Raw genomic sequence first — 70607 nt, 5'->3', positions numbered from 1 at the left:
TTTCTTTCTTTCTTTCTTTCTTTCTTTCTTTCTTTCTTTCTTTCTTTCTTTCTTTCTTTCTTTCTTTCTTTCTTTCTTTCTTTCTTTCTTTCTTTCTTTCTTTCTTTCTTTCTTTCTTTCTTTCTTTCTTTCTTTCTTTCTTTCTTTCTTTCTTTCTTTCTTACCATCTGCAGCTGTTACAGTATTGCAGCATTAAAAGATGAAGGTTTAGCGCAATTAAATCTCTGGCCAGTGTGAATACTCTGCTGGACGTTTCCTGGAAGAGGCACACTCGGGATAAAGGTAGTTAAGACATCAGCAGATAAACAGAGATTTGTCAGCTTCCACATCCAGAGCAATCGCTGCAGGCGAGGGTGCGTCACTGGGGGGTGACTGTCGCTGTTTATCGTTTTGATAAGCATGCAGAAACCTCTGTGGATAAGTAGCAGCCATGGCTCTTATCACTAGGGCCATAAACTGAGACTCTCCCTTTGATACTACTCCACCAAAAAAACAAAACCAAAAAAACCACAAAAAACAAAACAAAACAAACCCCCCAAAACCCCACAAAACAAACAACAACAACAAAAAACCAAACCACAACCCACCCAAAAAAGACAAACAAACAAAAAAAACCCCCACTCAAACCTCTTCCAGAAGTGCTTAGGAGCATGTGAGAGATCTGTAGGAAACACCGGCGAGTCCATACGCAGAGCCCTATGCCACAGCACACTTTTCTTGCCTAAGCTTACAGGTGTCAGAATGAAATGAGATGAGATGGTGCACTACATGTACTCAGCAGAGAAAAATCACAGCTCACAGACAGTCAGAATAACCTTGCTCTGTAAATATTCACTTATATTAAATTTCATTTTTCACGCTGTGGCAACGCCATCGCACCCTCTGTACCTTAAAAGAGCATTCCCAAGAACCAGCCCGCTGGTGAGGCTGTGTCGGGGCTCCAGCTGCGGACATGACTACATAGCATCAGCTCCAAAGAGAGGTTTGTCATGCTGCCATCAGCACTTTCTTGTTATAAGGGATGTCTGGACAGGTAGGACTTTGGCATTAGACTCTGGCAAGCAGCAACCTGCAACTGCAGCTTTTTCCAGAGCTCAAAAGTAATTCAATGTGAGGCAAGGATTGGCTGCACCGAGAGAAGCAGGACTAAGGCAGCAGAGGAGGGCTCCTCCTCATCTCAGATTTGTAGCTTGGTCCTCCTTGTCCAGTCAAGCACTTCTGCCAAAAGCCACCTGGCAGTGTCCTGGATCCACCATTGCACATCAGAGAAATTTTCCTCATAAACTAAAGGACAGAACCGGCTGGCTGGGGCTGGATCTGGATGGAGCAGGGTGCTGTCCTTAATAAGATGGCAAGAATGAGGAAGGTGGTTAAGGAGTTCAGGCGGAAGAATACACTTCATAGCAGCAGGGAAGGACATAATGGTCCATGAGGTGGCAAGAATAAAAAAAAAATCCTAGCATTGACAACTATGCTTCCTGATCTAACTTTGATAAAGCCACAATGAACAAGATTGAAACTATCTAGGCAAATGAGTGCCCTGTGGAGAGTAGCCCAATTTGCCTAAGGCAGCTGTGAGAGTAGGAAAAGTGACATCCCAAGCAAGAAAAGGGTTTCCTGAAGTTGGTCTCTCTCATGATTCCATTCAGGCATTGTCTTAAAGATGCTGATACTGACTTCAGAGCCTGCAGACCACTTGATTTTTCCACTTCTGATATAGTGCAGTAGATATCTGTGTTTTCTCATCTGTCACTAGCATCTCTGATGTAAAAACACATTCAAAGAAAGCAAAACACTTCTGAATTTAAAATGGAATTGAGTTCTGCCACATATAGGCAAATCTTTGTTAAAGTTGGGAAGATGATGGTGACGAAAGAAAATGTTAGCAGAGAAAATAAAAGATAAAAGAGGTTTGGAGGTCTGCAAAGTATTGTGGAGTTATATCAGGATGGTTTAAAAGAAGATTAAAAGAGAGAGATTAGTAGGAAATTAAGAAATGGAGAGGGGAAACTTGCAGGTAAGGAGAAAACCGAGGTTTAGGCTTTAAAGGAAGAGAGATGATAAGAGAACAACCCACGATAAAAACTAAAACCAGAAATGGTTGGAAGGGAGTTACAGCGTCAGAGGGAGAGCATGAAGAAAGCCGTGTAATATTAGGCCTAGCAAAATGTATTTTATTTATTCATGGTTCTTCTGGACTATTTTTTGCTGGCAGCTGCTGAGGGTCCCACTGCTGCACATTCCCCTCCCTCCATGGAGGGCAGCCAAGCACTTCTGTTTGAGGATGATGAATGTGCAAACCAGTTTTGAACGCTTCAGCTTTAAACAAAGCGCTCTCCAAAGCTTCCTTCTGCCTTGGGCAGCCAACCCCAAGTCTCCCTGGTGGAAACCTGGCAGCTTCCATGAGCTCCTCTTGCAGGATGGTCCATTATTAATGCTGAAATACAGATACTGGGATTGAAATAAATGAGAATCAGACAAAGGTTCCTTGCAAAAAAGAGAGACGTAATTTACTCTCTCATTGCACGTGCTGCGCTTAGTCCTTGCAGACGGGTGGGCAGGGACATCAGCTCTCCCAGATCTAGAGCAGCTCCTGTGTGCAGCTCCCAAATCCTGTTCTAGTCAGTGGAAAGCCCACCACTCATTTTTATGGCGTGGCCCTGCAAGGCTCACAGCCCTGAAAGTCACACCAACCTGCACCCAGTGGCCTCTTCAGAGAATCTGGAAAAATTCGGAACGTGGTGAAGTTGAAAAACAGCCTAATCCTTTTAATTCTTTTTCTGAGTAAGGGAAAGACTTTTCCAAGCCTAAAAGAGTGTTGAAAAAAGAAAGCCTTTCTCACAGGTAATTTTTATTCAGCCCAAACAGTGACACAGTACATTTTTCAAAAGCTTTAAGGGTGTAAGTGCCAACTGACTTCAGAAATAAGACTTAGGCAGTTTTTTGCCCTTCAGCCACATCTCTAAAGAGGTCTGTACTCCTTTAAGGAAGGTATGAAAATTGGGTTCTCAACACCTCTTTTTAAATCAGAGCTATGTGTAAGAGCTGCCATGTTACAGGAGTGACATTAGACATAGATTTAAGCAAGCCTTGCAGTCCACAGGTCTGAACTGGGAACTCTGCACTTATTTTCTGGCAGCAGTCTTACATGAGATACAAGCAGTGCTGTTCTAGAAAACATAAGCACGCTTGCCTGGAGCTCTAGAAGAGTGAGTACTAATGAGACTGATCTCTGAACTTAATGAGAAGCTTATTCTCTCAAACCATAAGCAGGTTGTTTGAAAGAACATCTACTAACTGAGTGAGGCTGGGAAAAGACTGTTTTGATGCTCTGCCACTGCAGAAATTCCCTCAGAAACATCTTGTATTTGGCAGGGCAGGAGGCAGGAGCCCATGTGGACATTGAGCAGCAACAGTGGTCCCCCAGACTCTGGACACACTGACACAGGTTTGAATGCATCTGCCTTGACTGGTATGTCCTGAAAGCATTTGCTTGCATAAATTAATTCCAAATTAGATGCCACTGAAATTCCCCAAGCTTCTTCCAGAGGTATAAGGACTGCAGGATGAAGCCCTGAATGAAAGGCTGCTGGACAAGGTTATCATCAACCAGGTTAGCATAGTTTGACCAGGCATTTCTGGCAGGGACAGCATTGTTTTAAATGTATTTCATGGCCACCAGCAATGCCTTCCCCTCTGTGAGGCACAGACAGAATGCTTTCACTTTCAGAAGCCTCAATAAAACAAAAATAATGTTGACTTCATATATTCATGTACTTAACTAACCATAGTGTCTATCCCAGGAAATCCGTTGGGTTTCTTAAAGATCTCTGCTACTTAATTCATTGTAAATGGTGGGGAAGCTGCAGCTGGAGTGTTAGTTCTAAATGATGTCATTTTCAGGAAGTGTCAGGATGAAGCGCAGTCGCTGCCGCGCCAGCACCCAGCACATGAATATCCCAGCACACTCGTTCTTCCCGGTGCGCTTCAGATTGGACTCTGAAATTCCAGGCCTTGGTTCTCATTCTATTAACACTGTGGGAGTGAAGTGACTCAGCTGGGGATGCTCCAGAGCAGCTTGTCCTGCAGGTAAGAGCTGGAAAGATCAGTGAAGTGGCTTGGAAATGTGTAGTGTAAACAAGTCAAGAAAACAAGTCTGCATAAACATAGAAACTTGCATACCTCACTTTATTTTCTCTGCTAAAGTACGCGATGACAGTACACAATGTCTGGGTGATTGCTGGACTTTGTTGGACACGGCTGGGTGTTCTGCCTGGGGTAACCATAGGGTTTATAACACCAGTCACGGGGTGTAAAGCACCCTGAACCTGGTGATTGGTCCTAATGATCCTAATGAACTATATTGAAAGTGTTTTACACAGTGCAATTTCATCTTCTCAAGGCCTGTAGTGTGAACTGTGGACTCTTACTATCCTAAGGATAATATATCTGGTACTTCTGCTAGGCTAGAGAAAATAACCTTTCTTCTACTCGGTTTGCTTTATTTAATGCCAGAGTTGAGTTGCGTCACTTTTTTTTTTTTTTTTTTTTTTTTTTCCCCTCATATTCTGTAACTTGTTGAAACCTTAATCTTTTGTGTTAACATTTTCTGTGCCAGATGAATACCTCAGTGTGATTCTGGAGGGATGTTTCTGGCTGTTCAGCTCTTTCTGTGTGCTTGAAACTAGATTTCCTACATAACATTAATCACTGCCTGGTTGTGATTCCCCTTCCAAAATGCAAGAGCTAAAAAAAAAAAAAAAAGTGGTGCAACTCAACCCTGGCTCCTGTGAAAAATATCCAGATTCAGCTAAATTATAAACCCTTGGAAAATCACAGTATGCACACTCCTGGCAGAGGCTTCTACGTGTGGCTGCTGATCTCTTTGATGTTTCAGACAGTGGAGACTTGTGCTCTGCTCTATCTGTGGCTGCAGGGACTGAGTGGGAAGTTTCTGGCAAAGCTCTTCTTGGTGCCTCCTGCTACAGCCATGTGTGTCAACGACCTCCTGCATCCCAAGCGATGAGGAGGAAGGGAACTGGCCATCATTTGTGGAGTTAGCATAAAGAGCTGGACTAAAGCAGCCTGCGGTGAAAGACGGGAACTGGGGACTTGGAGCAGAGAAGGTACTTGGGCCTCACTGTAAGAAAGCCGGTCTGGGAGCTGGGGTTGGAAACTGAAGCTGGAAACTGCTGGGATTAAGCAGCTGGCAGCTGTAGGTGACAGCTGGACAAGGAAAATGGGGGAGGGTGCTGAAGAGTAGAAAGTGGCCTCTCAGGGCTGGAGACCAGGAGTAAGGGAACAGAGAGTCTGGGACATAGAACTTGGGTGGTGGCGCCGGGGAAGATGACAGAGGAGGTTGGCACTGGGGAGCAGGAAGCTGGGGTTGTGCTTCTGAGATCCCATGCCACTGAAGGGAAGCCCAGGATGGTGAGAAAAGCAGCATGCACTCGTGTAATGGAAACGTGTGGTTATGTCAGGAAGGACATGCACGGTCAGCCTTAATTTGGGTGTTTTATAATTTTAAATGCTTATGTTTGCAATCTCAATTTTCTTTTTAACTGAGCTTTTTGTCAGCAATAGGACTACCTGTATTTAGTCTGTAGAGCTGGTGCCAAAGGGCTATCACGATGCTTTTATATGCAAGTCCTGAACAGTGAAGTAGTTGCTGCACTTAGTAAATGATGATGAAATATCTTCATGCCATTTATTTGTGGTGCTGTTTGTATATGAGGACGGTAATTCTCTTAAAACTCATCTACTTCAGAGGAGAATGAATTAACACGGATGAGTGAGGAGCTGTCTAACTAATGGACTTCCAATATAGTTAGTGCCCAGCAACGAATTCAGTGTTGCTTTGGATAACGGAAGAGTTAGGGTTTTTAAAATAATGGGGCTTTGGTAATTGAAATTCACTGATATCACTGTCAAAATATTTTTCACATATAAGTTTTATCTTTTGTTATATATACAGTGAAGTATTAATTATTAAGAAGATACAGGCATGAATTCAGTACAGTAAAAACCAAAGACTTGATTTGTATAAGTGTATTTTTCTAAATAGCGCCCTGTGATGGGATAAGGGGAGAGAAAAGTGCAGCTCTGGAGATAATTGCCAGAGCTTATAAACAACCCCTCCCTTTCATTTCGTGACAGCTGCAGCAGCAGAGACAATGTCCAGGACTGTACAAAGAGCAACTGCTGTGGTAGCACCCCTGGTGTGTTTTTCCAGATCTCTGCACTGGCAGCAAACGTTCAAAACGCAGCAGCCGACAGCCCGGAGTGCCCGGCTGATGCTGCCCCTGCTTTGAGCAGGGGGATGGACAGGAGGATCTGCAGAGCTCCCCTTCCACCTCGGCCGTGCTGTGCCCACGGGTGAGGCGTCTCAGGCACACCCACACCTGCTGCCCAGAGGCAGGCAGTGACACTGTGCCAGAGGTGGGACCCTGCTTGGTGGGATACAGGGTCCGTGGCTCCTCCAAGGTGACTCACTGAGAGGAGTCTGGGCCACCGCTTTGAAGGAAGCAAAGGGATGTGTCAGCACACCCAGGTTGGGAGCCTCAGAGGGCTCTTTGGGCACTAAACTTCAGTGCAGGAGGCTTCCCCCCCTATCTTATCTGTGGGGGGAGATCAGCCCAGGCAGCAAGAAGGTGACTCAGAGTATGGATTTCTGCTCTGAATCGCCTCCAGGGACATCTCCCTTTGGAGTGTAAAGGCAGTCAGCTGGTACTGCAGGAGCAACTTCCCTAAGTTTTGTACTTACAGATGTCCAATCACCTGACATGTCAGTGCAGGATGAGAGAGTTGGGATTGTTCAGCTTTCAGGAAATGAGGAGGCGTCAGGATGACCTAGGCTTCCAGGACCTGAAGGGAGCCTACAAGAAAGGTGGAGAAGGGTTTTTACAAGCGCATGTAGTTACAGGACAGGGGGGAATTGATTCAAAGTAAAAAAGAGTAGGTTTAGATTGGAAATTAGGAGGAAGTTCCTTGCTGTGAGGATATTGAGGCACTGTAACAGGTTGCTCAGAGATGTTGTGGAAACCCTGTAAGTGTTCAAGGCCAGGCTGGATGGGGCTCTGAGAACCTGGTCTAGTGAAAGGTGTCCTAGCCCATGGAAGGTGGGTTTTAGACAAAATGATCTTTAAGGTCCCTTCCCCAAACTATTTCATGGTTCTATGATTCTATTATTCATTATTAAGGTTGTAACTAATAGATAAGCATTTACAAACTATTGCTATCAGGAGAAAATTATTGATCAAATTTCTGTACCCAACCCAAGGACAAAAAGTGGGCTGAACGGCTCACAGGTGAAGAGAGAATTTGTTACTCTTTTAAGGTAGGCACATTGACCATCTTCTCCAGCTTGAAGCCTTTAATCTTAATGAAGGGGTGAAGGCTCTCCTATTAACTTCAGGGTGGAGTGTTTTTCTTTTTCAAGGGACACTGGGGTTTCACAGCAATTTATCGAGTTACCACAAATATGCATCCTTTTTACGTGCCTGTTTTCAGGTTAGCGACCTGTAAAAATACTCACTCTACTGAATCTTTTAAAGCATGCAATAAAACAGAGTTTTATGGAAGAGAACAGGGGAATGTGTATGAGCCTGTCAGATTTCAATGAGCCAAAATGTTCATCGTAACTTTATCACAGGGTATCAATATGAGAAGTGACAATTACCTGTAATCAGTAGGGCTTGAAGCTGTTTCCACCAATTGATGCTTTTTTTAATCAGCTATGGGCTGTACTTTTGTCTCATAGTTTTAGGCAACAGCCTTTTGCAAAGCTTTTGTGCAAGGTGTGGGATTTGACAGGCCTTGACTCAGTAGAAATTTTAATGTTCAATGTAATTTCCCCCCCTTAGTCCCAAAGCTCTGAGATCATAGAAGTCTTCATTTTTTTCCCACTGAAAGATGTAACCTGAGCAGGGGATATTATGAAGTTTGGTGAGGTACTGCTGTCTCATCCTTGTGTGCTTGCTGGCTGCTGGGCTGAAGGGAAAAGCCCTGAACTCTCCCTGCCTCTTGCTTGGGGAGGGCTCAAAGAAGCTTCTTTACCCCATTCCCTCAAAGAAGATTTCTTTGCCCCATTAATGATTTAATAAAAAACAACCAGAATTAGGGACATTATTGCCTGATTTCTTCTCCTCTGACAACTTGGCCAACTCTTTCAAAAGCAGCTGAAAGAAAACAGGAAGACAAAAGGATATACAATGAGGTGATACAAACTTTGTTTCTCTAGGAAACTGGGCTAAAAAGAGTTCCTAGGCTTTTGAATAACAGAATAAACATTGGAAATATGATATAATCCTCCTGTGTTGATTCAGAAATGAAAAGGAATGGATCCCCCATGTGCTGATTATTTTTAAAATGCTCACAAGCTCCCATAAAACCATTCGGTTTTATGGTTATTTGGTGACTTGTTCCTGGAACTGAAAGTTTGACACCGAGGACCTCCATACATATTGTGTATTAAAGGTCTCTTAGGCAATCATAACGGAGAAACCATGAGTTAGCTACCTTTGTTACGATATCCCAGTGCTGCCCCAGCAGTGGCAGGGATTGCTCCTATTATTCCTGTGAATGATAGGTGTTCCCACCTCCCCAGTACTGGATATGCTTGAGTGAGTGTGTCTGATAGCACCTTGCTCTCATTGACTGTTACATACGACGAGTTTATAAAGATTGTTAGAAGAATCCAGATGGGGAAAAGAAAAAGTCCCCACACTGGTGAGAGAATAGCAGAGGGCAGAAGAGCACAGCTGCCTTTGCATGGCAGAGTGCAGGGATGTCCTTTCCTCTGTCTTTCGCTGCCTCTGGCACTGGATGAACCCTTTTGATCCTTTTTATTCAGGTAAGAACTGAAAAGGGCAGTATCAAAGAAGTTGCTGCCTTTTAGAAATCTGTCTCCTAGTGAAAAGTTTTATCAAAATAAACCACGTGAAGCAATCTAAAGATGAAATCTATTTATCTTTCTTTTTTTCCTTCCCAAACCTATTGATGTGAACTTTTCAAGATTTCCTCCCCGGAGACTTTTCTCTTACCAGGTGCAGCCTGGGGGATGATGGCGGCAATCCCGGGATCCTCATGGGAGTAATTACCTTTTCCAGTTCCCCTCATCTGCTGCATCTCTCTGGTAGCACTTCTGCCAGGAGCTGTGCACGTAATCCATTCAGCAGAGGGAGTCAGATGCTAAAATCTGCGGTAGACCCTCCCGACCAGGACCTTGTGTTTGCATGTGGGATCTGAAACACTTGATCCTTTGCTGTCTGCTTAACCTGGATGGTGGTGTATGGGGTGAACTGGTCGCAGCTGAGCTGAGCTAAACTCTGCCTTAATGATACAATCACAGCAGCAACGACAGCAGTATCATTGAGTCATCGTGTAAATGCTCTTCAACGCCGCACTGCGAGATCCATCTCGGCAAGTGTGTGATCTTTTTCTACACAGGTGTAGCCTCCCTGCCTTACCGGTGGACATCATTTGCAGCAGGGCTGACCAGTGCAGAGTTGGAAGGACATTTGGTTCCATTTTGTAAAGCATTTTCCTCCCTTGAATCCATGGAGATCTGGTACCACGGCACTGCTTGTAGGCACCAGATGCTGCTTGTTTTCTGAGGAAGAAAGGAGAAAATGACCTAGGGAAGGGTAGGGACTTGGTGCACAGAGGCATGTAAGGAATTGTGCCTCCCAAACCTGGTGTGTCTCTTCAAAGACAGGATGTTACACAGATGTCTGATGTGAATTTGGCATAAGCATCTTAAATTGTAAAAACAACTGTACAGTGTATAGCCCTCCCCTCTCCAGCATCTCAAAGGCTTTTTCTGGACAAAATCTGTAGAACCTTGAGTGGCCACGGCAGGAAGGTGTGGGTCACAGCAGGGGCCATGGGCCACAGCCCATCCCCAAGAGCAGAGGGAAGGATGGCAGGAGGCCCCTGTTCCTTTAAGGGACACCTCAGAAGAAGCAATTCGGATGTTTGCTCTTCAGATTATTACTCACCTGGGTAACACGGGGTGGGGGAAGGGGAGATTGGCAAAATATTTCACAGTCCTTCCAGCTGATCAACAGAGAAGTGAAAGTCAGCTGCATGTGCTAAAATGATGCCTGTGGTGTAAAACACATCGTGAGAGGTCAGAGAGATGGTAGTGACTAATACTTCAGAGACAGACATGAAGGGGGAACCAGACTCAAACTGATGGCTGAAATTTGACTTATTTGACTTCTCCTGTGTTATCTCAATTATTTCATTAGGAAGTTTTGAATCAAGAAGCACTGTGGGATGCAAAAAGCTGCTTCAAACGTTCATTATGAGAATGGTAATTGAGTTTTAAATATTTATGGCAGAACCTGGAGTTGTACTAGTGAATGCATTATAGACTGTCCCTAGTGGTAAGCCTGGCTTGCTGGAGACCTTGCGCTGCAAATAGCCCCAGTACAGTGAAGAAGGGGAAAACGAATTTTATTTTCTGAAAATGATTTATTTAGCTGATTATAGAGGGCTTACTCCTTCCTAGGCAACACTTTCAGCATGGAGCTACAGGATATGGGGAGAAGGGTGTTCTAAACAAAGCCGGCACCTAGATAACCCAGGTGTTATCCCCCAAAGTGTTTGCCCCCAAAAAACACTGGATCTGCAAAAAGATGAGGCAATGAGGAGTATAAGATTCCTGCCTACTGTTGCCACTTGTAGCTCTTGCCGCTTGGCATTACTGATCCCGTGTGAGATGCTAGGAGGTACATATGCATTTTTTCTTTTACTGCTGATGGAAATAGGATTGTTTTCTCTGCAGGGAGAGCAGAAACGAGTCTGTGGTCCTGTGCTCTGTTGCCGGCACAGGCCTTGGTGCAGTGGATTAAAAACGAGGCCTTATTCCCTCGCCTGGTCCTGGGTCTGCTGCGCTAGGACAACACACCGCACGTACGTATTACTTTAATGCGCACTCCTAATACAGCTCTAAGCCTCCAGCTGAGACTGACGGCCCTCAAGGCACTCGAGCCGGAGAACCTGCTGTCCCACAGCCCCGCGCTCCCCGCGGGAGCAGCTCCGGAGGGTGCGCGGGCAGGCGCCGCTCTGTCCCGCCGTGACTGCGCTCAGGTGCAGCTGTCCCTCACCTTGGGCCAGGTAGTACAACAAGCTGCAGCTTAAAGCCGCAGAACCCTTTCCTCCGCCCTGAGGAAGCCCCCGGCCGCCGCATCGTCCCTCTCCCCTCTGGCGGGGCCGGGTGGCACCGTGCGCGGCACGGGGTGTCCGCGGCGGCCGCTGCTGCGAGGCCGCCCCGCTCCGGCCCCCCCGGGCAGCCTCACCGGCGGCGGCCGCCACGGAGCGGCTGCCGGCCCCGTCCGGGGCGGGGTGCGGCGCACCGGGGTCCGGGGCGGCTCCGGCGCTCCCCGGCGCCTCGGCCACGCCTCGCTCGGCCCCGCACCCCGGCGGGGCGGGGGGGACGGGGGCGGCGCCGGCTGCCGGGGCGAAGGCGCCGGCTGCGGCGGCGGGCGCGGGGCTGCGATCCCGCGGGCAGGCACGGCGGCGGCGGCGGATGGCGGCAAGGTCAGTGGGCGCCCGCTGCCCGCCGGCCGGGCTCCCCTCGTGGCCTCCCCCCCCGGGGCGGCGGGCGATGCTCGCGAGCGGCGGATCCAGCGCCGGGGGCGCCTCTCCCTCCTCCTCTTCCCGGCGGGGAGCGGGGCCGCCGCGGGCGCGGATGCCCCCCGCCACGCCTCCCTCCTTCCCTGCCGCCCGGGCGAGGGGCAGACGCGGGTTTCGTAAGCGCCTGCCCCGGCCGGCCCCGCCGCGCTCGGGTGGCCGCGGCAGAGCGGGGACCCCCGGGCGGTGGCGCGGCGCGATGCGCGGTGCAGGTGAGCGGCCGAGCGGCGCCCGCGGCCGCCGCCGCGTCCCGGGAGGGCGCCGAGGGCGCTTCGAAACGCGGCGGGATCGCGCCTGCATCGCACCGGCGCTGGTCTGAGCCGAGGAGAGTTATCCGTGTGCTTTGCGAGCAAGTAAATCCCGATAACTTAGAGACGGGGTCTGGTGGGGTCCTTTGTTCCAGCGGGAGGTTCGGCGGTGCTTTTGCGTTGTTTTGGGGGTTTTTTGGGGGTTGATTTCCCTTTCTTATGCCGGCAGTTAGCGGAGAAGATAACGCGGTAACTCGGGTGCTGTCAGTAGGTGCCAGACATCTCGCCGGGCTTTTAGAAAAAGGCTTTAGTTATTTTTTTAACCAGCCTGGAGGAGAGGCGTGAAGCCCTCTGTCCAGGTAGGATCCCCGCTGTACGGAGCGGCAGCGCTCCGAGTTCCTTACGGCGCTAGATGCCGACCCAGCTGAGGTCGAGCTGCCAAAAATGTGATTTACGGATCCTGCCGACAATCCGTCGCCCAAGCGCTTTGTTCCCATACGCCGTCCGGTGGGGGGACTTCTCCGGGAGCAGCTCTGCCTCGCCTGAGACGTGAATACAGTTAGGATATGTGCACCAGGGTGCAGCCGGCGACGCATTAAGAGTGTGTGTTTGTGTAATAGGTGTCTTACAAAAAAAAAAAAAAAAGGCAAACAGGCTTTTGATAAGGTCCCACTAATTGAACTGTAAACATAGTAATTCCTCTGCGCTTGTTTGCTCACTGAAACTCTTCCTTCTCCTCATCGATATGGTCCATGATTTGTTTTTGTTTGCTTTTTATTTTTGTTTTCAACTAGGACGTTTTAGAGAGATTTTGATAGAGGTTTACTTAGATTTTTTTGTCTGATTTAGGCTGTTGGAAATCTTTTGTAGCCTTTCAACTTAGGATGAGTACGAAGGTCCTGTTCTCAGCCTTTCTGTACCACAGGCCTTTTTGAAATGCCCGGCGGGTCTTCACTAATGTAGAGCCTATGGGATGACAACAGTAGCAATCTAGGAAAAAAAGCCCTTCTGCTGAAAACTCTGTTCCTGGCTGTGTAACAGTGTGCAGCTGGATTTCAGCTTCTAACTAGTTGCATGGAAGGTGGAACGTAAAAGTAGTCCTGGTTGAGGAGTGCAGAGCTGGGACAGCCTTTTGCTGTTGCTGGCCGTAGCACTGGCTGTCGGGATGGGGCTCTGTGGAGAATTCCCACTATGCGAGAGCTGGCAGTACAGTTGAAGAGCCCAAGCCTCTGGCTCAAAGCTGTGAGGTCTCTCAGAGGGTTTGGACAGCTGGCCAGGTATGTGAAGACAAATGAAAATGAAAACCTGTTTTTTTGCTGGTTTCCTGCGGGGAAGAAAATTGCTTGGACCACACCCGATAGAAGTTTTATATGCATGTTATGAAGTGTTCTTGGGAGTATTGGACAGTGCTGTGAGATATCCAGATTAGGAATGCCAGGAAGACAATAAATATTATTTTGGCTTTAATACAGTGTGTTTAAATAGTACATGGAAATGCAAGAACTCAGAATGAGCCTCTGATCCAAAGACCTGCTGTGGCTTTACAGAGTGCCCAGGACAATAGGCAAGGAGATCCTTCTGGGTGCTGGTCACCCTTCCCCGAGGGACTCACTTGGTCCTTCAGCTTTGCCAAAATCCTTAGGTATGTTTTTATCATACCTGCTCTTGGCTTCAGTTCAGGGTTCTCACCTTGACCCCGCCGTGAACTAACTCAGAAACTCCATCAGGCGCAGTCCGAGGAGGCTTCAGCACAGGTTTAACTTCAGTCATGTCAGTTGCCCTAGTAAAATTAGAGGGATACTTGAAAGCAAGCTTGCATATGGAGATTTCAAGCTCAGGGCTGCCTCTCATAAGCTTTCCAGGATGTGAACTGCTCATCATTTTTCCTTGCATGGGGCTGAGAGCAAATGGCATATTGTGTTCGGGTTCCCTTCAGAAGAGCTGACCATATCTGGGACCAGTACTGGCAGAGTAGGAGCAGTGGTGCTTCTCTGCTGGAGTTTTATGGAGCATTAGTTTGTGCTTGGGGCTTGAAGTCTTGCTGGAAGCTAATGAAGCTTATACTCCTAAATGCTCAAGCCATCCTTTTGAGCAGAATTTAGTTTTCTAAGTCAGTGAAGTATTTTTGAGACTGTGACCTCAATCAGTTGATGGGGCCTGGAGGATACAGGTCTAGTGGTATGAATGGATATGAGTGGATTTAGGTGATGCCCTGATCAGTTGACATGACTACCGAAGACCCGGTGATTTGTGGTTCTGACCACGTGGCTGTTGATTTTGGCCTGTGGCTCCAGCCTTTTTGAGAAGAGTGTCCTTACGCTGCCTTTTGTATACCTGTATTTATTTGTCAGCCAGTTCTGCAGCCCCCTTCCATAAACCAAGCAGAAGATATTCAGGCAAGTAACGTCACTGACTTGAGTGTGGTTATTCAGCTGAGTAAATGGTGTGCAATCCAAGTTCAAAGCAGCAGATTTTGGGTGTGAGTGCTCTTTTTGTGGATCGTGTGGGAAACTAATTTCCAGAGCCTGGGATCTTGGCATGCCTTAAATTTTCTCCTGTTCTTATGCTTTGCCTCTATCCGGTGGGTGGGTGGGCTGGAAGTCAGATGGAAGGCTGGGCTTTCCTCTCCTTACAGAAAGCAGCCCTTCAGAGAAATTCCACAGCTGTTTCTGAGTCTGTCTGGAGTTGCCTTCTGGCTTTGTCACTGCTGTTTCCTCCTGCTGTGCTGTGCTCTGCAAAGGGAGCAGAGGAGTCCTTGGAACTGGTGCAGCTCTGTGGCATGATCTGTCACACAGAGCAGGGTTAGAGGAAACCCTCCCAGCCCTCATCAGTGCAGCCTCTCCCTGGGTCCTGGACTGGCCATGGCTCAGCATTTGCTGGTCTGACTGCAGCAGAGCTGCCCCCTGCCCTAAAGGCAGTGATGGTGGCTGAGCACCAGCAGCATGGGTTAAGGGATGCTGGGGAGAAGGCAAGGAGAAGGATGCTGAGGTCTCTGAGATGAATTAATTTCCAGGGTTGTGAAGGAGAACTGCTTTTACACTGAGATCTAAGTAATAGTCCTTCAGCCCTGACAAAGCATTTCACCTCTTTCCAATGCAAATCCCCTTGCTCTGTTTTTCTTCTGCACAATTTACCCCTTCAGAGCAACCCCCAGATGTAAATAAGTTTGATATTTGCCCCTTCCTGTGCCAGATGGGTAAAATCCGGATTGTTACAGAGCTGAACTGCATTGTGTGCTATGCAGCTCACAGGCTGGATTGAGCGAGGCGTTGTTTTTTGGGATGTAGCAGAACATGGGAACACCACTAATTAAACATCATAGTTTTCATCTGGTTTTATTTTATTTCATTTTAACTTAGTTTCCTCAGGAAATGAGTGCTGTTTATCTCCTGTTTGGCCAGTTTCAACCAGATTGCACCAATGGTTGGCAGTCTGGAAGATCACTAATTTCCCACTTGTGTTTGTTAGAAGTCGTGGGTGGCTAGGAAATCTTTGAAGCAGTGCTCTCTCTGATGAAAACTAGACTGATTACGACTACCCTCTGTTCTTCCTGGTAGTGGCTGCCCAGCCAGGCATTGCATGTGTGGTGGTCAAACACACAGCACCTCTGCAGCCCTGGCCAGTTTGCAGGGCGTGTGTGGTGTCTAGGGCAGGGGCAGATGCGAGGCGGCATTTTGAAGGGAGTAGGAGGGCAGAGGACACAGATAACCCACAGATGAGTCCTGTTTGTTACTCTTCCTTGCAGCATGGCTATCCTTTGGTTTGTCATGCTAAAGCCACCCGAGATTTAGGAAGGTTTGTGGGCTGACAGCCACAGCTTGACAAGCCTGCTTTCTCTGACCTCCAGGACTCCTTGGGAGGTGAGTGTTGGAGACGGGAATGTGCACGCTGGGCAGGACTTAGCAGAGGTAAACTCACACGTGTGCAAGGGCAGTATGATAATCCGGGTGTTCACTGGTGCCATCCTGTGAATTCAGTGATAATTTGACACTGATAATCATTCAGTGCTGAATGTTTCTCCCAAAGCAGCTTCTGTGAGTGGATGCAGTCTTGGATTCCCACACAGCCCTCTCCCCAGAGTTGCTTTAGATAGGTGTGCACCTGGGCTGAGGTGCTGCTGTGAAATGTCAGGGACATGCTTGTGTGTTGCTAAGCGTCCCATATAGATGCAGCTGGTTTGGCATGGCTGTCTTGAGGGGTCTGCCTCTGAAATCTGGACACCATTGTACTGAGAAAAGCAGACTTACCCTTACCCAGGCTGTGTCTGTGCTAGACAGTATAACTGTGCTGGATTGGTGAGCACATTTCTTCCAGACTTGGACAGAAGGAAAAGACAAAGATTGACAGTAGAAATAGGAGTGTCAGAGGTGTCAAGCATTTATGGGATGCACATGCAGTTCCTTACCCAGTGTGTATTTTGATACCCTTTTTGTTTCTGCTGATTGTCAGACAATGCATACTTGCTGTCATGGGACATAGAGCATGGCCCTGCAGAGATCACCTGTGTCAGGCTCTAATGTCAAAATATTATGTGTCACCTTAGAGAGCCAAGGTAAATCTCAAACACCCATAAAGATCTAGATAAAACCAGATGCTTCTGTCAAGGTGAGGTGAAGGGAGGAACCAACTGTATAGCTGACTCCCCATCACGGTTTACAGAGGATCTGGAGCACCAAGTCATGCCAGCGAGGCAAAATGCTATTCCCTTACCCCACCCAAAAACTCTGCCTGGGCATCTCTGGCATCCAAGTGTAATTCTCTACACTGTTAGGGATATGTCACTTAGTGAAGCAGAACATCCCTTGCTTCCCTTCTTTTCCCCTCCATGAGCACCATCTCTGACCACTGGTAGCTTGGAATGGTAGATGACTGTGGTAGGTAAGAATGGACTCTTGGGCTTGGACAAGACATTGCAGGTCCCTCCTCTAAAGGTGGCAGCCCCCCAAGCTTGTGTGTTAGAAATCCTGAAGCAGGCAGATGTGGGATAAAACATGGCTGTGGTATTATCTTTGCTTGTTCTTGTTAGATGTATTGTGTTACCTGTATATATTTAGGGATGGTGCAGTGCTTTCTCTATTAGCTTTTAAACTGGGCTGAGCAGGTTGCATGCCAAGAGGGAAGGATTGCAATGTTTCCATTACCACAGTGGACTTTTCCATGGTGGAGCTTTTCCAAACGATGTGCACTGAGAAGAGCTGGTGTGACCGGGGTGCCTGGGACACTGCAGGCTCTGACTGACTGCACCTCAGGGACTTGACAGCTCCAGGTTTTACAAGCTCTGCTCTTGGAGGATGGGGAAAGATAGAAGTGAAACTTGCTTTGTTAGGTGCACAAGATCATGTATATCTTGTGGTAGTAGTTGCCAGCGCCTCACAGACAAGGTGAAAGTAGCACTTGAAAGAAAGGCTGGGTGTGTGTTTGCAACTGGGGACATACAAAGGCAAATAAGAGCTTTTAAAAAGCATAGGGAGCATGCTGTCAGACGCATTGCCTCTTGCCAGCTAATACCATCTGCAAATAAATCAAGTTAGGTTGTTGCTATTGCAGCTGCTTTCCCTCACAAAGCAGCGGTGACCCAGACGCTGAGACACATGTTGGCAATTGGCCTGAAGTCAGAGGTATGCGGGGTAGTTTGCTTAAAAGACCCAATATAACAATTATCATCCAGGATGAACACATAGAAGTGTAACGTTTGCTTGCCAGCTGTATTTTATATGACTGCATCTACCAGCAAACACAGAAACACAGCCTGGAGATGATGGGCTTCTTCCCTGGCCTGCAGTTAGGAGCAGTGATTACACTTAAACAGATTTTATTGTGCAGATAGGAGGGATTCAGTGGCTTGGGCAGAAGACTGTTAGTGGGGTCATTTGGGATCCAGGCCTTGGGAGCTTTCCTTCTGACCTTGGGCAAAGCACATCAGCTGCTCAACACCTGTGTTCATAAAATCTGATTTGTGACAATCAGTTTCAGAGTAGGTCATTGATATTGGTCTTGGTTTCTTCTTCTGAAACAACTCCCAAATCCCCAAATGTTTGTGCATGGAATTGAAGCATAAAAGCTCCCTTTCTTCTCCCTGCTCTTTACCTTGGATAAAGGTGGAAGAAAGGGAGTTGTTCACAGCCATCTGCTGGAGGCATCCATCACGTTGGGAGCAGAGGCTGCCGGTTGTTCCACATGTTATTAATGATGAAAAGATAGAAACATATGATCACCTAATTGTGTTGCATTTCAATTGCTTACAGAATAATGACATCAGGAAAACAATGGGGTTGCAAAATCAGGCGGACAAAAGCAATGAAGTTCCAGGACTAATGTTGCAGAACTCCCCTTTGCATCTGCATTATGATACAATCTTTAATTCTGTAATTGCATCATTTTTTCCCTTTCACAGAGTCTCTTTTTCACTGGGTAGGTAATTGCTGCATAATTCATTTTCTCTTCTCCACATTTACTTTTTCCATGTGTCTCTACATCTGTTTATTTTACACCCTACCCAGACCTTGAACTGAACAATTGCTAATCCCTTCCTGGAGGGCTTTCTCAGGTGAGGAAGTTATTCTTGCAGCATATCAGGTACAGGTACTGTCTTTGTTTTCATAGTTGAGGAATGAAGTCAAAGAGCAAATCCATCTCAGGTGACTGAAACACCTTCAATTTTGGCAGCGTCAAAGAGCTACTTGGGTATGATTTTATTTTTCACTTGTCCCAGAGTACCTGGCATGATGTTGCAGTTCGCCTGCTGGAAGCACAAGGACAGCTGACCTCAGCTGCTGGTGTCTGTAGATGAGCCCTAAATGCCTTGACTTGAGGGTGGAACCGCCCCACTAGGAGTCACCTGAAGAGAAAACTGGTTTCAGAGACTTGCCGAGCTTCTTAAAAGGTTGAGTGTGGAGCCAAGTCCTGCCTGCGGGTGGTATGTCCAACTTCCTCAAGCAAGGTGGTTGTTTCTCCTTCTTCCTGCATTGCTTTGTTCACTAGTGTTCCTGACCTTCACAGGGTGAGGCAGGGTTTGAGGGACAGCTGTTGCTTTTATCACACAACCGTACTGCCTTTTTTTGAAAGCAGTTCATTTCCAGAGCTCAAATGGTTTGTGAGCGTTGAACTGGAAACAGAGTCAGTGCAGATGTATACAGAGGCTGGGTGACGGTTGTATGGGCAGTCTTCATGATACCCCCTAATTTTGAAGTGATCAAGTTTGCAGTCTTTGTATTAAAAAAATAACAGAGCTAGGTTTAAATGTAATTTTATAACTGTGTAAAGGGAAAAGCGGGAGATAAATAAAAATTAGGCTTTGTCATACGAATCTGCAGTGGCCTGAGTCATCCAGAGAGCTTGGGATGTAGCATTAATTTCTGACCCATGAGATAAGGGCCTGCTGAGGAAGCAGTGTTTGCCTGCAGATGGTGGTCGGCGGCTGGGGTGGGATGACATGCTCAGCAGGTTGTCTGGTGCTGTGCTGGGGCAGAGTCTGCATATCCTCAGATTACTGAGGATTACTTACTCGCAGCCCAGAGTCTGGATATCCTCAGATCCCAGTTAAGGATGGGGTAGGCAGAATTCTGGTGCTTCCCAAGTCCTCTGATTTGCCTGTGTCTGTTCTGCTCTTCACTATGTGGCAGCCTAGTTATCCCCTTAACCTTGCCCTCCTTTCCCCCTGTTTCTGTGTTCCCCTAACATATGCTTCTCTTCATGTTCTTGGGTAACATCATTTCAGTTTCTCGTCCCACTTAGCATTTTCCAGAGGTCCCAGATAGCCTGGTAGAGTTATGTACAATCTTGATTCCAATGTTGATCTGTAATTTGTGCTTGTTCAAACTGTAGGTGAAGGCCAGCCCAATGCCTTTGAAACATTTTAGAGGGTTCATCTTCCTTAATTTTAGACCAGAGCCATCATTATGGGATACTTTGAGATCAAGCAATGGGGAGATGGCTGCTTTATGCCAGCTCTATTTATACCTTATATCTAAAGAATATGCTGTGTTCCACCCAGTTCCTCAATGTTTTGTTGTATGCACTCTTGTTTGATGTCACCTGCCTTCTGTGGGGTTGAATATGATACTGAAATTGCAGCAGTTCGTAGTGAGGAACACTAGTTACTTGTGGCTTTTTTATTTTCTGGAAATGAATAGTAACATGATAGTGCAAGAAAGAGTGTGCAGGTTCTAGAGGCTGAGCTTCCAGCTGAAATGTGAGTTGGTGAACTTGGCCACTTTCCAGAAAAGCAATGTCTGTTTTTCCAGCAAGTCATAAGATGTCTACGCTTCTGTCTTCTGATCAATTTACAGTGAATCTCTTCCTACATCTTTATTCAGGGGAGGGAAGTGGTTAATACCAACCTCAACACAGCAGCAAGAGAGGATGAAGTAGACAATTTCTGATTGTGTTCAAATGAGCATAACAATAGGCTTTCTTTATGTACTTCAGGATTTTTTGTTTCATTTTACTAGATGAGGAAAAGTGTATGTACCAGCAAAGAAAACATGCTTGCCAACAAATCTGGTCTTGGAACAGACCAGGCTGACCTGCAGTGAAACAGTTGGGACGATAATAATTTAAAAGCCAGACTTACGTTCTTGGGAGTTTGTGATATAAATCATGGCTGTGATCACTGTGAACCATGTCCAACTAGATTCATAAAATAATGTCAGAGTGTCTTAAAAGTTTCAGATGACTCAAAGGACTGTACACCTTTACAAAATAATTAATAAACCAGATGCTAAAAACTGGCACCAACCAGTTTTTCTCCTTGCTTTGCCACTGTGTGCAAGTCCAAGAGCCAGTATTTGATTACTGAACTTCATGTATTTGAGGAGAGAATTAACAGGAATATGGGACTGGTCTTCATCTCTTATCTGGAAGTTCTTGGGGTTCCAGGGACTTTGTCAAGCCTGTGGAAGGTTACTGGGAGAAATGGCTTGTATCAATGGAGACATCTACACATCTTTAAGAGGTGGGGGGCAGGTTTTGTGGGGGAAAAAGTAAACGGCAACAAACACTGCACACCACTGGTCTAGGCATCTCCAGCTTGGAAGGTAGTGGTGAGCCTGTGTGCCTAGGAATTGGTCTGAGCTTGGGTAGGCTTCACTTAATCCCTGATAGAACCTTGTTCTATTTTGTGAATTTTTTTTTTTTTTTAAATAAGCATGTTTAGGCAGACCTTCAGGCGCTGCAAGTTGCCACAGCTCCCCTGGGAAAGAAGCAGCTCCTCTGTGGGGTGGCCCCCCATATTAGGGGGCCCTGCTGGCCTCTCTGTACCCCTGGTTTGCCTCCCTCCTCTCCTCTTCCTCACAGCATCTGTGGTCAAATGCTGAGAGGCAGGGAGAGGGCTTGGAAAAAGCTGGCTCAGCAGAGGAGGTGGAGAGCCAGCTGATGCCACTATTAATGTTCTTTCAAAATTGATGGATGAGACGATTACAAAATTGCAGAGGGAAGTGAAAGTTAACAGAATCCATGTTTTAATTGTAATCTGGATTGTTTTCAGCAGCTAGTTTCTGAGGTGCAGGACAGATCAAGCATTTTTGTGAGGATGTTGATGTGGACTGCACACTGTACTGTCTTTAAAGAAAGAAAAAGATTGGTTCAGTCTGTTTTCCACACTCTGCTGCTCTCAGTCTTCTTCACTTGTCCTGAGTGATAGTATGCTGTGTCTAGACAGAAAATCAAATCTGAAATACTGTCCTGATGAAGCTAGGGGAAAAAAAAAGAGGTTCTTACAAGCGCCTGTGGTGTCAAGGTGCTCAAGTCTATAAGGGGTACCTAGGTTCTGGACTTGTAATTTCCTCTGTGTGCCCTTCATCCCCATGGAAAGGAGTGAGGATGATGGAGCTGTCTGGCTTGTGGGTGACCATCAGTGCTGGCCTTTGACCTAAGGGAGATTCTTCTACAGCCCTCCTGCTCAGTCTGCAAGTGGCAGTTGTGTGCTGCTTGAGGTTTTCTTCTGGACAGGTGTTTTGCTTGAGTATGCTTCATCCAGGGTTGGACCAAAACACCCTCTTCTAAGTTTTGTTTTTCTTCAGGCTTTAAATAAACCAATTTTCTTTGTAGTATTTTTCCTGGCTTTTCTTTCCTCTGTGTCTGAGAACTTCTCCTCACCGGCTCCTTAATTCAAACATAACTTGCTATAATTCTGCATGTTTTGAAAAAGTTCTTGTGTAGGTGGTTAAGAGAAGAAAGCATCAGTCTTTTTGCTTGCCTCCTGCTCTCTCCTAAGTCAAATGCTGAGAATGGGACACCTTTCAGGAGTGGGCTCTTTAATTTAAAGTCCCAGTCTCAAAGTCCTGGCATCTTCATCAAACAAGCATTCTTTTCCATCAGCTGCAGCTGGAGTTGCATAAGAGAAGGTATCCTCAGGGTCTTGGAGGGCTGCTCTGTTTCTGAAAATGAATACTTTGGGGTGGAGATGGTCTTCTACCTCAGTGCTTTAGCATGTGTGTTTCATCCATTTCTCTCACACCTTTGTAAGTACTTCTGGGATCTAGTTGGTCAGTGAGGAGTCTCCCCATTTCTCTCTGCTTAACTTCATGGGGCAGCAGCTGCCATCCTAGTGGTGAGGTTTAGAAATTGGTTCTAAACCACTCGGATGGCAGTGGTGAGGTTTAGATTTAGGCTTTGTTTAGAATTCTGGCTTAGTTTCCTGCTCTGGAGCTGGTTGGTATTTTAACGTCTGTAAGCTAACATTTGGCAGGGTAGCACACCAAGGAGCTGGACTGCTGTAAGAGGAAAAGTTCATCGCGTTCTCGTGAGGGAGGAAAACAGGCTTGTGAGATGTGGTCGTGATCCCTGTGGGCTCCAGAGGTGCCTTAGCTGAGCAGGCAGTAAGTGGGTAAGATGAGCAGTGGATCACAGCGGCTTTCTGACATCCTAAAGGACACAAAATCTTTGCAGTGTTTACTCTGAAAATATTCTCTGCCTTTCCAGAAGTGCACTGTTTACACACACGGAAACACTGAGATTTTGCAGCGTATGTGCTCGCGCTGTTTGTGCTGTGGGCGCAGCTGGTGATGCTGATAGGAGGGTTTCTCTTGTACAGGCACTTGCTGCTTAGAAAGTAGAAATTTGCTGAGAGTGGCACTGGAAGCCCAGCAATTCTGATTCCAGTGGGGTAGGGAACTGCCAGTGGGGGCTGAGCTGTGCCACAGTAGGACCAGGGGTACTGAAGTGCTGGCGCTGTTATTTGCAATATTTAAATCCTTTAAGCTTTTTTCTTTCCCCTTAGCAATACTTTCCAAATCTATTTATTTAAAAGAAAACCTGAAATATGCTATTTTGCAGATGCTTGGGAGCCTGTTTTCTTCCTTCCTCCTTCTGCCATGGTAGATCTGTTAACGTCAGAGACTACAGCTACAAGTTGCTTGTCCAGGTGAAGCTTGTCTTTGCTTTTGTGGTATCAAGCCCTGCTTGGTATGTTTTGATCTTATTCTCACAGAATTTCCTTTTGTTTGCTACACTGTCGTGTATGCCAGTTTCCCTGTAAATGTTATGAGAAAGTATGGGCCTGATGCCAATGGTAAGGGACTCGTAGAAATACATTTATTTTTATTTTGGAAGCGCTTGCAATTCACACTTTGCTGGCAGGGTGGTAATGATGTTTCACAGAAGAATGCCTTTCTTTTCATTTTGATTTCAAAGCTCTCTGCCAGGGTCCATCCACAGTCTCAGGCATGGCAAACGATGCACCAGGATCAGGGGCCTGCTGATGCACCAGGATTCAGCAGCAGGAGATGGGCCTGGGGGCATAGGGTGAGCCTGAGGTTCATCCAGGACAGCAGCACTGGTGTGGCATCCCCAGAGCAGGTTGTGGTGTCTCTGGGGATCTAAAACAAGGTCATGTTTCTTTTTTTTATTTGCCAGGCCCGTGCTGTAGCCGTTCTGCTGTGTTGCTTATTCAGTGTGTTGTTTTAGGGGGCCTGAAGATGCGTTGTGTAAGACATGTAAGCTGAACAAGACGTGTAAGATGAACAAGGCGTCCTCTGTGAGATCCGAGATCCCTGCTTTTGCAATGCCTGGCTGTTTGGGGTGTGCAGAGCCCGAAGCGGCTGTGAGCCCTTAGGGTAGCTGAGGCTTTGCTTTGGCTCCTGGTGCGTGGCTGTGCTCAGCAGGCTGTGGGATGTACAGGGCATTGTCACGCCGAGGTTCTTTCAGTGGGACCAGGCAGCTTTGGCGCCCAGGGCTGTGCAATCTGAGGGCACAGTGCCTAAGCTGGAGAGACGCTTGATGGGAGGTCAAGATGGTTATTTGCGTTACTGATGAGATGATTAGTAGTCGGTGTTCGTGGCTCTCATTAGAGACCTGTGGAAGATTGGTTCAAACAGAAGGATCTCTGTGTGTGCGTAATTTATGAGAGCTGCTGCTCAGACCTTCATTCCTACTCTTAATTGTTCCACAGTGGTGGTGGGGAGGAGAAGCTGGAAAATGCTAATTGTGTCCTGCGCTCTCAGATAGGAACACAGGCGGCTGTGGCACGTGGTGCACAGAGGCTTAGATGCTCCTCTGTGCTGTGGGTCAGCAGCGAAGTGCAGGGGGATCTGATTTTCACGTCCTCTGAATGTCTGTTTGGAACTGATGATCGGCTTTCTTTGTATAGAAATACCCATTCTTTAAAAATAGCAGAAATCAAAGGGCCAGGCTCTTTGGTCCAAAACTATTTGTTCTTGGTATTTGTCACATGCTTAGTGGACTGAATTAATCAAATGGAAAATGCTTTTTCCCAAACCAGAAAACTTCCATGAAAAGAAATGTACTCCACCTATTGTTTTAATTTAAAAGCAAAATACAAAAAGGTTCCTCTTCTCTGCTTCCTTCTCTCACCCTCTTTCTTCTATGTTTCTCTTGGTGGTAAGATGAGAAAAGTAAAAGGTTGAATGAAATGTTCTGTATGGGCATTCACACGTGTATGTATGGAGGAAAAAACCAAAATATATGCATGTTTTTGACTTACCAGAAATAGGCTAGTGAAAAATCAGTGATTTATGTAAATTTACTTGTATGAAAAAGATGCATTTAACAACTTGCAGTAACATTACAAGTTATTTCACTTTGTATTCTGATGGTATGTAAAAATAGGCTTAATTTTCTATTTTCTTGCCCCTGCATATCTGTTTCTAACTTACAGCACAGTTGCTGTTTGTAAAACTAGTCTAGGGTTTTGAATAGCCTTGTCCAATTAATTTTCTTTCAGCTCATTGACTTTTTAAATTTTTTTTTTCTATTAATAAGTGCTACAGGTGGTGGCAACTCTTAGTTCTGAAGTGTGCAATGCCCTTCTTTGAGTGTCCTGACCTGCATCGCAGTTCGGGCGCCTCTCTTCTCCGTTTCCTTTGTGACATGCATCAAGCAAAAGCCAGCAACTGCCTTAAGAGGGTCTGAAGTCATGGGTGTGATGCGCTGCATACTTTTGAGATGTATCAGCTTCCCCCTTTTGTAAATCAAATCAACTTGTGTAAGGTGCAGATCCTTTTATATTTCAGCATGGCTTGCTTGTTCAGTGAAAGGGATGCATGCAGTTGTCTAGGTGGATGAAACTGGTTTTGAGTGTTTCAGTACTGCCACACATGACAGAAATTCTGAGCTTCTTTGTGCGAAATGTGTCTCTTCCATGAGAGGAAAGTCCTTGACTGTACTTTCAAAACCTGTTTTAAGTAATTACTCTATGACCACGTTAACTATTTTTTTCTTGCCGCTTTTCCAATTGTGGCAAGATTTGCAGTCAAGAATAAAGAAAAGTAATGTAAAGCAGCAGATATTTGGGGGTTTGATTGTTTTGCTTCTTTAGTGCATCTTATCTGCATCTGATTTCTGGCAGCGTTTAATGACATCCAGTGGATCTCATCAGTGTTTTCCATTCGAAGCTCCAGGCAGGCAGAAACCTACAAGCCAGAGCACTGAAAGCTCTGAACTGCCCAAAAGGAAAAGAGGAAGAGCTCTTGCATCAGCTCTTCCTCTTATCTCCTGAGTTGGTGAACATTGAAGGCAGTTGTTTAAACTAGCTGAGCTTTACTGCAAAAGAAAAAAAGGAAAAACCCACAAAACTGTCAACATTTGGAGATAAATGCAAAGAGGACTGACTACTCCTATTCCTCCTCAAGGCAATCCCAAATTTATTGCTGGCCTTATTTCAATACATTTTTAAATCTTTTGAAGATCAACTTCAGATCTGTTGGAGTGTGGTTTGGTTCTAGTGCACCTAGGAAGTGGGGAATAGTCTTGTGTGTCAGGATACATGTGTTTAGACTATCTGGAGCTTAAATATTCTTGAAATATTCTCAAAGTGAAAACTGGGAGTCATCTAGCCGTTAGCTGAAGAAGAAAAAGTCTTAAGTCACACAAATCAGAAGAAATGCAAGTTGCATTTCTTTAGTGCTGGATAAAAGGAAATTGCTAAATTTGTTCATTTGGTAAGCACATGGTTTCATGAACCGTATTGTAATGCCTTTTTTTTTTTTTTTTTTTTTTTTTCCCCCAAGTGCTCCCCTTTGATCAGCTTCTGTTCTAAGATAGATTGCTGGCATGTTACCTTTTGTAGCCAAAAACCAAAAAGAAGGAGGTTTGTAGGAGTAGCAATTTCAGTGGAGACTGCCTGGAATCTCAAACTGCTTATTAGGTTTCTTTGAATTATTGGGTGATGTATTTGGTAGCTGGTGCTTTGTATCAAAAGTACATAATGTAAATAAATTTAATTAGAATGGTGCTCGTACACTTTCTGTCAGTCTTTTCACTGGATTTTGCTAGCTTTGTAAAGCACAAAACTCCAGGTATTGGCAAAATCTCTTCTTGTGAACACCCTTCCTGTAAAAAGTTGATGCAAAGTAGGTTCTGTTCTATGAAAGGGAAAGACTAGGAGGTTTGCTGCTCCTCCCGAAACCACACAGGTCTCTCTCTGTGCTACTTTGAGGATTCATGTTGATGATTTAGCTTTTCTTCATCCCAGTTCAAGGTGATATTTGACCCTCTTTCCTGGTGCCTTGGCTGCCACTGCAAGACCTCCTTACAGATCTTGCACTGGTCGAGGGAGATGCCCCTGGCCTTACCCTTGAGAAAGGGTGCTCAGCATCTGGGAGGCACAGACACCATAGTGCAACCCTTGCTCTCCCTGGGAAAGCTGAGGCAAATCAGAAAGAGCTAGAAAAGCAGGGTCCTGCAGTCCACACACTGTCTGCTTCCCAGGTCTTAGCAGTGGCTTTTTGGAAGCCATGAAATTGGATGGCCATGTGCCCAGTGCAAGAAATTATTCACTCCTCTGTATTTATTTTTATAGTGAAATTGCATTTTCATATCTCCGTGAGAGAGACTGTAGCAGGATACAAACCCAGTGAAGCATTTCTTTTTGTGGACATAGCGCCTTTGGCAGAGCTGTGATGAAGCTCACTAGTCTCTTCATGAAAACACACTGAGCTGGGAACAGTGCTGGTTTGCATCCTCTCTGAGGAAATTTGGCGATGCAGTTGTGGTGGATGGAGATTGTGTTTTGTCACACTCCGCATCGACACTGCTCTGCAGGGAGAGATGCGCTGGACAGGCGTAGCTTTAGTGAAGTTACGTGACCGTGATTTCACAGTGAAACGTGGGATTAAGAACGACCTATAATTTAATTTCACTTTCTAGTGACTCAGGAATGCGAACACTTCAGATTTGAGGCACTTTTCTTAAAGAGGTTTTACGTTTCAGTGCATTGAAATTAATATGCATGTAAAAGCTTGAGAGTATGAAGCCTGTGCTTGTGAATTGGGCTGTTAGTGGTTTGGCCCACCTGCATTTTGTGTTTACATGCAAAGTAATTTGCATTAGCAGCAGAGCATTCTATGTGCATATAGTATGTGTTAGAACTAATCTGCACACAAACTAAGTAGTTCTGAGAAAAATAGGAGTCCGTGTAGTTAAGACAGGCTACTTGTTGGAGGTCGCTGGATTGTGTCTTGTCTTAAAAATAGAAGAGGGGGAAAAAAATGGAGGTGAGATGAGGGGGGTTACATTATTGTTGTAGTCAGGATCCAGTCCACTTCGAGTAATGCAGCCTGCTGTTGATGTTAGAGAATTACTCAGGGCTCTGTTTCAACTGGTCTCCAAAATGACTCAGTGTAAGAACCGAGGTCATGTGTATTTTTTTTAAAAGACCTATTGGACTAATTAGGCTATGCTATGTGGCTCAGTATTAGTTAAGCATGCCCAGAATTACTGCTAAGAGTTCAGCCTTTAATTTTCTGCTGGAAGCAACTTCCCTTCAAAATCCGGAGAAGTACAGCAGTTGTGATTAGAGATTGTAACATACAAACCCCAAAGCATTGTAGAAATTACGGGAGAAGGAAAGAAGCTGTAGAAACTGGAATGGGAGTTAATTACATGACAAGGGATCCACTGAAACAGCAGATGGCTTAACATTCAGTGTTGCAGGGAGAAGATGGATTGTACGAGTGTTTAGTAACTGCTTTGACTGAGTATTTTAATGTGCATATAATATATATAAAAAAAATTGTGGCTGCTATGATTATGTATAATGGCTTATTATTACGTTAGAACAAGGCAACACAGAAATAAGACTTCCAGACGTAGTTCTTTTACTCATTGCAAACATTCAGTTCCTCTCTCTCCACCTCTGGACACGCCAAACGTTGCTTGCACCTTATCTGTGTTCCCCTTTGCTTCCTGCTTGCTCTCTGCCCCTACCCCACCTCCTGTCCTGGCCTCTAGCTCCCACAGGGAGTCTGGTGGCTTTTTTCCTGCTACCCTCTCCATCCTCTTCACACACTTCCTAAATTTCAGTAATACAGATATAAATCAGCCAGATTTTTAGTTCCGCCTTAATTTCTGTAGCATATGTAAGTTCAAAAGATTTAAAAAAAAAAAAAAAAGTCTTTGTCCAGTGTTTGTTTCCAGATACTGTAAATGATTGGTGAAGACCTTAGATTGTTTCTACAAGGAAACTCTCTTAGTTTAAGCTTTGCCAAATTTTACATGACTGAAAACATCATCTTTTGACCCATGATTCCAGAGGGGTAATTTTACTGAAGTTCAGACTCAGGTTTTGTATTGTAGGAAGTCTTTGCTAAGGAAGATCCTTCATTTGTCATGTACTGTTTGCTGTCCAGAGGCAAATTTCAAGTCTGGAAGTGTGAGGCCGTGTGCCATTGGGAGGGTTCTCTCAAAATCAGGTCTTTCTATTTCCAGACCAGGGGGCAGTGTGATCAGATGAGCCAGAGCACGCACTGGAGTGTTTTTAGTGGTTTTCATTAATTGCAGGAAGACAGAGGGCTACCTGGCTGTTCACAAGGCCTGCTGGGCAAGTGCACTGAACCAGTAAAAACATACAGAAGCAGTGCTGTGTTTTGTGCTTGTGGTATCCATGGCTGAGTGTTGGCTTGCGTCAAGACCATCTTTGCTTTTGAGTGACACGTGGGCCTTGGGCTGGCAAAGGTTACAGGGTGGCATTGGGTGCCTCTTTGTTCTGCATAAAATTCAGCATGCTGTGCTTCCTCCAGCACAAGATTGGCTTGGCTTTCTGGTTGGATTTGGATCTGAAAGAAGTAACCCCTGCCAGCACGGGGTGGGTGGAGAGCATGGGTGTCGTACGCAGCGTGTCACTGCTGGGCCTGCCCAGTTTAGCGGTGGCCAGCGCTGAGTCCAGCTTGCTTTCCTTTTCTCCTTTTCAGCTGTGCTTGGTGTTGGCACAGCCTAAGCTAAACCTAAGCTGCCTGAATACCAGCTTAGCTAAGTTGTTGTTCTTTGCTACTATTTCATCTTCCCAGCCCAGCCAAACATCACTTCATTTCTCTTCTTCAAAGGTTGTTACTCGCTGCTTTTTTAATTTCTTCCCCCCCCCTCCCAGTGACACCTCCGGTGATGTTTCATTGCCATGCAAAAGGAGGAAAGCACTTTGTCGGCAGCCTACTTCAGGCAGAGGAATGTATAACTTTGAGAAGCATATATACAGAACAGCAATTACTCAGATCATCAATATTTATATAGCAGATAATAGACATCATGGACAAGATGAATATTGTCACAAGAGGAATAGCTGTGTGGGGGGGAATGCAAAATATAATTGCTAGATTTCTTTAAATGGGATAATCATTTAACTTTCAAGTGATTGGTGAAATAGCTTAGAGCCTGCATTTTAACTATTGAGTGGGAATTCATCTGCTTGCCCCCCTCTTATCTACCCTCTGTTCACACAGTGAAAGCTGCCTGGTATATTGTCCCTTGTGTGTGGCTTTAGCTGAAGGCAGTAATGGTGCCCTTCTCCGAATGAGGAATCATATAAAATAACAACAACAAAAAAGTAATCAAGCAGCTTGTTTTGAAAATTAATTTTTGCTGTGTCTGCTGTGGATGGACACTTGTGGTTGAGATGGAGGCACGATCACACATGCTTTGACTTGAAAAGCTGAACCCCAGTGTTCAGGGAAAGGTGGCCATGCTAGGGCAGGTTTTTTACCGAAGCTTTGCCGATCCTTCGTGCCAGCTGAGTGCTGCTGGCTGCCTTGGGGCTGCCTGATTGGATGGGCAGCCCGGTGAGTCCCTGTCTGGCCTCCTGGCCGGAGGGACAGCCCGGGTCATGGCTTCCTGTTTGCACAGGAGATGCAGCTCCTGAATTCTGCAAAGAGAATGCCTCCTCCCACCCACCCTTTTTAACCTTTTTATGGCAGTGTGATTATTTGTAGGGCTTTCATTCACTGGCAAGAAAATCTGCTAGCTTGTCCTGTTTGGGATGTATTAAATCAAAAACTAACTGCATGTGTGCTGTTTGCTATGGATAATATATTTGCTGACTTTTTTCTCCTGCATGAGAAATGCCTCTGAATAGCTCCATTTTTTTCTTTTTACTGACTAACTCTTCACATGTGGCTTCAGATGAGTATCTGAAACCCTGCACCCTCCTGACTTCTTTCAGCTGAGAGGGAACGGTGGATGGGAAGGTACGGTACTTGATGTTCAGTGTTTAGCTCAGTTGAGTTGGCTATTTGTAGTTTCAATAACGTGGTTTTCGAAACATTAAAGCAACTTGGGAACATTTGCAAGAGAGTTGGTCCACAAAAGATTTAAAGTACTGCAGTATCAAACCTCTGGGCTCTGTATTCTATGGGGTGCATATAACAAGGCTTCTTGTGCAATGCCCAGAGAAATGCTGGAATGGGCTTTGCAAAAACTGGCATCCTAAATCAGGAAACACACGAAATGGCTACAAGGGAGGATCAAGATAAGGACTTCTAAGTATCCCTCTTTGCAAAAACCAGCTGAACTGCTCCTTTGTATTCCTTCCTGGAGTTAAGTACCTTCTGTTGAGTTGTAAGCAGTGGAGGAGCTAGGGCTTGCTCTCTCTGTGTTAGGTCTGATACTCAGCCCAAAGGAAGCTAAGGCTTGAGTTCCCACCTTTGCTAGCAGCTTTTGGTCATGGATCTTTTTCTCTTCATAGGTAAACCCATTAGACTGCCTGGATTCTAGGCCTTTTTCAAATTAATTTTTAATATAAAATAATTAAACATTCATTGGAGCAGGAACTTCCTTCCCCTCACACTCACTTTTCCCTTCTGACCTGGATATTGAATTATGCGCTTCAGAGTGGAATGGGGTTAAGGAGGAGGCATTGGTAAAGCTCTCCTGAGCTACTGAAATTCTTGGTACTTGAAACTTTAATCTGGGAGAAGAATATTGTAACTTAGTCAGATTCATCCTTAGTGAAGAAAAGTTTCCTTCTGCTGTAAGCATTCCCAGGTTCTTGTGTGGGTTCACTGAGTGCTACTGGCATGTGGCTTGGAGAAGTCCTGACCCTATTGCATGCATCTCAGTTTGAACTGAAGGTTTGTTTGAAGCTAAATTTAGGCCAGCTTATGTCTTGCTATTGCAGGTAAAGCTGAGATCTCCAATAACATCAATATTGATAGTTTAGATGTTCATTCCAGTGCATAACTGTAGTAATAGAGATGGTTTTTAAATTGCAGATCACAGACCCAGTATTGCAACTTTGCATGTTCCACGCTTCAACTTTTTTCAAGTTGCATGTTTCAACTTTTTCTAAAGTAGTACCCCCATAGCTTTTAATCATGGTGGTGTAATCTTTGCTGGGAATTTAAACTTGCAGTCAACAGGCTCACTTTCTTAGTTACCTTCCCCAGATCCCTTTTGAGGGAGCCACTTTTGAGACTCTGTTAAAAGACTGTCTGCAAAAGAGTCAATTTAAACATTATCTTCTGTCTGAGGTTCTGCCTTGAGGAAAGCAGGCACTAGATACCCCTTGGAGAGAGTACTGCAATTCTCAAGACAGCTCCTTGCAAAGGTGTGCCAGCCCTGTGACAGATGCATGCTTGACACGTTCATTGCTCCTCCAGGTGCACTGCAGTTTGGATTAACTTTTTTTCGGAGTACGAAGAACAAGGGGCCATTGAAAAGAGCAGGTTATCAGCACTACTGATATGCTAGATTATTGGATTGTGTTGAAATGAAGAATTTTTTCATCAGGCTAGGTTGTTTGTACCTGATTCTCTGAATAGTTTTGAGGTTTCTTTTTTTTTTTTTTCCCTTCATCGTGCAACTTGCACTTGAGATCCTGGAGATGACGGAAAGGATTGCTTTCCCCTAATGTTTAATGAGGTACTTGCTGTGTTTTGGCTGTCTTGACCCATTGTGAAGCCCTGACATATTTATATTTTAATTTGAGGATGAGGTGTTAGGAGCATGAGGAAATGGTGTGTTTGCAGCATCCAGAAGCCGTGAACCTCTCTTAATTTCATTCCACTTCAGTGTCAAACGCTGGGGTACCACCATGAAGACTGTACATCAAGGCCTTTCTCTCAGGCTGGTGCAAACTAGCTAAAGCCTTGAGGAGTTCCGGTGAGTTAAATGTGTAGAGATCCAGTCCTGTGCAGTGATTTTTCTTTTAAGGCAAAAATGGGAAGAACTGCATGGTGAAGGATGGGGTCAAAGGTACATTGCTACTAAGCTTCAAGAATGTTCTTAGAAGAATCCCTCCTACTTAGTTTCTGAGCAGTATAGGGTGAAGCCGTTTGCCTTTTCAGTTGGTTTTAAGCTGGTTTGGGGATTTGCCCTGCATTGCCTTCTGCAAGAGCTTTTCTGCATCCTAATTTTGTCAAAGTTCATTAGTTTATTTTATGGAGGGACACTGCCCCCCCTGCCCCCCCCATATCCTTTCACTGAAAAATAGAGCTGAGGGGTTAGATTTAGGAATGCTAGCACCATATCCCATGGGAACTGTAATTAGCATACTTTATTTCCCATTCTTCCCTTGGGGTTTGGCTGATTTCCATCTCCTCTTTTAAAGTTTCGTTGCCACTGTGGTTATAGGAGATGCAGTCTAGCTGGGAAGCGCAGTCCCTGTTGGAGATTGGGAACAGGGGTCATCCTGTATGCAAGTACCTTGAGCTGGAGTAAGCAGCATTTCACAGTTCTGAGAACAGATTGCCAAATTTCCAATATTTAGTAGAAAGGCACCACTTCCCTTAGTACAGGTAGCATAGCTGTTAATTTCACGTAGTTCATAAGGTGTTAATTTGAAAATTCATATTCGTGAAAACTCATTTTTCTCTATTTTTAATTCATCATCTTGGCTTAATTTGCAAGCACAAAATACCACTTTTAGGGGCTTGTCCCACACTAGGTGAAGTGTGATACTAGGGTACTGGAGTTAGTTTTAAGTTCAAAGTGTAGCAAGTAGGGGATGTGATATGATTTGCCTGAGGAGACCTCTTGTTTAGCATAAATATTTCTGACATGGAATGGAGCTAGACTGGGAACCGACATGAACTGCTCTTCAGACTTCAGATTTTACTTTCTGAAGTAGGTAAGATTCCCTTCTTAAAACAGACATCAGCAGAAATGCTGGAATTGTGTTAATTGACCAGACTGATAGTCTGTGGAGTAGGAGACGTGTCAGTATGAAGTTTAAGAGTGTCTAGAAGAGAGAAGCTGGTCAGCAATAGCAAATTAGTTAGAATTCAGTGAAGTTGAATTGCTCACAAATTTGCTTTCAATAAGCAATGAGCTATTTTTACGAGGACTGTTTACAACTGCTACTTTTATGGTTGGCTAATTAGCAACAGAAGGAAAAATGACCCTCCTGGAAGTCTTCAAGCATACAGAAACTTGGATTTTTTTAATCGTCTCAATTTCACAGTGCCTTCTGCCTTTCAGCTTACAGTCTCATGCAGGCTGCCGCTCTCCCTGTTTGTGTGACTTCTACAGAAAACACAAGTAATAGTAGTTGAAAGGGAATTTTAAAATAGATCGTGAAATCTAGGGCATGTCAGGATGATTTTGAGGTGGTCTTAAAAAATCCAGTGCTTGTCTTCTTTGAAAGCTTTTGCTGAATGTTTGAGATTTAGCCTTCCTCCTCTTATCTAAAGGTTGGGTAGGTCTGTTCCACTCACACAGCACATGTCACATCTGTTGGCATTTGGGAATTTAACCAGGATGGCTTCTCCAGTAGAAGGATTCCTGGGCAAGTCTGGCTCAAATCTGCTCTTCAGACCAGTTACTGTGGTAGGAACTTGACCCAGCTCTGGAACTGCTTTGTCTGGGGTGGTCAGTGGCAGAAAGAAATGCTGGCAGAACTGGACCCAGGCTGGTTTTCACAGCTTTAAAGAAATGGTATGTTCACCTACAAACTGTGATACATTTCCTTAAATTAATGTATAAATTTGTAATTATTTTCATGTGTAAAATAAATTAATTCATGCTATGACACTGATGCTGCTGAACATCTTTGCGAAAGGGCAAGCTAAACAAGTGAAAAGCATTTTGGTAAGAAAATGTTCATTTTAAGGGTTTATTTTGCCCGTGTTCAAAAGCAGTTTAGGGAAGAATCTCCCTCACATTGATTTACCTCTTGGAATCCTGATGTACTGTGCAGATCTCTTCTGATGCAGCCCTGACACAAGAAGGTGTGAGCTGGGCTACTTATAGTCGTGAGGAGTTAAAAAAGTTCTGAAGAAAAGTTAGAATTGTGTGGCATAATGGCTTCCCTTCCTTATGTCCTTCTGTTTGGAGTTAGTGTGACCCTAAGATAAGTGGCGGTGTTTGGTGAGGGGCAGTGGAAACGCGATCCCACAACTACAGGAACTTTGTTGTTGTATGTCATGGAGGAGCTGCAGCAAAAAACCCTTCATATTTTGAGGAACCTGACTCATTTTTTCCAGTGTTACAGGCTTACATTCCTGTGCTGCTGCTTCCTCTGCTGGCTGAAACTCCTTTATGTTGTCCATTGGAGAAATTATCTTCTATGTTAATGGGTGATTATGAAATGAGAGCAAAAAATTAAGGATCATAAACTGGCAATTTTAAGAAGTGATAAGAATCTACAAATTTGTCCTTTAATAAAATCATAATACTGTTGCTTTTTCAAATGAAGAGGGACAGAGAGGTCCATAACCTGTCCTTGTGCATTTTTAAATCAGGATATAATGCTGAGTTGGAGTTTTTCAGCTCACTCTTTTTAAGGTATCATTTCTTAGCATTCTTACCGATTTCTTTTGTGTCATTTTAAACAATGTCCAGTAGCATTTTTCCATCAGCAAAGGCCTGTGCATTTCTTCTTTAGAGAGGTTATGCAATCAACATATGGGAATGGAAATACATTTTTTTTTTTCTTAAAAGAGGTCTTATGCCTTTATTCTTATGGTTGTACAACTCACACCTGTGTCTTGCACCTGCATTCTTTATTTTGAGGAGGCTGAAAGTCTGCTTGCAAGATCTGAGCTCATTTGCAAAAATCAAGCTAAAAATAGAAGATAGGTGGATAAAACCATTGTCTTTCAAGCAAGAAGCTTTCATTCTAGTGTTCCTCCTTTGGTCTCCCACCTCCATTAAATATATGATATTTTCTTTCAAATTTCACAGTATCACAGAAGTTACGAAGGAATTGACCCTTTTCATGTCTATTGACTAGTCAGTGCTGGAGAATTTTGTGTGCTTTTCTGAACCTACTTATAATGCACTTGTCTGCTTTTTGCTACCTGGCAACATTAAAGCTCCTGAGAGTCCACACTAAGTGCAGTCTCCTTGCTAGAGATGGAGGTGTATTGCACCTAATAGCAAGGAGAATACTGAAGCCTCATCACCCCTCAGTTTTGCTTCCAGATCAGGTGGATGGGATATTGAGGAGAGCCTCCATGCATCTGTTAAGGGACATCTGTGGAAACAGGAGATTCAAGTAAGTTCTTTGAGCAACAACTGTGTGACTTGAGAACTTGGAAATGCTTCTGGTATTAACCAGGCACTTGCACACTTCATTGCTGCTCTGTGTCTGGGTTACAGTTGTGCTTCATAATTTGTTTTTCCACAGGTGAATATTTTATGGTCCACATCCACAGTGAGATAGCAGCTAGGAAGGCAGAATACGCATGAAGAGTTGTCTCATTCTTCTTTCCATGCCGTCAGCCCATCTTTGTGTATTAAATATAACTTATTCTAAAAACATGTTTTGTGCAAACTTGTGTCCAGAGCATTTAGTGCATAAACCTTGAGCCAAATTGCGCCTCTTTCAGTGGGTGATACGAATGAACTATCAAGAAAAAAGGTGTTTATAGCTTGTGAGGAGATGAGTTTGAAATTCTAAATACAGAGGAATTTCCTAAACACAATGGATGTCACGGCACTGATCGTGGGCCCTGTTCTGCAAGGAGGACACATTACTTTGGTTTTATTTGTTAGTCATATCCACAGATCAGCTGTGACCTAAAACTTTTCCAGTTTTGTGCTTGTTTATATTTGGGGTCAGTTTGGAGGGAGGGGGCAGGGAAATGCCAGTGATCCCCCTGACATATACAGGAGAGGAAAGGAAATTACTTTATGACAGATCTTTTCTGCTATTTCCACATGAGCAGATGGATCCTATGGTACAGGTTTGCCTTTAAGGAGATTTTAAACAGTTTGCATAGCTTTTAGGTAATTCAGAAAGACTTCCGATAAAAATGGAGGTGTGTGGGTTTGTTTGTTTGTTTGTTTTGGGTTTTTTTGTTTATTTTTTCCTTTTTTTTTTCTTTTTTTCTTTTTTTTTTTCTTTTTCTTTTTTTTCTTTTTTTTCTTTTTTTTTTCCCCACTTCACACAGTTGTAGGACCCTTCAGTACTTTCAAACTCTAAATTTTTCCAAGGTAGAATGATGTGAAAATTACATCTTTTTCAACTGAAGCAATTCATTACCTCTCTAGATGTTGGCTGCTGTGCTTGATGCCTAGAGTTGGACAACACAGCTGTCTTTTATAGTTTTTCTTTAAATTTCATTTTCTAAGGGAATGGCACAGTCCTTCTGGGTTTAAGGATACCTCCTTCTATCTCCCTCAAGTTGCACAGTGTTTTAAAGGGCCTAATTTTGAACACTGAAGGATTGGGAGGGTTTTCAGCCACAGCAAAATAAGCGATTGCTGTTGGGAGTTGAATGAGAGGTGCAAAGACCAGGTGGGCCACAGCTCTTTGAGGTGGATTTATTTCTTCTGGCTGCTGAGACATGTAGATAGAGGCTTTACTGACAGTGTTTGTTTGGAAGAAGTGCTGGTGTGACTGGCTTTGCTTGCTATGGGAGGACTGCAAGTGTTGGGGCAAGGTAGAAGGCTCAGAGCAGAGTGGATGTGTCTTCACCCTGGTGCCTTGGCGAACCTGGTGACCCTTCCTAGCCATGCGGGTAAGTGCTGTAGATGTTTGGTGTGTGTAGGGCACAGCTGAAAATAAACACAAAGGAACTGGTCTCCTAATGGCTGTGGTCTGTGTTTCAGTGGTGCTGTCTTGAAGCAGTAAAAGCCAGCATTACTTCAGCTCTGTCCTGTGTTGGCAAGAGTGTTAGGAGAACGGTGGGAGGCAGCAAGATGCTGGCACTTGGGCATGCACAAGGTGGGAAGGGCATTCTACCTGCCCTGTGGGAGCTCTGCCCTCAGTCAGGGAGCAAGTAGTGAGCTCAGTGCTTTAAGTGAGCTGGTGCTCCTTACTCACTTCTAGAAAGGACTGCGCAAAGTGCATCTCAGCGTGCTGGAGCATCCCATCCAGCACCAAGGTAAAAGCTGGGACTGGCAGCACTTTTCCCTGCTGTTTGGGAGAGGGAAGGTGGAGACGATCCTAAACCAGACCTCCTGAAGGGTGCTAAAGGGGAAGTGGGACAGCCAAGCAGAACTGGCTTCCTTGGTCCCTCGAGCCCTGGCGCTTAATGGTTTATATTCTGGAGTGCCACCTGCTGGCACTTCCCTCTTCACTCGTTCTTTTCTAGAGGCAGCTGCTCCAGAAGATGAGAACGCAGAGCAAAGAATGAATGTTAATAATAGGAGTAAGAGTACTAATTATTTGTATTGATCTTTACATTGTTTTTTTAAATCATCATGGCACTTAAGGATCCTGCTTATTGGCAAAGAGCACACTCTGGCAGGTGTTCCGCAAACTTGGCATGAAAGAAACTGGCAGAGGCTTCACAGCTTAAAAAATAGAGAGCACAGTGTGAAGGAGTGGTTTAAAAAATAGAAAATTATTTTTCCAATCCATGCTGTTATTTGGCAAAATATGTAGCATTTTTAAAAAATTTATGGCTTGCTTTAGTAAAATGTTTGGATCATTTCCGTGGTTGGAAAAAAAAAAAACCCCAAAGCAGTAACCATTCCATTGAAAGACACCTGACAGTGAAGGCACTTAGGCAGAAGTTAAGAAAACACTGACTCAACTCTAAAAAGTAAAAATTATATCAGTTAAAGTAGTTCTGAAAACCTTTTGGCTGTAAAGTAAGAGATATTGTAGTTTGTATCAGAAAGCAGATCTGGGTCCAGAGCCGAATTTCTTTTCATCCTAGCCAAGAACTTGTTTTGGCAGTATAAAAGAGGCAGTTTTTGATTCTGTTTATTAACACTGATTCTCCATCTGTGGGTCAAAGCCTAAATGGGTGTTAAGTCATTGTGGTGCCTTTGGCGTCAGTTTGGTCGTGTGCATTGGCATTGCCAGTGTAAGACAGAGATACAGTGCTATAACAGGAATGAGGTAAAGAACTCAGCTGAGTGGAATATGGTCAGATCTTGCAGATGTGCACAAAGCTGTGTGTATTCACACCATGTCTTAGATAATTACATCCGGTGCAACACACTCTAGACTTTCTGCCTTTTCCCTTCCTTAGTGAGCTGTCCCTAAGGCACCTCTTTGCTTCCTAATTGCTATTCTGTGTGATGTTGCATAGAATAGAATCACAGAATTGTTTAGGTTGGAAGAAGCCTTTAAGATCATTGAGTCCAAACATTAACTCAGCATTGCCATGTTCACCAATAAACCATGTCCACAGGTGCCAGATTGCCACATCTTTTAAATACCTCCAGGCACAGTGATGCCACCACTTCCCTGGGCAGTTTGTTTCAATGCTTTACAATCTTTTTTGTGAATAATTTTTTTCCTAACATCTAATCTAAGCCTCTCCTAGTACAACCTGAGGCCATTTCCTCTTGTTCTGTCACTTGTTACCTGGGAGAAGAGCCCAGCCCCCACCTCACCACAACCTCCTTTCAGGCAATTTTTGAGCATGATAAGGTCTCCCTGAGCTTCCTTCTCTCCGGACCAAACACCCTGAGCTCTCTCAGATGCTTCTCATCAGACTTGTGCTCCAGACCCTTCTCCAACTCCGCTGCCCTTCCCTGGACACTGTTCAACACCTCAATGTTACACTTGTAATGAGGGGACCAGAACTGAACACTGAATTCAAGGTGAAATACACATTGGAAATACGTGGTAAGGCTTCTCTGATGTAAGGCCTCAAAAGTAATTCATGACCTTGGGTTGTATGCTGGAGAACATTGGGATAAGTGTGACTCTCTTCTTTTTTAAGAAATCAGTGAATCACCCGCCTTTTTGGTGTAAGATCCTTCAGATCCTTTGCAAGAAACACTTCTAAAAACCAGCAATCCTATTGACCACATAGTCCTCTTCTGCTTTTGGTCACATCGTGAAATGTAACTTGAATGTTGAAAATGCCCCATATTGTGATTTTAAGCCAACAACCAAAAAAACTGAATAACAATTGTTGAAAACACACATCTATAAAACTACAGCTGATAGTTTCAGTGTATCTCATTTGCCTTTGTTAGACTGGAAAGCAAAAAATGTAATGGTGTATCACTAGAGTTAAGCATTCTACATTCAGCCATAGAGCAGCATGAGAGACTCTTCTGGCTCAGCCAATGACTGACCCTATCAGAAAAATTATCCCAGAGTCAGTATAAAAAGCTTTCTTTGCCCTTTACATTACCTTATTTATAAATTTCTTCTGAAGGAAAACAGTCGAAATGGAAGTTGAAACGAGCTGATGTGTTAGTGGAAATTTCCATTTTTGCTGAAGGAGAAAGTATTTGCATAATTTGATCTGAAACTGCCAATGAATTTGTTCACCTCAAAACTTCATTTCTTCAGTTAGCTCTAACTCTCATGCAGAAATCACGAGATTGGCATGCAAATCAGAGACTGAAGTTTAGTGTTCCTACCTAACTGGGATCTGAAGTTCATGTTTTCAGGGTTTCTTCAGGTAAGTGGGACTAGCAGCCTTTTTATAGAATATTGACTTGATTGTCCATACTCCTGTGAGCCTAGGACTCGCTGTGGCTGTAGACTATCAGGATTGTGATGATGCATTGAGCATTAGCAGCGTTATGCTAGTTTCTTTGTCTAAGTTTGTTTTGCTGTTACATTGCAAGGACTGCAGAACCAAACACTGAATTAAGAGGTGTGAAGCAGTTTGCTTCACTTAAATTATTTTGCCCTGATCTGGTGTAACACAATCCTTTCTGAGCATTTGCACTCCTTCATACAGCAAAAATGCTGTAAACTGTTAGCTTAAGTGCTGCCAAACAGAGGGTATTTTCATAGCGGGATGTTTCAAAGGCAGATTTTGACTGTCAGAAGTACGATGGGCAATGTCTGGCCTAAACTTTCAAACTCACTGTAAAGAAAGAAATTCAACGTAACAAAGCTTGGCAGGTCTGATAAACTTTATACAGCTACAGGAGTGTCTCTTGGAAGTGAGTACCATCTCCGAAGGAAAGCAGCAGTAGGTTTCACATAATGTGGGCAGGAATAGTTCATCTTCCCGTGCCTGAGCATTTGAGCAGCCAGTTGCCAGTCCCCACTGCAGCGTGTCTGCCACAGCAGAAGGGGTAGCAGCTCTGAGCTCGGTGTCCCAGAGCTGGAATTTATCTCAGCCCACTGGAGAGGGTTGTGGTAGTGCTAATGTGAGTTACTGTCATCGCCCTTGAGAGTGCTGCTTTGCTTTGCTGCAAGACTATTTCTGTCTGAAAACAGTGCTGGTTCATATGATGGAGAGGCTGGGTGCAAGTCCCCTCACTCAGTTCTCGGCTTCATTCTAGAAGTCCATCCTTGGGAGTCTTGTTTCTGTCATGGGCACGTTGATGCCCACATCCATGGGCATGGAGAGAGCTGGGAGCCTTTCCTGGTGTTAGTTGTTGTCTCAGCAATAATCTGTAGTTTGACCTGGCGGTACTGGGGCTATGTCTGATGGTGTGGAGCTGGTTGGGATAGTTGATGTGTAACCAGTTTGTTTAGTTACAGCTATTTTGGGAAGGCTGCCATTGTGTTTCTTCAGATCACACCTTTCCAGCGTGGGGTAGGGGAAGCAAAGTGTCAGCACTTGGAAATTACCTTGATCTGCCTGTGGCTTCTGGCACGGGTCCTGTATTGGTGGTGTCGATAGATCATGTGTTAAGTATGTAAATGTGCAACTGACCTCAAGAGCATGTATCATCCCATTAACTTCCCTGGCTAACATAAGGTCGTGTGCTTCATTACTTGTCTGAACTGGAGCTTGTGGAGTGTATAGTCACAGGTAGAAACGTGGTTTGTAAAAGTACTGGAAATAAGTATTTATCTGGTGTAGCCTGCTACATCTCTTCAGAGGATTTTACTGGTCTAAAGACAGAGAGATAAATCATGAAATAGGAAATAATCAATATTATGCAGTTCAGACTTGATCTAACTCTGCTTGTGATCCATATTTGCAGTGAAAATTGGTCCACGCCCAAAATCCAGGAAGTGGGGTGGTATTAATATTACTAGTTGACAGAATGTTACAGGGTGAATGATTAGTTTCCAATAAGAAAGGAGCTTTTGGATCAGTTCCAGTTTCTTTTGGTGTAGCCTGCAAACATGAATGGCCCGTGCTGTGACCTGGAGTAGATGTAGCGCTTATCAGAGGCCAGAACTTCATGAAGATCGTCATTTGTCGGCATTACAAAATGACAGAGCCATGGACCTTGAGGAGGCATATTAGTTAGCTATCTTCCCCTCTTTTGTGAAGATAAACTCCTGGAAGTGGTGGTTTGGCATTGGCACAGCTGTTATGCATTCTCTGTTGACAAACAGGGGGCTTTACTCCTTTGTGCTGCCCACCTAAGGGATTGCAGGAGAAAGGTAAAAGATGAACAAAGCTCATGTGCCCTTCTAATCTCTTTCAGACTGTAATCTACTGATTATGGTGTATGGAAGAAGGGAATTTCCTTACTTATTGCTGTGGGGCGTTTAACAAAATGTTTTCCAATTTCTTAGTTCCATCTATTTCGATGTAAAAGGATGTATTACTTTGAGTCCCCTAGGTCTGTTGTGCTTTACCCCTCTCTGAAGGGAGAAAAAAGGAAACAATCCCTTCCTGCACTTGAAGTAAACAAACCCCAGGCCTTGAGAGCAGCCATGTGGAGAAGAGACACAGTCTCGCAGTCACATCCTCAGGGAAGCTGTGCTGGATGGGTGCAGAGAGCAGAAGCCACGTTAAGCAAGTGGCGGGGGGGTATGAGGTGGGGGCCCAGAGCAGTCACAGAAATTAAAACTGTCATTTCAAGGGCTTTTGTTTCCTGAGGTAAGTGTGAAATTGAGTTTGCAGTTTTTGCATTGTATATGCAGTGTATGAACATGTGAGCATTGATTCCTTTCCTTACTGTTTGGGCCCATAGGCAGGTAGATTTTATCCTAGTTTTATCAAAATCCGCTCAATGACCTTGGAGAGCTGTAGCACTCCTGTAGTTATAGACTAGTCTCTTAATAGACTCAGTCACCCACTGACCTGTATCAGTGAGAAAAGTCTGCATTTGAGCTTTATTTAAAATTATTTTTTTTTGATGGTGTATTTTGTAAGTCTAATACCAGATCCTCAGGGGAGGGAGGGAAGAATCTTTTAATTAAGTTTCTATTTAGGTATCAGGCAAATTCTATCAATGGCAGATGAAGCATAAAGCTCCAATGGGAGAGTAAAATTTATAATTTAAGTGATCAGGTGCTTCATGCCTCTCTCAGCAGTTTGAATGCCACAGTAGTATGTCATTTTGCCATAAGTGAAAATCCCTTAGAAAGAGGATGTTATATTGCATTTGAAAGCTGTTATTGAGTGTGAGTTTAGCACCAGTAGCTCCTGCTGTATTTTGTGGGATTTTGGCCTCAGTGACTTAACTTGTTACCTCACTTTAAGTTAGGGAAGCAGTTTCTAAATCTGTCTTTGCCAACTACCTAACCACTTGTCCCTCATATCCTGGTCATAAATAGCTACTGGTGCTGCTTTTATTCAGGACTGAGAGGCAGAATTCTTTTCATATCACACCGTCCACTGCATGGTGTTGGTTTAAATGGCAAATGGATCTCTCACATGGTAGTGGAAGAACCTGGCTGTTCATTCCTCTCATCCTGGGGTTTAGAAGTGAGTCAGGCATAATTAAGAGCAGCCAACAAAACTGAGGAAGTGCTAATGACCTTGCAAGCATTGTGCTCAGAGTGGGCTGTAGAAATGAGCATCATCCCCTGGGATGCTTTGAATGCTGGAGATTCTGTTTATTTGCAAAATGCGAGGAACCTTTTTATATCCTGCGCTGGAAGATTTTCAGATGTGGTATGTCTTAGGACCACAGCAGGTCTTTCATCCTGCTAGTGCACCCCTCATGGAGAGAAGGGAAACACAGAACAGCAGGGGTGGTGAGAAGTACCATCACACTCCTTTCAGCAGGGAGAGCTGCACCTGGGGGTGTTCAGCCGACATGGAGGGGCACTAGGAGATTTAGAGAACTGTAGCTCTGGGACAGCTTGGTAATTGACCTTGTCAAAAACGTGCAGACATATCAGTTGGCTTGGTGAGGAATAGATCATGCTCCCACCACCTGGCCTCTAGGATCACCTGCACAGAGGGCTGCAGAGAGGCAGGAAAACTATCCACTCTGTCTTTGCCTGTCTGAAATGGGCATATTTCCGTGGAATATTTTAATTTCAGATAATGTTTTTCACTTGTAAAGTGCCTCATGTGAAACTGTCTGATGAGCGTATCATACAGAACAGCTGTACTGCTCTGCCTCAGCACGATGACATGTTTGCTGACCTGGCACATTGCAGGTGATTAGTAGTGTTTGCTGTTGGAACAAAGTGCAGCTTATCCTGGTCATATTTGACCAAAATAAGGTCTTTGGAGGCAGGGAATGTGGATGTGTCAAAGTTTGCAGATAAAAAGAGGGAGCAATGCAGCTGGTGATGTGAGATGGAACACGGAGCAGCATGTGAGTGTCTCTCTGTTTTCTCTAAACACCAAAGGCTAGTGTTTTCACTTGATCTGTTTTTGCTCCAAACCCATAAATGTCTACGTCTCATTACATTCTTGTAGGTGACCTTTCTGCCTCTGTCTCCTCTTCCTAGGGCTGGCTGGTGACAATTTCTAAGGTAAATGTTGTGGAATGACACCTTGCATCTAGGCTCCTTTTTTGTGATCCACAACTGATTTCTTAGCTGCCTGAAAGACAGGACAAACTGGTGTTCTGTCTGATTGTGTACCGTCGGGATCATCCACAGCAGATTCTGTTGCCATCAGCATGGGTCCCCTGGTGCTGGTTCATAGGATTACAGACTCATATATCACAGTTTTACTCAGCTTTATTTTTTGTGGCTTTATGCACCCAGGACTGTGTATACCAAGATGCTCATCTTGGCAAGGACTAGACTAAAGCTAAAGAAGCAGTGACAGCTTGCACTGGCTAAGGCTTTGGCTAAATTAAAATACTTTCCTTCTGCAATGTTTCTGTGCAATTGTGAATACTGAAATGGAAAGGATGGTGGGTGTAGGCTGCCTGGCTTACAGGAAGGCTCCTGGAAAACAGGTAATTCTGGAGAGAAGAATTGGTTTACTTTGTTGTTTTATTGTTAGCTTTATGTTCCTCAAAATACATATAGTCTCTGAGTTGTAATCTGCATGGTGTATGAAGTATGCCTGTGGAAATACCTGGCTTCTGGGGCACAGGCTCTTGTGTTTTTCATAATCTGTGAAAAAGCTGATATGTTTAATGAAAGCTCCCTCCCAAATCCCAGGCATACCACGGGGATGCTGCCAGCTGAAAGAGGTGGGTAAAACCATGTAGTTTTCTGAGCTTTGTTGCAGAAAATAATTTGTCACCTCTGCCTTGTGGTTCGTGAGGTGAAAAGTAGAGTTGTGATGAAATTGTACCTTTGAAGGCAATCTGGGTGGCGCTTGTATGACCTCGGACCAACTGCTTCTTCTCTTAAATGACGAAAGAATATAATGATGGTAATACTTGTCTCTTAACAAGGGTGTTCTGATGAATAAATTAATTGTTCGTTGTGCTGTTCTCAGTTACTATGGTAATTAGTGCTACAGAACAGCCTAAAAATAAGTAAGATCATTTAGTGAAGGATATTTAAGGGGAATCAGGTAGTACATCCTGGGCATTTGCAGTAACCCGAGTGTGTTTTGTCCAAATGTGAATTTGTAAAAAATGTTCACCGATGCTGAATTTTTGTAGCAGGAATGCTTCCAATTATCTTTTTGGAAGCGACTCTAGCACACATTTCCTTCCGTATCTGTGGGCACCTGATTCTTGCAATTAGTTCTCCTATTGAGAACAGCACTCCCTCCTCACCCCATCTCCTTCACAGCCTAAGGGCACCTGAAACGAATGATTCTTTCTTCTTCATAAATCATACATACTCAGTAATACTGCCAAAGAATTGTTAATGTGTTTGGGGAGTTTACATAATGAACCTTTCTCAGTAAAGGTGAAGTACTGTCGATGCACTGCCTTGCTGAAATTCTGTTATAACCTTGCTGTATGGCAAGTAGACCGCCTAAATCCACGTGTAAGTCTCTGCAAAGTTTTTGAGGCTTTCTCTCACTGATCAGTGAACTACATCAGCATGCCCCAGAGCCAGTCTTTTAAAATGTTATATGATGGTTAATCATCTGTGAATTGTATTGGATTCCTCAGGCATCACTGAAGTATATTTTTGGTGTTTTCAAGTTAATATAATTTTGGCCCCTAGGAAGTTAGGAAGTACGTCTTAAGGTAGTTATGAGTTTTTCAGTGAAGGACCACTCATTCAAGGCTGTGGTTTCATGCTGTGGTTTCCATTGCCTAAAATCACAGGGGCTATCCTTACATGGGAAAAATATGTTGCTAGCCAAGGATTTGCTATTAATTTTACTGTCTTCTCTGACTTTATATACAGCTTTGGGCTTGAAAGTGTCTTCCTTTGCGCTGGGTTCCCAAAATAGCTGTGTTTTTTGACCTGGCCAGCTGGGGACCAGTTTGTAGTTAGCATTTGTGCAGAGCTAACCAGTGCTTTCTTCCTCTCACTGTCACAGCTACAGCAACCTTCATCTGTTCACCCCCCCCACATTGTGTTGGGAAGGTGTCAATAGTAAGAGCAACAAATGCCCCTTCAGCTTCTTCAGGAGTAGGAAGGTGATGCCTTGGCATTCCTGGCCTCCTGCAGACAAGGAGAACTTTGGTCATTGCTGTGGTCTCTGGTGTACTGGCGGAACAGATAGCATGACTGACAAACAGCTGAAGTATTTGCTTTATTCTTCAGAGCTTTACTGCTCTTGACTCATACAATTTGAAAAACTCACGGCTTGTGCAGAGGGCAGCCCAAATCTGCAAGGAGGATCTTTGTGCCATGTTCTCAGCCACCTGGCTACTGCAGGGATCATCAGCTTTGCAGGCTTCTCCCTGCATTGCTGTAACTGTTTGTGAATTCCTCTCCTTGCCAGCCAGTGGCAACCTTGTGGATATTGGGCAGATGTACAGAAAGGGAAAGAGAGTGCAGGGCAGGCAGAGAGGCTTCTTTTCATGGCCTGTCACTTCTTGCTTCCTTTGCTCCTGCTGCACCTTTTTGACACGTGAGTTTTGGAGCTTGTGGATTTTCATTTCCAGTTAGTTATTATTTGTGTTACAAGTTAGATCTCAGCCCTGAAGAACTTACAGTTGCTGTCAGATTTGTGCCAGGCAATCACAGCTTGTAGCTGCAGTTGCTTCTGTGCGTGTGGTTTCTCTGTCATAGTCCCCAGTCCCTGTTCCACTTGTGTGCTCCTATTCATACACACAAATGCTATCGCTTTTGCAGGGACCTGTGGGTAACCCTGACAGTGTTTTCTGCTTTTTCTCCCCTCTCTGTTTTCCTCTGTCAGCAGTCCCCTTGCCCACCTTGGGTGTCACTGTGTGGTAAGAGCAAATGACACAACCATTATTTTGGCTGATACTTGATGTCAGCTGTGCCCTCATGTGCAGTTGTGGCTGCCTCTCCATCTCTGTGCTTGAAGCACAGAGAAGAGTTCAGTCTGAGTAAGCTTTGAATGAGCTGTTCACCTGTGACAGCTCAGTACCTTCAGCTGGTGTGAGGGTGCATTGAGCACAAACTAAAGAGCTTGGCTCCTGTCCAAGAGGAAACCTGCTTCTCTTGGCACAGTTATTAAAATGAAGTGGTAGGAGAGTACTGAGAGCTTCCATGGGTTTTTCCTTCTTAGGTACGTAGTGCAAATTTTTTTCAAATAGAACCTTAGTTCTTCTAGATGATGGCTTGACCTTCTTTTATTCTGAAACTGAGCTGTGTCAGAGTGCAAGAGGGTTGTATGATTGGAAATAAAGTTGCATTGCACCTGTGAAGCTACATGTCCAACCTTTGAACAAGGCAATGTCAGCAAAGGCCAAGGGGTTAGGTGGCTGTGGCTACTCTTTAACTTGTCTTTAGTTATGTTCTGGAGGAATCATACTAACCTCTCTGCTTACTGGTCATTACTGCTGATCCACACCTCTGGTTATTATTTGAGATGTTTTGGGAAAGTATCAACTGTTTATGTCACGTAGGTGGTAAGCCCAGTCCCGACCTTGCAGAGATACTGATTTACATCTGCAGGAGTACCTCCACGCTGTCCTTGGGCAGAGTAGTCACAGGACAGGGGAAAATGGTTTTAAAGTGAGAGTAGGTTTAGGTTAGATATTGGGAAAAAAAATTCCTTACTGTGGGGGTGGTGAGGCACTGAACAGGTGGCCCAGAGAATCTGGGGGTACCCCATCCCTGGAAGTGTTCAAGATCAGGCTGGATGGAGCTGGTCTAGCAGCACACAGCAGGGGTGTTGGAACCAGGTGATCTTTGAGGCTATTCCATGATTTTATGATAAGCCTTAATTTCGGAATTTCTAGGTATTGGGAAATCTTATAATAATGCTGCGGTATTGTTGTACCTGATTTTTTGATAGATTTGATAGATTTGCAGATAAAGCAGATAAGAGTTGTGTCTTGTAATGTCTGAGCTCACCTTTGACTTGGACGGTCTGTTACTGCAGATTTTGTATGGATACTTCTGTGCAAAATGCAAAACTGCTGGATTGCTTGTGACTGAAAACTGGATCTGGTGGCTACAGTGATTATTTTCTGAGTTTCTATACCTAATTTCTATTCTGGCCATTGTCTCTTAATATTTTTTTTTCAGCCAGAAATTGCCCAGCGTCCTGGGTATCTCTTTCATTTTTCTCTCTCAGCTGCATGCTAGTCTATTATCGTGTCAGCTCCTTTCTTGATAGTCTTCCTTTGTGTGTGCCTGTACCATAGGGAATGGAGATAGTAATGGATAAGGAAATAAGGAAGATAAAACCTCTCCTCATTTTCTTCCACTTCCCCTTAGTGTGGCCTGCACACAGGCAGCAGATGTGTAGCCCCTTCTGCAGCAGTACATGGAGTATCTGTTGATGCCTCTGTGCAGCACAGTACTGGTATGGAGCAGGTGTCCCATGGGCTTCATGATGGTGGGGGTCTCTCTCAGCAGTGGCCTGTGTGTGCCACATTAAGATAAAGCATACCAAAGTGCAGGTGGACAGTGTGTGCCAGTTCCCCCTGCAGCCATTGTACGTGTTTCAGGAGCTCCTGCCTTCTTAACTGCAACCCCCGCCCCCTTCCCCAGTCAGGATTATCACTGTGTTTGTTGAAGCATCTTGTGAGCCAAAATCCACTGCTGTTACAAAATCAGCAAGCAGGGCCAGTTCTGCCAATGTTGGTGATACCAGTCATCGGCGTCTGAAGAGATGACGTGAGTTTTGTTTTCCCTGTTCAAATACTGGTAACTGCCAGAAGCAGGGTGCAGGCCTGTGAGGTCCAGGGTGCTGTCCTGGATTGCAAACCCCATGTCTATGCCTGCTTTCTCTTCTTAAACTACAATATTTGTTTTACTGATACCACCCATTGATTAGTATGCTGCAACCTAGTTGCTAGAACTAGAGAGTAGAGCAAGAAATTATTGTATAGAAAGGAAGAAGTCCTCTGAAAGCTGTGGTCCTTGGGTGTTAACTCTCATTTGGCAATAACATTGCAATAAGAGGAGATCAAAGGTCACCCTGCAAATATTTTGGGTTTTCTTTATTCTTTGGAAGCAAATTCAGGCTGATACTTCTTTAAACACCGGAAGAAAGTAAGTGTAAAATGTTGTAAAACTGTCACCCCTTCATATTTATTGTGTTGGAGTGACCAAAATCAAAGCTAAACTATGCACTGTGCAGGTAAACACAGATGCTTTTTTTTTTTTTTTTTTTTTTTTTTTTGGCAAAGATGTAAGTAATAAGAGGGAAAATGGGAATTATAAAGGAAATCCCTTTGTAAGGATTTAGAACGAGATTAGTAACAATTTGCTTTTAATCCAGTGTATTATCTTTCCTTCTGTTATTATTCTGTTTTATTTCTGTTCTTTGTGGTGTTCAGTGGTCCTGGGTCTAAACAGAGCCTTTTGTCTCGGGTGAGGTTTTCATTAGTGGGAAGGTTCATGTTTCAGGGGGCCGTGTTCAACAAGCTGCTTGTGTAACTGGGCAAACAGTTAATTTGACTGAAAATGATACCATTCCTTTTCATTATGTGCAAATGTAGGTGTTGCAGTGTAGCTGCTTGGTTGCTCATTCGTGCACAGGCACAAGTTCAGGAGCCTGTGGATATGCTTCCATTTAAACATACTTTTTCTTTCCTTCACATTTCATGCAGACTTAGCAGTTGGGCCAAATAGCTAAAAATCCTCAGGGATTTAAAGGATTAAATGAGAACAATTGTTTTGGTGTAGGAAGGGCTGAAAAGTCCTGAAAATATGACAGGAGGTTGTTGCTGTGGGACCTGGCTAGTGAACTGTACAGCCACCTCTATTATGGGCAGAAGTAAAACTGTGAGTGGTGGACTGATGGGTTGATGGGGGTTTGGTTGCTGGGCAAATTAGGGGAAAAAAAAAAGTGGTAGTACCGATGACTGACCTGAAGGTTTGCCGCTGGGCAGTTTGGTGAAGATGGTGGGAAGATGCTTTCTAGTGAAGGATAACAAATTTGTTTCTTCCATCAGATACCAAAGTCCATGCTAGTTTTCATTCTCTCTTGGCTGGACTCTTCTCTTCCCACTGGCACCTGTGAGTAACCTGTTCTTTCATGTTTTCCTTTGTCTCAGGTACTGAGAGTTTCCGGCCGGAAGTTTTCCTGTGCTCTCCATAGCTGCTGCCCGGTGCTGCCCTGAAGAAAAACAGGGCTGGGAAGGTGGGTGCTGCCCTCAGGAGACGTGGTGGGAAGGCTGCTGCCCGCTGCCTACGGGGTGTCAGAGCGAGGCTCATCACGAGGCGTGCTGCGCTTCCCTGCGCCGGCCGCCATGGAGACCTTATCCCAGGACTCTCTGCTGGAGTGCCAGATTTGCTTCAACTACTACAGCCCCCGCCGGCGGCCCAAGCTGCTGGACTGCAAGCACACCTGCTGCTCCGTGTGCCTGCAGCAGATGAGGACCAGCCAGAAGGACCTGCGCTGCCCCTGGTGCCGTGGGATCACCAAGCTGCCTCCGGGATACTCTGTGTCGCAGCTGCCCGATGACCCCGAGGTGATCGCCGTCATCGCGATCCCCCACGCCTCGGAGCACACCCCCGTCTTCATCAAACTCCCCAGCAACGGGTGCTACATGCTGCCCTTGCCTCTCTCCAAGGAGCGGGCGCTGCTGCCGGGAGACATCGGCTGCCGTCTCCTGCCCGGCAGCCAGCAGAAGTCCCTGACGGTGGTGACGATCCCCGCAGAGCAGCAGCCGCTGCAGGGCGGCCTTCCCGCCGAGGCGGGAGCGGAGGAGCCGGACCGCAGAGGCGCTGTGAAAAGCTCCACCTGGTCAGGGGTGTGCACTGTGATCCTGGTGGCCTGCGTCCTGGTCTTCCTCCTGGGCATCGTCCTCCACAACATGTCGTGCATTTCCAAGCGCTTCACGGTGATCTCCTGCGGCTGAGGCGGCGGGGGCCGTGCTCCTCCGGGGCTCGGGTCGGTGGTGGTGGTATTGAGCGAGACAATTCCGTGCAGCTTTCCCCAGTGACTGCAGGACGCTGTGCGCCGGGGCGGTGGTCCCTGGACGGGTGGCATCCGGCCTCTGGGCAGCCTGCGGAGAAAAATCACGTCCAGTGTCTGGTGGCGGTGGCACTCAGGACTGCATGTGTCACCGCAGCCACTTATCAAAAGGGACTGCAACTTCACAGTGATCTTTTTTTTTTATTGTGTTACGAGATTAAAGACCTCCATGTAGCTGGTTATACTGTGAAGTATACAGTATGGGCTCTTCTTTAAACACGGTATATTAAAATCAAAACTGCTCCACGTAGAATCAAATGAGAACTGGCGCACAGCTGTACGAGGTGTTCAATACCGGTCCACACATGCATTATTTTTTAATGAGGGGAGGGAGGGAGACTCGTAAAATGGAGAAATCATTTAACTGGTAAAGCATTTTATATGTTTTCAACGGAGCATTAATTGAACCAAGTTAGGGAGTTGTACGATAGTTTTTAAAAGGAAGCATTTTACAAGCAATCATTTCTTTCCTTCTTGTCTGTTTTTTGCCTCTGTTTTTCCCCTTTTGTTCCAATTCCAGGGAACTGGTACTCCCAGCATCTTTTATTTGATGGAACTTTCAAGAAGAGACTCAAAGTAGGCTAGAAAGAATACCTGAAAGTGCAGTCAAAACAGTTCTGCCTAATCAGTTTTATGGGAAGGATAGCTTTGCATGGTTAAGATTGGACATGGTGTTTTACCTCCAGTCTGGCTGCAGACTTCCTGGCCTTCAGAGCTGTTAGTGAAGAAATGGGTCATGAGAAGTCCTAGGACTCCTGCAAGGAGTTATCACGTATATTACTCTCGATTTTCTTTTTCTGCAGGTTAGGTTTACTTAATTGTTTTTGAAGAATTTAGACCTATTTTGCCTCCCTCTTTCCTAGGAGTTGCAACTGTGCACCAGTGGGTGGTGTGACAGAGAAAGCTTCAGTGGTGCTCTAAGAAAGCTTCACCACTGAAACTGAGACCAAGGACTCTTGTATGCAGTCCCCTCGTAAGAGGCAGTGACGTATCTTGGAGAAGAATCCGGACCAACCTAACCTCTTACTGGGTGGGCCACCCCTCCTAAAATTGCTGTGGCTGTCCTGGCGTCAGAATGTTTGGGTGAGCGTAACAGACCCTCTTCCCATGTTTCAGTCTTAGTAATATAGATGATTTCATAAGAACAGATTTGAAAAACAAACACAGGAAGTGTCTCCCTCCACCTGTGACTGTCATGAAACCCCAGACATTTGCAGTTCATTTCCTGGGAAGAGCCAAATTCCTGAATGTTCACTGCAGTAGCACCTTGCTCTAAGCAGTCCCACTAGCTTTAGTAGTACTGCTCATAAGTAAAATAGAGCCCAGTGAGAATTTAGGTATTTGGCTTGTCTGATTGCTGAAACTTACATGAGATTTAGGGACTGGATCAAGGGGCACATGGCAGACCTTTAATAAGACAGAAAAACCTGTTGATTTGCACTGCTTCTTTTTGTGAATACAAGGCATAACCTCCCTGAAATGTGTCCTCTTGTTGTCTACCCACTACTCTTTCTAATTCTTGGAGATTGCTGAATGCCATATTATAACACAGTTTTGACTGTGCAGTGCCCAAGTTGGCTCCGTAGTCATCCTTGTTTTTCTGGGTTTTTTTTCGCAGAATCTAGTTGCTGGTTCACAATAAACATTCTCAGCTCACACTTCTGTTAGGAACATACCTCTGACTTCATGCTGGATTTCTTTCCTTCCCTGTTTCTAAACCACCATTTTCTTCTTTGATTCCCGTTAATGGAAGAATAGAATGTAGGGTGCTTAGTTGTGATGTGTGTTTGGTCACGTATGGAGAGGAACCATTGTGCTGATTTTTATCTACTGTCATACATACGCATAGCACAGGAGAAAAAAAAAAGTCTCCAGATAACACACTCAATGCCTTTTTTTGTACAAGGCCCACGTGCAGTATGCCTTGAACCTGGCTTGCAAATATTGTAATTACATGGACACCTCTCCGCAGCATGTTTCATTTGGTTGCAGTAGGGAACACCAGGTATTCCCAAATGTGTCTTGTGAACGTGCTTGTCTCTTGTTGCCAGTAGCTAGCCAGATTTCTACTGATATCCATGCTATGCTGCTTATTGTGTGAAAGAAAGCCAGTTCACAAAAAATCCTGCCTTTTATAAGACTCTTGAGGAACTGACCAGACACAGGACTTGACCTTCTACTGCCTTATCCTGTAGCAGTTGCTGGGTGTACCAGAAGCTTATGGCATAGGTGCAAGATGCTCCGAGAACAGCGCTGGTGCATTTTGCACCAGCTTCTGCATTTGTTTATCTGAGTTATCAGTGAATGCACAAAACCACAAGGCAGTCAAGGAGCAGGTCCTGGCGACACAGTGGTGGTAACGTTACCTCCTTCCAGCCATGCCTGCCCGACTGAAGCTCTTGAGGCCAAGGATTCTCTGGCATTGCAAAGAAAGGCCTTCTTCCTTTCCATTTGGAGAGTGCAGAATAAAAGAGGAATCAGAAATTAGGTTAAAATACCACACTGCATAACACATTATACAACAGGCAGACCTGGAGTTTATCCGGAATTAATGACGTAAGCGTTATATTAGCAGAATACCATCCTGTACTACGTAACACAGTACACTGTTTTGTTAGTATGAATTTCCTGTATTTTTGTGCCTGCTGAAATGCATGTTTGACCTAATTTCTGATCCAGACATTTGCCTGCTCACAGCCTTGCGTAAGAGCAATAAGTAAAACCTCAAGATTTTTGCCTGCGTGTACGCGCATGGTGTGTATGTTCATTCCTTTTTATAAATAAGAGTTCTGGAAAAGTTCTTGTTCTGGCTTTGGACTGTGACTAGAATTTTAAATTTGCAGCTCTCATATATGTTAGATCACCTAGATTTTTTGCTGACTTGTTTAGAGATGAACTAAATAGTTTGTTGTAATGTACAGTGTTAAAATGTTTCTCAAGTATGTCAATAGTCATACTACTTTAAAAATGCAGTGCAATCTGTCCCATTCCTTGGTTCAATACCTGGCGTTAAAAAGTGATACTGCTAATTTTTTTTTTTAATTGTTATTTTTACAAAACAGCCTTGTCTTTGTAATTTTTCTTTGTGGAGAAACACATTTGGACTTGTGCCAAAATCACCAGGTTCCAGGTTAGCTTTGGTTCTCTGGTGTCCAGTAAGAAGTCACTGCCCAGTTCCACCAAAAAGAAAGACAGAAGCTTACTGTGACCCAGTACTGTTTGAGAAACCAAAACTTATGCTAAAATGTGTGGGTAATTATTCAAGCACCTGCATTTTTAGAGCACATTACTCTGTATGAATGTGTATTTATTTGCTTGTTTAATAGGAAGGATATGTGTGTTGGGATCCAGCTTCAGTTTGTTTTTCTGGATGGTCCCAACTTCCGTTGTTGGCTTGTGCTTTGCTGGCAAACAGAGTTTAGGGTTCACTCTGTGAAATTTTGTTTAGTGAATTTTAAAAATTCAAAATATGCAATTTTGGTATGCAGGATTTTTTTAGGAAGTTGTGTGTTCAGTGATTGTTCATGCTTAACCACGATGTAAAGGAGCCTGTATGTTTTGTAAACATGGAGCAGTCATGAGTCCAAAGTTTCATCTTTATTAATGAAGCTCATTCTGAATAAAATGTTAGCAGGAAAAGAATGATAGCAGAGAATTATGGTTCCTCTGTTGTTTTGCCATCAAATTAAGAACATGGAAGGGAATTTGGCAGAATTGCTCCATATTTTATGAGAGGGTGGCTGAAATTCATCACTCAGCATTTAAAGGCAGTGTGTAAAGTATGAGTTGTGGTAAATACTGAATTCTGGTTTAATTACTGTGGAATACAGAATTATAGCTGATGACTGCTGAGCCACAAAACTTTTTTCCTGTTTTAATAAAATTAAAAATGTTAAGTAAACTCTTTGCTTATAGGAATGAGGGATTGCTGGCCTTCACTTAAGCTTGTATTGTGCAGACTGGTACAGTGGTTCCTTCTTGCCTTGAGCCACCCCGCCCCTTCCCAGTCACATGATTGCTGGAGCCATGGGCAGCTGGCTTTTTTTGATAGTTCAAAGGATTTTCTGGATAGAGATGGTCGATATTACACACTGGTTTTGTTACATTCACAGCAGGACTGAACCAAAACCAAACAATACATGGTCTGAACTCTTCCATAGATATCCCAGAATCAAGAGCTCCAGGCACCAGTCTATCATGTGAATTGAGCCAAGCCTGTGTTGTCTGGATCTTTTCACATCCTCTGCTCTGCCAGGGAGCAGAGGATGTTGTTTCCTCACACTCAAGAGAGTGGATCTGTACCCACCATCCACAGCCAAACTAGCCCCAGAGACTGGGGCTGACTGGAATGAGACACTTGCATGAGTACTGCAGGAGATGTTCACTTGTCGAGTGAACACCTCTCTAGTAAGTGTTGGGGTTGAAAGGCCTCCTTATCCCAGTTACACAGAAAGTATGTCTTGAGGTCCTTGTCTTTCCCAGACCTTTTCTATGGGTGGATGGAGAGGGGAGGGAGGGAAGAAGGTACATTGCAGCAAACGAATCCCAGCACCATCTGGGAGGCTGCTGAAAGATCTACTGGCCCTGAAGGCAAAGTTTTTGTGCAAGAGCTTCAGGAGGACAAGATTGTAAATGTAGTGGATTTGGAACATGTTAGTGACCTTTCTGGTGCTGTATAGTGTTTGTAGGCCTGACAGCTGGGCTTGTTGTGTTCTCTCTGTCACTTTACCTCTTGCATGCTCGTGTCAACAAGCAAAGCTTCTTGCTGCAGCCTCAAGTGAACAATTTTCAAGACATTTTTTAAGTTGCCCTGAGCATCTCTAATGAAAAACTAACCTTCCAAGGTCAGTGAAATTTAGTGCTTAATGGATGTTCAGAAAACGCATTTTTAAAGCACTGTCTTGTGCTTCAATATAGTTTTATTGTCGTTCTAAATCCTATAAATTTTTGTGCTAATCATGTTCCTGAATATCAGAGTCAATTTAAGGGATTAGTTAAGATCCACAGGCAGAAGAAAACATTTCCTATCCATCCCACAGTTGCCTTTCAGATCTACATGAGTCTCTTTTCACTCTCCTGATGCATTTTACACTGGAGCATGTAATCATGGGGATGAAATGAGATTTCATGGGCATGCATGGAGTACCTATGCATACAAGCGCAGGGATGCATTCCCGTGCGGGGGGCATGCACACAGCACATGCTTATGTGTAGCCAGGAGGGCTGGTAAAAGAGCCTCAGGCTCGTCTGTCTCACGAAGGTCATGTACTTTGTGCTGCTGGGATGGCTTGGTAACATGAAGCTGGGTTTCCTGTGGGATGAGTTGCCACCCCCTCTGAGCTGTCCCCTGCAAACCATCTCCTGCTCTTGGATGGAACTCTCTGCTCCACAGTTGATGCCTCTTCTGGAGTTCAGGTGAGGAACCATATATTCCTCTCTTCCTCTGGGCTGGAATAGCCACCCAAAACAGAACAACCAGGTGCTTGGGCTTTTAGTTTATAAGGAGTTTGTAAGATCAACTGGAGTTCTTTTGAAGCAGAACTGCATAGAGCACTCTTGCAAGCTGGAAGGCAGCATACAGACTTGGCCTTACTGGTTTGAAAAAGTGAAGAGTGGGTGGAGAAAGAAATGATACCTGAAAATGAGCGCAAGATTAGACACTGGCCTGGAAATTCAGATCTATATGTGCAAAAACATCTACTGGACGTGTTTTGCAGTGGCTTGCTAATGTAATTTCTGTCAAATTGTGTCTCAAGAATGTCACTGAAACTCCAGATCTTGCTTTTTTTTTCAACACCTTTGAGCTGGGAAGCAACATATTTTGAAAGTGCAGTTTTCTACCTCACTGAAAGCCTTGATGGATGTACAGGAATGTTTTAGGATACTGAATCGTCACTGAAGCTCAGGACTTGGACTAAAGCTGAACAGGAATTCAGTGGGGAGAAACTGGGATAGAAAAGCCAAATCTTTAATTCTCAGTTGTGTGCAGTTGAGTCACATTGTTTGAAATAAAAACTTTGCATGTGTGTCCCCAAGGACAAATAATGAAGTTGACTAAGTTGGTAATGCTAAACAGCTGAAGACAGGGCTTAGTGAACCTATTAGATCTGAGAAGCTGAAAACAAAAGAAGTGGCTATTTGGTATCATTACTGTGCTCAAAAGAAATAGGATTAGGTTAGGGGTCTATAGCTTTCCAGCTTGGTTTTCAAGATTAAACAGAAAAAACCAAACCTGAACTGAGAAACCTGAGTGGTTTCAGGCTGATGGTTAATTACATTCCTATCTTGAGAGTTAGGAAAAGATGAGTGTGTGTTGTCACTGCACTCATCTGTTTGGGAAGCATTGCCCATAGGTGCCTGCATGCCCTGGCTTGATCTGAACCACTGGTCAGCTGCATCTGCTTGAGAGAAATCTGGATGTGCCTCAAGATGGGGGGGTGGGGGAAGAGGGGGAAAAAAATCACCTTCTGCAAGATGGTTTGGATTCAGGTGTCATTGTAAAGTGTGTGATCTCACTGAAGAGTTTAAAAATGGTGGTGAATCTTACAAGACTGTCAAAGCAGTCTGTCATGTGGTAGTCACATGGGGCTGGCTCTGAGCATCATAGATCAGTTCCCAAGTATGGCCAATTTGCTGATTGAATTGCAAATTAATAATTTCTCCCTTAGGTTTTTGTTGTTGTTGTTGTTGTTTTTTTTTTTTTTTTTTTTTTTTTTTTAATGATTGTAGATGTTTCTTGAAGATGTGCTTACGGAATGTGTTTAAATACTGGGGATACAATTCAGAAAATATGCTAACTGAGAAAGCACTGCAGTATTAAACCCGAGGAAGCCAAAGAGATTCCGTCACAGATGATTAAATACTTTCTTGAACAGAGGTGGACTTTACATTCCTGTATTTGTTTCTTGATGCTTGTCTACTCTGCACAATTCTTAAGGAATATTTGAAGTTAAAGCTTTGCTTTGGGGAAGGCTTTATTTTGAAATTTGAAAAAATACTGACTTGGAGAGGCTCTTTAATACCCCAAGGCAGCTGTTTTCAAGCATTTGAATCTTTTATTTCCATAGCTCCTGTTTTTAATTGCTTATTGCAACATAGCTGAGCATTCTTAATTTATGGTGGAAAACCCCACAACCTCAGTTCAAACTCACACCAAAGCCCACCTTAGAATCCAGAACAATGATGGTTTAAAAAGCTTGGGAGAAATAAAGTGAATTCTAATCACTTCTTTTCTGCTATGCTGAAATGCTGAGGGATTTGCTAAACCTACAGGTAGATAAAACTGAATCCCTGCTTAATGGTTTTATTTGCTAAACCAGCTAACTGCAGTGGATATATAGTGTGTTCTTTCTTTTTGACCTCCCCTGGTTTAGAGAAGACAAGATTTGGACAGTTGTAGCTGGATTGGACAGCATGATAAGAGTTGTAAAATGTTACCAGCAAGGAGTGTGGTTTTGTGGTAAACAAAGGATTGCAACACTGAATGTCTTTCTGCAGCCATCCAGGCAGAACAAGCATGCAGCAACTCCAGCAAACCCCTGGGATCGAGAGAAATGTCAGGAGTACAGCATAAACGAGGCTATTCTTTAATACCATAGATACTGTCTGTTCCTGCTGATGCTTGACATCTCTAGGTTGGGATTCTTTCTTTTGTCCGTTGTAACAAGCAGCCGAAAAATCACTTTGCGCTGCTTCCTTAGCAACGTGCCGTCTCCTGTTTCCTCTTCTTCAGCCCTTTGTTTGTGCCATCCTGTTTCCCTACAGATTTGCAAGGAGAAAGTTACCTTTGTATGAATGACTGCAAATTTCTACTGCGTTTCCAGTGCTGAAACTGCTAACAAAGTCTTCACAGAAACAGGAACTTTTCCAGGGCTCCTAAGTTCTATTTGCAGTACCGTATTATCTGCTGTTATTATTGTAGGTCCTTTCTAATCAGTATTTTGGATTATTGTTTCTTTAATATAGCCAAAATATTTTTGAAAGAAGCAACTGCAGAACAAGACAAAGCAACCTGAGGACTAGAGATTATTTGCACAAGATGATTTTTAAAATCGAATAATTTATTAACATGAATGGATCGTTATTTTTTTTTTGGTTGGTTGTTGGGGTTTAGTTGTTTGTTTGTTTGTTTTTCGTTCAGTGTATCATTGACATTAATTTTGCGATTCCACTTCCTTTGGTGGGGGAGCGAGGTAAGGAAGAAGAAAATCCATATCCACAGCTTGGATTAGATCTGCTGAGTTTCAGAATGCGTGTATGTGCTTCTGTTTTGTAAAACCTCACAAACCTCCCAACAGCTGAAAACTGCAGTAGCACCGAAATCTTAATGAAATGTCACGTGCTGCCTATTAAGTTTAAAATGCCTGCTGAAATGTGCAGAGCCTGGACTTTCTGGCTGTCGAGCACACAGAGCACAGAATGTGGAATTAGTTGTGACTGTCACTTGAGTCTTATGCCTCATTTAGAGCTGTTAGCACACTTGGGCTCTGAGGATCTGTCATATGTCCTAGATGCAGTGGCAGCTCTAACTTTGTAGATCTAAACAACCAGCCTTTGGTAGGGAGACATTTACAAATTTTGAGGGCAAGTTATCCACCTCCTTAAGAGATTCTTGAATGCTTGATTTGTCAGTGACTCAGCTTTTGCTAAAGGAAATGGAAATTTGGGCAAATCGTCCAGGCTCTGTTCTACCCTGCTCTTCTTGCTTAGTGGCCCAGAGGAAGGAGGTGTCTTGGGATGGGTGTTGAGCCAGGTGATGGGATGTGACCCACCACAAATCTCTGTTGTGGACAGGACGCTTAAGCTTTAAAAAAAAACCTGTAAAATTCTGCAAGATTCCTTCAGCTTTCTAAGTTGACAGAAGTGTAAAGCTCTTCTGGCCATCAGGTGCTCTACAAACTAGAGGAGCTGCTCTTCTAGTCAGCTTCAGGTGAGGAAAGTCCCAAAGTAACTTGCCTCGTGGCAGGGCACTGTGTCTGATGCTGCACTGAGGGTTAATGTGCTGCTCAGATGCTCTTTTGCATAGCCTCTAAAAAGTATTTCTTATCCTTCCCCTCCTCCCTCACCACCCCCCCCCCCCAATTGTTTTGGAAAAAGCAAAAACATAAACTAAGAAAAACAAAAAGAGTAGAGCTATTCTTCATGCAGGCCACGTTTACACCATCTGTTCTGTATCTATTTAAACTCTGTTGGGAGAAAGCAGAGGTGCCCCTGAATTTCAGCTATGCTTCAAATGAATCCTGCTGGGTTCCCTGCTCTGGAGACTAAACCTTGCTGAGCAGAGGACCTCTGAGAGGAAAAATTTTTTTTGAAGTCCCAGGAGGGAGCAGATGTGGTCGGTGGTTGCTGGAAAGGGCAGGGTCCTTGCAGTGAGGCATTTTCCCTGTGCCCGAGACGAGCAGGCTGGTAGAGCACAGGGCAGCAGCGGGAGGGCAGGACTGGCTGCACACACAGAGATTCTCTCGAGGTGCTCCTTGACAGCTGCCCAATGTGTATTTTGCGCTGCTTGCAGTTGGTATCTATTTAAATTACTTCAGCTTCCGTATCCCCGATGTCTCCAAAGACATTGCGAGTGAGCTGTAACCTAAAGCAGACATGAAAAGCCCATCCCACAGGGCCAGTATTTGCACTATCCCCATTAGAAAAGCTTTCTGTATTACTAGGGGAGATAGGGAGGAGTGAGGATGGTTGGATGGTTGGGGTTTGTTTTCTTTTTTTGAAGGCAAATAAACTTTGACAGGTGTTAAAACAAAAAGGCAAAGGAAAAATACTGAACAGTCTTGATGTCAGCTGAAGTGTCCTCAGCACAGCTTTGAAGTGAGAGCTAGTTCTTTGTCTTAATGCCAGCTTTGAAGATGTGTGTCTCTATTCACACACTTAGTGTGTTAATTAAAACAAGAGCTGAATGAAGGCTTGTCTCTTATTTTAAGAACAGTTGCACCAGAAAACTGGAAGTTAGAGTCTAGCCTCAGGCACGCAGGTATTACATGGCTCTCCTAGAGCTCTACCACTGTCTCTGCTCCTTGTTTTACACTCTGTTTTACATGGTCCCTTGCCTTCCCTAGGCTCCCTCCCCAGTCCTCATTAATTATATTCTAGCTAAATAAGCAGACTGGCAGTGTTCTGTGGTTGTGAACTAAAGTCCTTGATGTGTTTCAGAGGCAAGAACATGTATCACGTGGTTTTCCATAACTTCCTTCTTTTTTTCTTGTGAAAGGCCAACCAGCCTCTATAGATACAGGACCTGCTGGGCCACCATATAGAAACCTTGCTAAGTATTTACTTTATAAGTGTGAAATCAAAGTGCTGGATAAATCAGAATGTCTGAAGAAGCATTCTTTGCTTGCTGTGTCTGTCCTAGAAGGTGTCTCAAATACTGCTCAGCTTCTAACCACCCTCTTCTCCCTGCCCCTGTTTTAATATGTGGTACTTTTGTAGGTCAACCTCTGTAGTCTTGTCTTTTGCATAGGTGGAAATGCCGCTTTAATGAGAACAGTTCAGACACATTTGCTGTGATTAAAATCCTTAAAAAATATTTTTAATAGATTAATGTGTTCTTCTTTTTAAAAGTACAAGAAGTAAAATTGGCTGGGACGTTCTCATTGGTCCCACTGAGAGCTTTAATATAGTTGCACAGTAATTAAGAAAGACTGAGATCCTCAGCCAAGTTTCAGATGAGTGGAGGTGACATTCAGGTGGTCTGTCAGAAAGCCACTATTGCGAGCTTGTGAGAGAGAGGGAGAAAAATGGCTTGCACTCCCCATCGTTCCCTGGTCAGCTCTAGCTTTTCCAGTTTGGTGCAGCTTTGGTCTTGGCTTAGGTGCAAATCCTGTCCTTTGGGGCAGGAGCTGTTGTGATATTTCCTTGTGAATACTCTGTGATGCTTGAGTGCACATGTGCTCCTGCACACTCATGTCTATGCTCATGTGTGTAGATCTAGAAATGCCCTCTTACATCCTTAACTTACATACATCCTTACAAATGTGGAATTAATTGGCTACTGGTATTAATGAATGTAAATCCAGTGACTTCAGAGGACCTCTGCAGAATTGCAACACCCAGAGTGAAGACCAGTAGAAATAGATAACTTTTTATGTTCACCAATCTCTGAAGTTTCAAGTCAGTGTATTATTCTGAACAGAAGTGTAGCTTATTTTCCTTGTAAATCTTCCATTTTATAAAGCCTGATTTCCTATGGAAATAAGACATGCTCCCACATACTCTGCATGTGTGTGTCCCTTTCCACTGACCTTTCAACCCAAATTTAATGCAAGGAATAACTATGCAAAAGAGAATTAAATTTCTGTTTTGATGGTATGTAAGTGGAAGAGTAGAGGGAAGAGAGAGGTAGATGCTGTTAGTCCCAAATATTTGAAAGATCTGCAGTGTGTACTTGAATTTCATTATAAAGAACATGTGGGGGATGACCCCCAATAAAAGACTCAAGCAGAAGAAAAACTCAAATTGAGACTTGCAGTGAACAGTGAGACAGCACAGGAAATTAGGTTTTGTATTTGCCTCTTTTGAGGCAAATTATTTTCTTTTGAAATGCAGCCTCTTCTAGCATTTTATGCATATATTTTAGTCTCGAGGGATGAATTTAAGTGGCATTGGTTGCTGATATACAGCCCAAGGCAAGTGGAGTTTTGTAGCCACCAGAAGCTGAATCTCTTCATTAGCAGAGTCATAACATAGGTTTCATGATATCACTTTAACCAACTAGGAAATTTCACTGAGATGGGGACAGATACCAGTTGGCAGAACTGTAGAGGTGCACCATCAAAGGGAATGCCTGGTAATGATGTTCCTCACTGGGCTTCAGTATCAAAAGCAAGGCAAAACCACACAGCGCTCTGTTGTTTATGATAGCATAGTAGATAATGGTTGGTTTAGCTGGGGTGAACTAAGAGTGTAAATTAGCTTAGGTGAGGTAACCTGTCCTATTACTTGAAGCAATAAACAGGAAATGAATGAATTTTTTTACCCACAAGCTCCCCCTCTTCAAGGCTGCAATAAGAGTAGCCAACATCAAAACTAGGTACAGGTGACTTAGTTATGCCACTTACTTGGAATACTGGGAGAGTAAGAGAGATACAATCTATGGAGGAGAGGAAATTTTGTTCAAGGCTAGGAGAGCTTTTAGCCAAAGAGAAGAGGTAGAGAGTGCAACAGGCAATTTCACTAGTGAAAAATTAAAGTGGTTAAGGGAGAAAACCCCTGAGGGAGACTTATAATTTGGCATGAAATATGAATAATCAGTAGATTGCAGTCTAACAGATGAACAAATTTCAGGATCCAGTACAGCTGTTAGTTCCAAAGCCAGATGGAAATGTTCTCAAATAGCAATATTTTTTCCCCCTGTGCCGTCAACAGGCAGGCACATCAACAGTGGACATTTCCAGTGTGTTTAAACCAAGTAATACCAAATAGGGCTTCTGAGTAAAGCTCGATATAAGAGCACTTGGTATTTTCAGTTCTGTGAGTCTCATACAAGGCAGCTTTGTCCAAAGACTTGATATATTGCTTCAGTGAGTAAAAACCTTTCTTATGTCACTGAGCTGTCTAGAATAGCTGAAAGAGTGCTAAGCAGTGAAAACACATCCTGGGAGCAGAAATTGTGTGTCAGCAGTTCCCACTTCAGACCGATGGAGAATGAGAAGGAGTAAAAGAAAGAAAGAAAGAGACTGAATTAGGCTTACTTAGGGGTTGAATAACCATTAGGAGATGCAGACTCCCCTGAACCCTGTACTTGTGTCTGTCCCAGACTGCAATGCTGGAATCAAGAGCTGCATCTCCAGTGTGAGAGTTCCATACGTCACCATGCAAAGCGTGCGAGCATCCGGCAGCTGTAACCTGCTTCATGTTGGTGTAACAGGCAGGTTTGCTCTGCTGAGCTTGTCTTTTGGTGGGATGTTTCGCTACTTCTCTGAGTACAAAAAGAAAGCAAATCGGGGTCAGTTGCAGTGATTCTGCTGCTGGGCTTCCTCTCCGTTGCCAGTGTAGGAAGGTGGGAGGAGGCTCCCTACAAGAAATGGAGTGAGGCAACAGCTGCACACAAAGGTATGAAAAATGTTGTTTCATGAAAACCACCCCTTTCCTACCAGCTGAAGGCATTATAAAAGACTGCTGGTAGCTGAAGTCTTATGCAGGAAGACAGGTTAAATTATCACAGTGTTCTTCATGGCCTCCCAGGCAATGAATCAGCGAAGCAGTGAAGTGGGTTGTTGCTTTCACCATGGAGGAATTCATCACAGTAGCCAAATTAATGACTGCTTTTCAGAAGTTTCTCCTGGTATCTGAAGGACTGATTTGCTGTCTGCTGTTCGTTATCTGTGGCAGTTTTAAGTTTCACTGAGGTGAGTATATTGCTTTGTGTGTTTAATGCCTGAACACAGCCTTCCTAACCTTGATGATATCCATCGCTTTTCCCTTCTTCCCTCGCTGGGCTTGATGATGATATCACAACAATTTATCTAGCTAAGAGCCTGTTCCTCATTTCCCCTTGTGGCTACATTACAGTGATTGCCTCTGCCCCTTCAAATGGGTGTGCTTGCAAGTTGACCTTGGGGTAGGAGCAGTAAGGCTCTAGTGTTTCACTGATACTTTAGGTGCTGTCTATGTTTGAAGGTGTAGCACGGGGCTCTTGGTGGCACCAGGGAAAGGGAATGAAGCAAACAAGTTGGAGGAGTGGATACAAATGAGATTATGAAGCCCTGACTGGAAGGCATAGCACTGACTGGCTGGTTTGCACGCACCCTGAGCTGGGCTTAGATTATCGCCAGCACTATCCTGGCCTGGGGCTCTCACCTGCATTTTTTTTCTCTCTGTGCTTCTCTCACCTGCCACAAGCTGAGAGGTGTGGAGCTACAGTGGGAAGGACACGGGCTGCCTGCAAAATGCAGTGGGTCAAATTAATCCTTCAGGAAACCTCACTGAAAAAAAGGGTTGGTTGTGTTCCCTGGTGCAGCTGAGAAATATATTAATAGAATAAATGCAGTGGCATGGCTGACAAAGTTTATTCAGTGGTTTCCACTCTGACACTATTTTTTACCCAAATATCAAGCCTCCTAACAAACACAGGTTAATTTGAGTCTTTAGTCAGCTTTATATACAGCTTTTGCTGCTGGGACATCTGGGTACATGGTCTTGTCTCCAAGTCTTCTGTGTCCAGGACAAACCAGAATCCCTAGACTTCAACAAATGAGGTGTCTCCTCCACTCAGTGACCCCCAGCTCTCCATCCTACCTTGATTTGAGAACTACAGAACGAAACCAACCCAAACAACCCAACCGAAAATGTGGAAGCCCTAATTTAGGACATATTCAGGGGAATCAAAACACACAAAGTAGACAAACCAATGTTTTCATCCACTTCTGCCCTGGTTAGGAAGCTAGGACAATTGTCTGTGCCAGGCAAGCAGCTCCCAAGATGCTGTTCAGCTCTACAGCCTAATTAATGTGTCTCCCGCCTAATTAGTTGGTCAGAGGTGCAGATGAGCACTTTAATTGCACCAATGTATCATCACTTTTGCCCAATCCCAGTCATGCCTACACGAGGAGAACAATGCAACTTGTGCAGATTTTTGTGGCGGCTCGGCAAGGAAGGTGGATAAATCATGGAGGCCTCATTCTGCCACTCCTCACAGAGCGAGATGCTGTGTCAGGAGAGGGGTAAGAAGCGCAGGGGCCAACAGTGGGTGAAAGACTCTCAGCATCAGTGAGTGCTCAAGAACAGCAGATCAGCACACTGAGACAGGCACTTACCTAAAATTAAGCGTTTTCATCTACTTACACCCTGACATTCTTGTCTCCAATTATGTTTATTTGGTTTGCTTTTCCTTTCTTTCTCTGTTTATACTCAAATGCCGATGAGAGAAGTCCACACAGAGACCATGGAACGGGTAAGGTCTGAGTAACACACTAAAATAAAATCTTGGGTGGAGTTCAGCTGTTAAATCTATATACTGTAACTATTATTGTCTTTGGCTGGATTTGAAATACTAAAGCACCTAGTCAAGAAAACAAATTTACAATAGCTTAGTTAGAAGTTCCTTCTCCAGGAAGAGCTAGAGTAAGCAAAACATAACCTGAAACAAGGCCAGATTCCCTTGGAACTTATCGAAAGGGATCTTCTTGAAATCAAAACAATTTTGTTCTTCTAAATAGATGCAGGTCTGGTTTGGCCACGGGCAGACACCCAGTCCCAAAGCTGCATTGCAGAGGTGCACAGTGGAGTGCTGGCATCCCAGCAGGACCAAATTCACTCGTGTGATCACTGGTTCTATGGAGGCTGCTGCTGACATGGCACCTCTATGTTAGTCTCGCGTCACACCATCCAAGGAGGGCTCTTGTTTATCTTTCTTCCCAGAACTGGGAAATCCCGTGTCTGCAGACAGTGTGCCTGGACAAAAGGAGCTGGGCTGGAGTGGAGTAATTGGGGTGTTACAGCTGAAGCGAAGGGAGGGTGCCGACAACTGCTGGTGCAGTGTCCCTTGTGTCAGGGTCCCTCTTCACCCTCTAGCTCCTCAGCAGCTGGGTTGGTTTGCCAGGAGTCCAGTAGAAGCAAAGCAGGAAATCAGGCAGTAGGTGTTTTCCTGTGGTTGACAATCTGTTGCACTAAAAAAAATTATATTTTTTTGCCTATGTTAAAAGCCAGTTTTGAGGGGAGTGTTAAGATTTCAGCTTCCTCTGCTAGCCCGTTTGGAGGTGGGGAGGTCACTTTGTTAGCATGTGTGGGCACCTGAACGCTGCAGGGGAGCTAAGAGCAGCTTCCTTCAGCACTGCTTCCCGGGCTTGCTGATAGGTGTGTGGAATTTTTTGTAGGCATAATATTGAATGGAGCAGCTCTGCTGCTGACACTGAGCATTCTCTGGGATGCCTGATGACTGTGCCCCGCTCACATGCTTCTGGCAATGGTAATCAGTGATGCTAAGGGCAGCAAAAATGTTTCCCTCTTAAGGTTAGATGTGTGTTGGTGTTCTGTCTCTTTACAGGCAGCGAAGTTCAGCTGCTGGGACACCTGCACATCCTCTCTGCCACACAGGACCAGACACTGGGGAGCTGCCAGGTGAGGATGATACATGCCTCCATATTGTTTTCCATGAGTGCCCCATAATTTGGCTTTTGTAGGAGTGAGGCATACCTGTAGCATCAGGATATTTGGATGAAACTGAGAATCAGGCCAGATGGGCTAATGACCCCTCCCACCTTCTATGAGGTTCTATAATGCTACATCTTTGAGACTTTGCATACTCTGCTTGTGCAAACCTGGAAGAAAAACCCACCACTACCTACCCTCCATATTGCACCTCCTGAAGACCTTGTGCAGCAACTATCTTAAAATACCTTTTTAAAATTATGTTGAGCTGTTGTTTTTAAATGAAGTCTCTGACCTTGATCACTTGAGAGTACATGGCTAAATTAAAAATTATCTGTGTAAAACTTGTTTAAAATATTACCCTGCATTTCAGAATATGGCTTATATGAAAGCTGCATATATATTCAAAATTGAATTGTATATTAATAGATCAACATCAAACCTGTATATTAATGTAATTAAAACCACCCTTTCACTGCTTTGGAAATTATTTAACAGCTGACAAGTTCAAAGAAAGTAAAAATTTCAAACATATTTTTGTCCTTTGGTAAAGGAGTAATCAGTGTTAGTAAACTGTTCTTCTTGTATGCCTTTATTGTCTTAGTCAAACAGGAAGTATGATGGAAGTATCATGCCAAATTTGGGTAAATTTGCTAATAACATATACTCCTTGAAAATTTGTGAAATAATAATAATAATGCTGCTGAAATAGATGTTCTTTCATGTTTATCCAAAATCTGTGTGTAAATTCAGAAACAGCGCAAGTTGTAGCATATTTTATAAATGTCCTGTCCATGTGTATAAATAGACATTTATATATGTACATGTGCAAATATATGTATCATTAAAGATAAGCACACATACATGTGTCTGTTTATCTTCAATGATACATATATTGAAAAATTTCTCATTACTTCGCTTGAGAAGCCTCAGCAGCACAGAATAGTTTTTGTGAGGTTATAGAAACCTCATAGGGAAAAGCTTGCAAAATCCTTTAATCTAAAATAATGGCAGGATCATCAGAGATTCACAGAATGGCTTGGGTTGGGAGGGACCTTAAAGATCATCTCATTCCAACCACCTGCTATGGTCAGGGACACCTCCCACTAGACCTGGTTGCTCAGAGCCCATATAAGGTTGGAAATGCATCTCACCTCAGCATGAAGCTTTTCAGTTTTGCAAGGGGTGTTCTCTCTCTGCTCTTTTACCCTTTCATGCATGCACACATGTGGATGGATACACCTACATAAGAAGTGACTCCAAATTACTAGATAGCTGTACTCCGATGTTAAATGAGCATCCCCTGGTCCCTTTCATCTTGGAAATAATTTCATGTGAATGTCCTGTGCAAATTGATATATATAATACACTGATGTAATGAGTGAAATGGGAAATATGCATGTGAAAATCTGGAGGAATGTTTCGTAACAAAGCTCGATGAAAATTACTGTAGACCAGATATTGCCTGTGGGTACTCCACTGTATTTTCCATCATAATTTTTTTGCTCAGCAGGAAATTATTCAGAGGTATCTCAAATGCAAAAGTGTGGTGAATTGTGGATCAGCAGAGATTCATATGGATCATATGAATCTCTATCGAGAGATTGTATGGCTATGCTTTCTTTTTCCCGATCAATTATTTTTTAATAAAAATATAATTTGTTGGTACTGCGCTCTTAAGATGATTGCTTTTGCTTCTATTCCTTTGACTAAATATTTGAGGGAAGCAAGCACAAGTAGATGCTCCTGATCTCATTATGCATTTAACAGAGTGTCCTAGATCAGGAGGACAGGATTAATTTTTGCAGTGGCCAGGAGGGGCTATGGCTGGGACCTGGAGGTTGTTTTGTACCACCTCAAGTCATTTTCCAGGGATGGGGGAAGGGGTCCCTTCTGGGCTGGTGTAGCATGGTGGAGGGAGAGGCTGGGTATTGTCAGGGACGGGAACTCATGTGCAAATCTCTTGTTTCTTCACACCTTTGTTATTACTATTATTGCTGTTCTTGTTAATTTTCATATTTCATTGCTGTTTCCAGTAAATTGTTATTTTCTCAGCCCATGATGTTTATCTTTTGTGGTCCCAGTTCTCCTTTCCATCCTGCTGCAGGGGAAGGGGAAGAGGGAAGCGGAGCGAGTGAGTGAAGGGTATGTAGTTTGGAGAGTCTCAGTGGGAGCACTTAGTTGGGGAGTACCATTTCCAAACCATGACACAGAGCAACCAGGGTGGTTTCCACTGTCAGCTGAATGCAAGTGAGACTCTTGCACATTTCTGCTGTTCTGTTTGTTAATGGAACTTTCCTCATTAGCTACAACACTTGGATTTTTTCCTCAAGCTTCTCCAAAGTACAGGTGCTACTCGAGCTTTTCACACTTATAGCCCATAACCCCTCAAGAACACTGGAAACACTGCAGAGGAATAATTGATGTGCCCAGATTAGTTGCATTACTTGTAGCTGGGACCTGAATATATGCAAAATGTTCTGTGGGAGACTTTATACTGGGGTATAAAGGTATATATACAGGTAAAAGAAATTAGGGGGTAGAGTTTGGAGCCAGGGAGGTTGCTGAGAAAAAGGCACTGCAGGAAATGCATTATAGACACAAATGGTTACGTGTGCTTGTAACCTAAACTGAATTGCTGGGATTTCTTACGCTATAGCAAATTGTGTATCATATCTTTCTCTATCCTTTCTGTAGGTCTTCAATTTTTTCCCTTCACCTGCAGTGTGACAGCCCATTTTTCTATGCTTATGGTTGCCACCTCGTGCAAGAAGAAAATACATCATTTCCAGGGTAATCTTGTGTGGAGGACCAGGCTTAAGCAGATAATATGTTTTATTCTCAAACATTCTGACTGTTGTGAGAGGAAAGTTGTTGATGGAACAGGGGGTCCTGTGGAGATGGGGCAGCGCTGTTCTCAGCCAGCTTCCTTTTCTGCCTTGAGCCTTGAGCTCATTGTGCCTGCATCGACTCCCCCTCAGCCCAACTGATTCACTGGAGGGCTCTAAAG

At 44.2% G+C, this 70607-nt stretch overlaps 1 protein-coding gene across 11 annotated transcripts; it reads left to right on the top strand.

Annotated features, from left to right (window-relative positions):
- Positions 1 to 10071: 10071 nt before the first annotated feature.
- On the top strand, positions 10072 to 55420 carry RNF152 (ring finger protein 152). 11 transcript variants are annotated; one of them, XM_040080773.1, is made up of 4 exons: positions 10072 to 10129; positions 10251 to 10315; positions 10790 to 10917; positions 50580 to 55420. In XM_040080773.1, exon 4 carries the CDS (start codon positions 50775 to 50777, stop codon positions 51384 to 51386), a length of 612 nt encoding a protein of 203 aa, XP_039936707.1. In that variant the 5' UTR covers positions 10072 to 10129; positions 10251 to 10315; positions 10790 to 10917; positions 50580 to 50774; the 3' UTR covers positions 51387 to 55420. The 11 variants fall into 11 exon arrangements, with proteins under 11 accessions (XP_039936707.1, XP_058278971.1, XP_058278974.1 ...); XM_058422988.1 differs by having other exon boundaries at positions 10102 to 10141; XM_058422991.1 differs by lacking the exon at positions 10072 to 10129 and adding an exon at positions 23160 to 23247 and having other exon boundaries at positions 10161 to 10315.
- The last annotated feature ends 15187 nt before the right edge of the window (positions 55421 to 70607 follow it).

This window comes from Hirundo rustica, chromosome 1, assembly GCF_015227805.2.
Source record: "Hirundo rustica isolate bHirRus1 chromosome 1, bHirRus1.pri.v3, whole genome shotgun sequence".
NCBI lineage: Eukaryota > Metazoa > Chordata > Aves > Passeriformes > Hirundinidae > Hirundo > Hirundo rustica.
Note: the sequence above shows the minus strand (reverse complement) of the source record. Positions and strands in the feature narration are given on the sequence as shown.

Coding starts and splice junctions, on each gene's coding strand:
- RNF152 (XM_040080773.1), top strand. CDS start 50,775: ATGGAGACCTTATCCCAGGACTCTCTGCTGGAGTGCCAGATTTGCTTC.